At 37.3% G+C, this 72,089-nt stretch overlaps 4 protein-coding genes across 5 annotated transcripts; 2 read left to right on the forward strand and 2 right to left on the reverse strand.

Moving 5' to 3' along the window:
• Positions 1-4,350: 4,350 nt before the first annotated feature.
• Positions 4,351-7,112, reverse strand: LOC149027833 (DNA sliding clamp PCNA). The gene is made up of 4 exons (XM_089166255.1): positions 6,586-7,112; positions 6,178-6,330; positions 5,959-6,056; positions 4,351-5,803 (listed from the first exon to the last, which is right to left on the reverse strand). The coding sequence occupies exons 1-4, from the start codon at positions 6,902-6,904 to the stop codon at positions 5,561-5,563; spliced, it is 813 nt and encodes a 270-aa protein (XP_089022381.1). The 5' UTR covers positions 6,905-7,112; the 3' UTR covers positions 4,351-5,560.
• A 15,220-nt stretch (positions 7,113-22,332) lies between these two features.
• On the forward strand, positions 22,333-27,966 carry RPL (POX (plant homeobox) family protein). Its single transcript, XM_089166264.1, has 5 exons — positions 22,333-23,765; positions 25,255-25,622; positions 25,810-25,870; positions 26,502-27,200; positions 27,683-27,966. Exons 1-4 carry the CDS (start codon positions 22,836-22,838, stop codon positions 27,027-27,029), a joined length of 1,887 nt encoding a protein of 628 aa, XP_089022390.1. The 5' UTR covers positions 22,333-22,835; the 3' UTR covers positions 27,030-27,200; positions 27,683-27,966.
• A 5,035-nt stretch (positions 27,967-33,001) lies between these two features.
• Positions 33,002-46,970, forward strand: LOC149027835 (uncharacterized). Of its 2 annotated transcripts, none has more exons than XM_089166276.1 (8): positions 33,002-33,122; positions 33,209-33,563; positions 37,200-37,376; positions 37,481-37,630; positions 39,284-39,385; positions 39,466-39,536; positions 39,647-39,714; positions 46,198-46,970. In XM_089166276.1, the coding sequence occupies exons 2-8, from the start codon at positions 33,315-33,317 to the stop codon at positions 46,428-46,430; spliced, it is 1,050 nt and encodes a 349-aa protein (XP_089022402.1). In that variant the 5' UTR covers positions 33,002-33,122; positions 33,209-33,314; the 3' UTR covers positions 46,431-46,970. The 2 variants fall into 2 exon arrangements, with proteins under 2 accessions (XP_089022402.1, XP_089022410.1); XM_089166284.1 differs by having other exon boundaries at positions 33,225-33,563.
• Positions 46,971-51,773: 4,803 nt separating this feature from the next.
• Positions 51,774-57,904, reverse strand: LOC149027836 (protein DA1-related 2-like). Its single transcript, XM_089166295.1, has 12 exons — positions 57,489-57,904; positions 57,105-57,244; positions 56,627-56,702; positions 56,284-56,383; positions 55,547-55,667; positions 55,349-55,432; positions 54,703-54,822; positions 54,102-54,314; positions 53,958-54,020; positions 53,752-53,867; positions 52,631-52,689; positions 51,774-52,553 (listed from the first exon to the last, which is right to left on the reverse strand). Exons 1-12 carry the CDS (start codon positions 57,532-57,534, stop codon positions 52,237-52,239), a joined length of 1,455 nt encoding a protein of 484 aa, XP_089022421.1. The 5' UTR covers positions 57,535-57,904; the 3' UTR covers positions 51,774-52,236.
• Positions 57,905-72,089: the final 14,185 nt, after the last annotated feature.

Raw genomic sequence — 72,089 nt, forward strand, 5'->3', positions numbered from 1 at the left:
AATGATGTTTCTTCTGTATGGTCCTTGGCTGTATTGGTTTTAACATGTATTAGCCGAGTTATGGCCTGAACCTGGATCTTTGATGAATTGAAAGAGGTAACACATAAGTTTGATGTATTTTGGGTAATCAAACACATTCATTTCGTTGGAGCACTTCGATAACTGAAAACTCTTGCTTCATTCTCTATAAGATTTGTCGTTTTAATATTTCATTATTCTCAACGATAGAATTTCCTATTCTTGCTTCGAACTCTGTTGTCATTCTTTTTTTTATACATTTCAACATCTTTGTTCTCCATTGTTTTTTTTACTTTTGTTACTTTGTAATCATCAATTTCAGACTATTGAAGAAACAACTAAAGATATGAACAGCAACTACTGAAAAAAGCGCAAGTGCCCATAGGTGGATGGGTTTTAATTTCCAGCGGCCCAAGACCCAGCGCCGCCACGTCTCAATAGCTGTAAAAAATCTTAGCGACTGAATTTTTTAATGTTTATTTCTCAACGATCGTTAACCCAATCTGAATAATAAACCGATTTGGTTAAACCATTTGAACTTTCGGTCTTTTCCTTGCTTTCTACGGTATGAAATGTTCGACTCCTTCTCCGCTTGGTTGCCGGTGGTGTAGATTGTGGTAGCGGTAGTGTTAGACTGAGAGATGGGGTAGAGGCGATGCAGGGTTTGAAATAGAAAGAGATAGAATAGTTCATGTTGGTTTCAGGTCTCACGCTTGGATCCTTCTCATCTCACGATACCCACAAAACCTTTTGAGTTTGGATTCCTTCTCTCTCTGTCTCTCTCTCTAGCACAAGTCAAATCCCAAAACTATAACCCAACAAGCAGTACCCTTTTTCACAGGCGTTTTTACAAACACATTGGTTTATTTCTTCACTTATCCTTGAAGGATAAAACATCAAAGTAATGGCAGAAGAAATAGAAAGAAATAGAAAGGAGACGTATTGTTGGAGATCCTGAAGCCAATGGACGGCCGGTCTCTTGGGGTGGCTGCGTGTATTTGCCGCCTTTGGCATTCATTTATTTGTCATGATTGGCTGTGGAATAACATCTGCTTTCGCTATGTGGCGGCCGCCGCTAGATTTTGGGCCACAGGAGATTAGAATCCTAGGTGGATTCGTGCAAGCACAGCCTTCAGTGTAAAACCAAACAGTAAAGGGCATTCCACATCACAAAAAAGCAAGATTTAAGGCGAATTGGATGCACCTGGTGAGAGTACAACTAAATTACATCTTTCAGAAACCTGATACTCGGAACCACATCAACTGGGAAAAGGCAGATCATCTCATCCATAGATGTCTCCGGTATTCAACACCATGCCCACCTGAATCTCACTCAGAAGAAGATCCCATCAAATGGTAGATTTGTTACTATCTTGTAGAGGTTTCATCAAACCAAGTAGGTTTCCAAGTTTCATGAAATGATAAAAGCCAGCACCACAAACATTCAGGCAAGATTCCAAAACTAAAACTCAAATCTCCAATGTAAATCATACTATCATATCATATCATACTACTATTATAAAAGTACGAATTCAAGGGATGCGGCTACGTTTCGTTTTCCATAAATACCCTTTTGTATTCAATCAATTAGATTTTGAATTAGTAATAAATAATGTCTAAAATTGTAAATTCAAATTATTGAATTAAGTTTAAGTATCAAATTATGTCCAATTCATTTTCCAATAAAATCATAACTCACTCGATACATTATTCAATGTCTCATTGTTTTCTTACAAAAGTGAAATCTAAATTAATTACACACATTATTCCCCAAGTAATAAAATCCACCAAGTATTGATCAAAAAATATATATATATATATCCACCAAGTAATGGGTGAAAGAATGCCCAAACCACATAGGAAGAGGAAACATTTTTAAAATTCCAATGTTACAATGAAACTAAACTTAATTGAATCCCACACTTTTAGGCCATGAGGAAGAAGAAACGCTTCCTACCAAAAGAGAGGAAGAAGGAACACTAGAGCGCTTGCTAGGTCCATTATACCTAATGTGAACTCTCTTCTATTCTCTAGTAGCCATCGGCGACAGTCTCTTTACTTAACCGTTAGTCTTCCTCTCTCACATCATTTCTCCTTTTCGTTATTCCCTAACAAACTTGCAAATGTGTTGTTCTATTTCTCCTCTTCGGTCTTCTCTACCAAAATCCATCTCCCTATTGATCATTTCTCAGTTCTTCTATGACTCTCTCTCTCTTGCCGCTCAAAGACCACTGGTGGCTCTACTTACACGGATCCCAACACATCTGCGCTGGTTTCTTTGGCGCAACTCGATTGGAGAAAGCGGAAGATAAGACAACCTCTGCCGGAGCTGCTGCCACTTCTGTGTCCGATCTTGAAAAAAAAGAAGTGTTGTGCTGAGCATTATTCAATTCAATTCCTCTCAAGAGGAACCTTATTATGGTAACTATTCCAAAAAATGGCGCTCTAGGGAGTTCCTATTTTGGAGGACTGGTATTTCCCTATATTCTGCTCTCTTCTTTTTCTCCATTAGATTGATATGTTGTTTAGTGATCTAGATTCGTAGATTCCAATGCCTTTGTTGCTTAGTAAACTTCGATTCTTTGACCAACTTCAAGCGATGAGATTTTGCAAAATCGTGTATAGTTTTTGACTCTTTATCAAGTAATAGTTAGGGTGCGACGCCCAAAAAAGGAGAAGAGGAAGGAGAGTAGCTGGTAAAGAAAGTTTCCAGTGACTCCTTAGCGGTCCTTGGGCACAACTTCACCTAACATTCCGTCACTCACGCAAGCTCTAAAAACAAGTGGGATTTCCTTCAACTTTGTCTATTTTCTTGGTTAATGAGACCTGAAAAGAAAAATTCTACTTTTTCCAGACATTTCTTTTAGAATTTTCCCAATTTTACTTTTGCTAAATTTCAAGAAGACATTTTCCAACTTGGAGGAGCACTGTGGTCGAGAACTGTGGATGGGTAGATTTACAATGAGTAGATAACTGATTTGTTGGATTGGAACCTTTGGGTGACAGAACTGAAAAACTTATTCCACTTCGTTGTGGCTCAAAACTTGACGTCCAAATAAGAAAATATGTGAAAACTGGTGTATATGTTGACAATTTGGCAGAGGAGTTTGCATGTACAAAGAAGGATGTTAAACAATTGATGATTAAGGTAACCTAGCAGTGTTGGTTGCATAGTATACTTTAACCATTACGCTCTCTTTTTGTTTCTACAACGTTGCTCTACGAAGGTTTTCTTATTCTTGGATAAGGGAATTCTTTTTTCTTCAGAAATTGATCATTCAGTTGATTCTAATTCCAATCTTGCAAATTAGACATTAACTTGTTACTTTCTTGTATATCATACAACATGATTTTCTATGACTATGAAAAGATAACTCCATCCTGTACTGGATATCCAAAATTTTCCAGTCTGAAACAAATAACCTTCTTTTGGTCTGAATGGCAGGGTTTGGAAGTCCCTCTAATTCAGTTTACTTTTTTTTTCTTCCTATTTTTATCTTGGTAAGAATTAAGTTTACCTTTTAGGATATGTAGAAATGCTAATCAAATTAGTACATGAAATCTGCTAGCACTCTTGTAGCCTAAGGAATTCCTATGCGACGAAAGGAATTTAGCTATGTTTGACATGTTCTTATCTTGAACATGTTTAAGAAATGCAGCCTTCCCCCTCTATATTATTTTAGATTTTAAATCTTTTTCTTCCAACGATTGCAAGTTTTGTCCCCTACATGTTTGTCTCTCACTACCATATATTGGATATCATGATATGGTTGAATGATTAACGATAACCCTCGTTTGACCTTTATTATTAATTTCTTATCAAACTTGGTGTAGAAAAATTTATCAATGAGTTCTTTAATTCTATTCAATGTTAACTTGAGCTGAACATCCTGTTTGATTATTATAGCCATTGAATCAATTAATCTTGTAAATCTTCTCATAGCTTTTTCCTTGGGAGACTTTTAGGTGAAAATCATAAATACTCAGTTCCAGAAACTAACGTTTGGCTCCAAGAAGGGCATTACTTGAAATATTTGTTTCATTTTTGCTCCTTTGATTTATTTATATGTAAAACAGTGAACCAAATGTATGCTTTTTTCTACAGGCTTGCATCTAATTTTAAAAATTGTAGATAATATCATTGAGATTTGTCTCATCCAACTTTATGAGCATGCTCGACATGCCAAGACATGGAACTGGTCATTTTGAACTTGCAACCATGTAGCTTGGTATACTAACTTATTTTATTCATTTTTCCTTTCTTTTAATAGAGAGTATTTTATTCACATCATTTTCAGCATTAGTAAATTTATTTTTTTTGTCATTTTTAATCTCTTTTTGAAGATGAGTGTATTTTTCAAGGGAAATATTTGAATATTTAAATTTTACAAGTTTAGTCTTTCTGATGAATCCAAATATGACATAATCTTGTTGGGAAGTTGAGATTGTCTCTTGTTCAACTTATAATGATGCTTTGTTCGATGAAGCACTGATGGTAGTTGAATTTCAGATTAGATTTCTATCTATTGTGGTACTGCAATCAAAATATTAGAACAATGCCAGAGTCCGTGATCTTTTCTAACAAAATACGTTTAGATTAGAGGATAATTAATATATAAAGAAATCAGATGGTGGGATGATCATACAGTTCAATTAAAACCAGCTACCTAGAGTTATGATATTTTCTCATAGAACATATTTAGGTTAAAAAATAACCAACATATCAAGAAGTCAGATGATGGGATGAACCTCAAACTCAAGTAAAGTTCAATGTCCGGGATATCTAACAAGTGAGGAAAATCAGAGTTTGATCTGATGGTTATAGGATTACATTGGCTAATCCAAGTTCTAATAGTTAAAATGTGAAACTGTAATTTTGAATATCAAAGGAGAAATCAGAAATATAATTTGAATTATGTTAATCAGTTCTGCAAGATAATTAAACAGTAACTTCATCTGAGTGGGTTTGAACCCCAGATAATCAAAAATTATATACTCAACAAATACACACCTTATATTCCACTAAAGTCAGATTATATGCCTTGTAATTTGGGCCAAGCATAGATAGTATTCTTTAATTTAAATTATGAGATAGACTGTTATTTGATTCTAAATTAATAATTAAACAAGCTCAAACAAATACAATGCAGAGGGTATTACTTTTGATCAAAAACCATATCTACTTCTTCCTTCAAAAACAACAAGTCTACCATTCATCTATAGTTCAATTGTAAGAAATGGACTTGCAAGAACACATCTCCATATTGTAAGAAATGGATTTGCAAGAACACATCACACATGCGTATGGAGGTGCATCATTACTAGTGAATAGAAAAGCAGCTACAATTTCATATAACAAACAACAATCTTAGATCCTAAAATTTCATTATCACAAACAACAATCTTAGATCCTTCTAACTACTGTTAACTACCGATTAAGAGTGGTCATCAACTGTTGGTAAAACCTTCAAATATGACCAAGTACCTGCATGAAGAATCAAAAAAAGGATCGGAAGGCAGGTGTCACTAAATGTTGAACTTTTCAGTCCTCATTCTTGATGTCAGGCTTGGATTCTTCGTCATCATCCTCTATCTTAGGAGCCAAGTAATATCTGACATATCCCATTTCTGCAATCTTGTATTCAACCACAACAGGCAAATCCGAAGATAAGCTAATAGTAACAGTGCTGGACAACGGACCAGCCTTAGTGAAAGAATTCATATATCTCAGGGCAAACGTCAATGACACTGGCTGCTGCATCTCTATGATGACAGCTTCATCTGGCTGTAACAGTTTAAATCGAAGAAGGATTAAAAGGGAAAGAACGAAATTAACAAAGATTAAATAAAAGACAGAGTAGAAAGCAGAGAGGCTGTCCCCATTTAAAGATTATGATCGAATGAAATTTGTAGAAGAAACGAAACGCCAAATGGACATACCTTGTCGACAGAGGCGTTCTGCCTGCAAACAATATTTGCAGTTCCAATATCACCCCTTGACGAAAACTTTACGCCTTCTTTTGTCACCGAGATCACAACTGCAAAAACCATCACCCCAAGGGATTAAAATTAACGAATGGGTTTTGTCTTTGAATTCAACAAATTGAATCGCGAACACAATATGTTGAATCAAATGAAAACTATGTGTTTAACAGTTACCAGTATCGCCAATGGAGCTGAGATCCTTGCAAATTCTGCCGAACTCAGACGAAGGCATGCGAACAATGGCCTGGTACTCTGCTTCGGGGATTCCAAGATGCTCGCTATCGATGTCCATTAGCTTCATCTCAAAATCTGCAATCTTATCTTGATCTTTTGATACATTCAGCGACCAGAAAAGCACAAATTTAATATCAGAACTCCATCAATGAATTCTTTAGATCTTCCGTGCAAAAAGAAGGAAAGAAGAAGGGGCAAAAACGAAAACCTAAGCGTGTACACAAAGAACACCAAACGCTTACGGAAATCATCAAGCAATAGAATAAATAGAAAAGAAATCAACAGAAAAAACCTAAAGAATAATCGAAAGAGAAGAATAAACGAAACGGGAAACGGAAAACAACTTACTAGGGCTTTCGAACATGAAAGTGACAGTGTCGCCGCCGTCATCGGCCTTGAGAGTGATGATATCTTCGTTGCCGGCACACTTGAGCATCTTGGACATGTTATTGAGGTTCATCCCCAAAGACAGATTCCTGTCGCAGCGGTAGTGATCGAAGCCCTCAGATCTGAGGAGGAGGGCTACAAGAGCAACATGGCTGGAATCCATAGCCTGAAGTGAGAATCCGGTGGCCGAGCAATCGAAGTTAGCATCGGTCACCAGGTCCCTGACCGCCTCAAGAACCTTCTTGAACAGACTCCCCTGCACAAGCCTCAGTTCCAACATCTTCAAGATTCACCCTGTTCGACGAAACCGTGAAAGCGGAATGCGTTTTACTCTTCGAAAGAAGAAAGGAAGACGAAACGACAGGCTCTAGGGTTCGGAAGGAAACAGAGAGGGAAATGTAGACTTTACAAAGCCGTGCAAGAATTTGTAAGGTGTCTCTCTCTTTTTTAAGCCTTCGAAACCTTTTAGTTGCATTGGCGGGAAATCCTGGCCTTCCCGCCAATGATTTACAACCGGCGCCAAGATAGACTTTTCAGGTATTTGGACATATGGTGATAAACCAGACTTTAAGTGAGAGATAAACGCTATTTCCTATTAATGTAATTGATTAAATATAAATACAATACTGAAGCAAAGCGAACGTGAGTTGTTGAACATTCGAAACAAAATCTAAAACTAAAAAACAAAACAAAAACAAAACAAAAAAGAATCATCAACATATAAAGTACAGATACATAAAGTCACCAATGACCAACACCAATACAAAAACTAAGTGGGAGCTGATACAAAATCTCACAAATGATCATGATAGAGTACGAATCAGTGATCCAAAAATGGTTACGTTTGATGAAAAAACCCGGAAGAAAAACACGATTGTGAGAAACAACAGATATCCGACAATAATGAAGCAAGATGTACCGAAACGAAGATCGACCAAAATATGGTAAAAAGTGCGAAAAATGAGAAAGAGAAGCTATGGAGAAGGGAGAGAAAATAAAAAAAAAAGTGGGAAAGGGGAAAGAACCCAACCCAAAAGCGCAAAGAATATCGCTAAAAGTTGGCGATATATTGCCGACAAATTGTTAAGTCAGTGTCAGGAGAGTCGCCCCCGGCGACACTCGACATATCCCGACGACGGGAGAAGATTCAATACTTCCTATTAATGTAATTGATTAAATATAAATACAATACTCAACCAAAGCAAACGTGAGTAACCAAATCTCATCATTTTTTTAATAGATTATCAAAGAAGAACCCCACCAAAACAAGGGAGCATACAAAATCGATCACACAATCTCCAAGGGAAAGCAAATTATCCAATGATCAAACCAAAGGGCTACCGAGGAAGACATGTTGCAGCTACTATGATTACTAAGGAACGTTCCCTGCCAGACGTATGTGTTCCAAGTACGACGCAAGCCATACTTGGTTACAGCTTCATTGGCAGCTCTAAATCCTTCACCGTAGGCTGTTGAGGTGTCATGGGCAATCTGCAGGTGCATGAAGAATTCACCTAGTTTATACTCAACATCAGATCTTCTACCTTTTTTCGATGACGAAGCTGTTGACGTGGATGGCATGCCTCTTGATCCAGGCATGACCTCTGACTCAAGCCACATGTAGGAGAGCACCTGACAGATGCCTTCTTCCACCTCAGGGATTAGATTGGGGTAACCTGCTTGATTTGAAAAATTATGAGGCACCCATGACGAAATGCTTCTTAACTGAAGGGTAGTGAAGGTAATCTCATATCAAGAAGTGGCATGAAGGTGGATAGGGGTCTGCGGATTCACATCCTCTATAATTCCTTTCCATACAATTCCCTGTAATTCCCTCATAAGATTTTGCCATGTGGCATTTAAGTAATTTAAAGATTATCCAATTTAAACTAAATTTTATTTTTATTTAAATTCACCCATAAATTTGAATTTTATTTAAACTCGAGTTTATTGGGTAACTTTTGGGTTACTTAAATGCCACATGGCACAATCCTATGAGATAATTACAAGGAATTGTATGGAAAGGAATTATAGAGGATGTGAATCCATTCATTTTACATTGCCTGGTAGCTGAAACCTTTATCCTAGAGAATGGAAGAAGGCCACATTGGATCTCTACTTGAATGGATAAAAGCATGGAAGAATTTTAACATCCTCAGTACTTCCATCAAAAAGGTGGAAGAACTTTTGCACTTTTACAGCTTGGTTTATCCGAATGGCAAGAAACAATAGCGTAACATGTACGAGAAGCTAGCCTCCTAAACAAATATAACGTAAACTTTGTTGTGAAAAATAACAACACAAGTGTACTTTATCGTAACAAGTAATATAATGATAAAAAAAAAAAAATTAAAAAAAATAAAAAATGTTCCCTCAAGCACTATAAATTAAGTATCAAATTAATTATACCAATTTTATTAGAATAAACAATAAAAAGAAAATTATCCTAGACTATAATGCAAATTGAAATTTAAATTGAGATTTATTAATAGCTAAAAACCTAAGGTCATATTTCATCAATTCCCACCCTTTTATCCCTCTTTATAATTTAACAAATATTTTTTGATTGATAGTCAAGATTCCCTTCACTATCTACTAGTCTCTCTCGAGTACCATCAAAATTCCCTCAATTGCTAACCCACTATATTTCTACGCGAGTTAAAACAACTAATAAATTAATAACTAAATTCTATGGATTCCCATGTAACAACTACACAAACCATCTAAGTATATCTCGATTTCCTACATGTAATTCATGGCTTTTACTCCAATGAACTAAACACATAAATCACCTTCTCAGTTCATTATGATTAACAAATCAAATTATTAGTGGTCAATTAATCAAAAGCATGAAGAATATAAATAAAAACTCAATCAAAGAAAACAATATTCAAAATTATATTGATGAATTCAATAGTGGAAATTCAACCATAGGATACATCTGATCCCTAGAAAAATTAAATTAGTTCGTACTATAAATTAAAAACATCCTATAAGAGTTCAAGAACATTGAAAGAAGATGAAGAACAACTTATTCCCAAACTTTAGATCTTCAAATCCAACTAACGTCTTCAAAATTCGTCCTCTACGCTCCTCCGAAGCTCCAAGAAAGTTCTCTATACTTTTCCAAAGCTCCCAAAAATGTTCCCCTTCTTATTGAAGTATGCTCTCTTTTTATAGATTAATTAAACTCTGAGGTTAAATCAAATTCAAAGTTCCTATCTGACTTAACCAAAGAGTGTTTTGACGTATGAATCGGACTAACTTAAAGATCTCCAATGCATAATCCCACCGTTGGATTTGAAGACCAAGAAGTCTTGATGCTCTCCTCCAAAAATCGGTTCGATCGGACACCATATGACTATCCAATGAAGGGTTTGATCAAAACTGAACAGAGACACTCAAAAACGGGATTTTTCTGTTTTCCTCTTTTGAATAGGATTATTTATCATTCTTTAAATAAGTCCCAAATAAAAAATAAAATATAGAAGCATGCAAAGACTCATTCTCTCCATGTTTTTGACTTGAGTAAGCTTTTAGAATGCACTGTAACTTGATGAATAAAATCCAATTTGGTTCCATTAAGACTTTCTTTACATAATTTTTCAATAATAACCTTACAAATTTGATTAATAATTTCCTACATATAAAAATAATAAATCTTAATTATAATTTGTTAGAAAATATATAAAATCATCAAAATTAGAGAAATTAAAGGAGATGGTGTAACCGAATCTTTTCTTATCATATTAAGCTCATTCACGAACAAGAAAATTACATCGTGATTGGGGCGAAACGACTAACCCTTATTAGAGCAAAGGCGAGGCGCCTTTAGCCTTTCTCTTTATTAGTAGTAAGTATAGTAGGGCCGTTGCGGAGGGTGGTCATAGATCAGCTGATCTGCCAGCCGAACGGATCTGTGGTAGGTGTACCACATGTAATTTGGACTTGACGGTGAATTGATATAAAACAATTGTAAGCACATGGAAATATAGTAAATTAATCGTCTAAAATAATATGCATGAAATCAACTTATTAGTGTTTAATGAGTATCGGGATGACACTGCTTCAGTAGTAAGAAATTCACAGGGGGCAAGCGTTGAAGGTGTAGTAGAGCATCTATGGAGCCTCCAACTCTATTCGTAAGGCTTAGTGTTGATGCCTCCTTTAAAGAAAAAGAGAAGAAAGGGGAAGTAGGTATAGTGATTACAGCCTACTTGGGAAGACCGTTAATAGTAGTTTCCATTCCACTGCAACCTAATTCTGAAGTGAAGCCTTGACTTTTAGATATAGGTTATTTTTTTGGATATGAGGTTCATTCGGGCAGTTTGTGCCCACCACAATTTACATCCTAGGGAGCTTTTTTATTTTAATGCCGCCGAGTGGGTGAGAACCCAAGACCTTCCCCAGGGAAGTTGGATCTTTACCCGCTTTAACCACCTTTGGCTAGACATGGATTATTATAAGCAGTAGGGGAAGGTTACGAATATATAGATGTAATATAGGATTCTCAAGCGCTAAAAAAAATATGAAGTAATAAATTCCATTATACAAAATGCATCATATTCTAAATAAGTATTTTAATATCAATATTGATATTGAAAGCAAAAATAATTCATGTAAATCTAGTGATTTGGAGTAATTAATAGAACTTACATTTGTCATGAGCAATAGATGCATAAACATTATTCGCATGTTAGTTGTTTATTATTTATTGTCCTCAACTGTTCACCATTGTCATTCTATTTTTCGTTTTCCTCTCTCAAGAGAGAAAATAAATATGATGACAAACTTCAAATGAAAAGTTTGAGATATTGAAGGAAACTAACGAGGTAATTAGTGATATTTTGAAAATGTCCATAGTTATTTCTTTGTATCAACAAGATTTTGATCTATCACCAAATATACATCAGATAGAGACAAAGACATACATATATAGAAACATTTAAAAATTTTGTACATGGAATTAAAGAAAAAAAAAATCTAAGAGTATTTTCTGTAGCCCCTTTAAAATGAGTGATTGTCTTAAATAAAATAAATGACACGGTATCTTTGCTTAAAATCAAATATTCAAGTTGCCCCTAATTGGTCAAACATTTTGACAGTTAACTTTGAATTATAAAATATCCAATATAACTCTAAGACTATATAGAGATGAAAATAATCTTCAATTAATTTTCCTTCATTTTGCTCCCAAGGTGGGTGAAGGGAGCCGAACCACCACCACCACTCCCCTACATGCCACCTCCACCCTCTCCCCTTGTTAGAGATCATCTCGAATCACGTCTTCTTCTTATATCTACACTTCTTTTCGTAACCCTAATCTATAGTTGCTCTTCTGCAGCCACCATTTCAAACACCATGCCCGCAAAACCAAACCCTGGTAGAGTTGGTGGAAACAAAACCCATGTGTGCTCAATCTGCCACAAATGCCACTACAATGGTGGTAATAGTGTAGTGACTTCATCTTCAGATGGTCTAGCGGCTGTAGGCAAGAGACACCGTGATTTCGATCTCAACTTACCTTATTTGCCTGAATCTTGGTTTGTTCTTTGGGTTATTGGTCGGAGGAAACTGAATTCAGATGATGGAGAGTTGGAGAGTCCTCACCCTCAGAAGAACCTCCCCTTTTCGGTTTCCACGACATTAATACTAATAGAGAATGTTAACCAGCTGTGTAATTCTTTTGTTCTTTTTTTTTTCTCCATATTTTAGATTTAGATTGTTAAGGTAGTCTATACAGAAAATCTTTCATTCATTATTTGTGAACTCTATTTTTTTAAATTATGAAATTGATTCGAATTTGATTCAATATTTTCAATTCAATTTGGGATTTTTACAATATTAGAGGTTATGGCGGAGTAGCGTTGCAAAATTGAGTCAGTGGGTAGAGTTGTTAGATGCTGAGTCAGTTTCAATTGGTCCATCGTGAGAGACCATGATGAGGCCAAGAGCAAGGTAATCCTCTTTGGAAGATGGGTTGATGTCGAAACGTGGACAATTAGAGTGCTTTCTATTTGCCCATTGCCCAAGGCAGTGAAGATCCATGTCTTCATGGTGAAACAACGATGTTGCTGTTCTTAGGGCTTCCATGGCCACCTCAACTTCTTCTACAGTTCTATTATTATTGTTGATTTTAAAGCAAGAGGGGGCTGTGGTCGCTGGTAGGGGAGGAGTTGAACAATTAATGAGGATAATTTGTAATATTTGAACTTAAGCAAAGATACGCCGTAGAATTTAGCATACTTAAGGTGACAATCAAGAATTTGAAGCCCACTTAAGATGCGATGCAAATAACTCAAAAATCAGTGTAAGAATGATGAATATAGATTTGTGCGGTTAGTCAACACAAACAAGGAATTCATAACCCATTTGAAGGATCACCACCTAGCTGCCTTTGCAGCAAGAAGATCCAGACCTTGAAATTTACAGGCGTCAAACGGATTGGGAGTCAAAGATACCAATGGATTTGAACAGTGGCTTTGTCACGAGCCCAACACTGCGTAGCTTTTTCCTAATATCAACTATGGGCTTTGCAAGCCCAACAAATCTTTGAACACCTTAAATGTTTTGGGTTTTAATGATGATCTGTGGGCTTTAGTTATTTCATGAGTGACACAATGGATGCTACTATACTCTTCTTAGCAGCTTGGAGATCCCATTCCATTTATTTTAGTCTCCAAAGTATGAATGGGTAGATTGTTAAGGGTCTGTCTAGTTACATGAATTCAGGGATTTTCAGATTCATGAATGCAAGATTTATACCCATTTGGTTGTGAAAATCTTTAGGTTTCATAAATCTAGAGATGATCTTTTTACACTAAAATCGTGAATTTGTAGATTTATGGGTATGTGATGAAATCTAGAGATTTTACCCTTGCTATAAAAGCACTAAACATTTGCGCATTCACAAAATTCATGTCAACCAAATAATTTTTCATAATGAAATTTCCACAAATTCAGGTTAACCAAATAGTTAGTTTTATGAATTATGACTCCATAGATTTGAAATCTCCAGTTTTTTGTGCCTTAATACATGTCACTCAAAAACCATATATGCATGTATAATCCATTAGTCATCATTTTCTTTCAATTTATTTTATTTAAATTGTTTAAGAGAGAGGGACACTTTAAAAAACTCCCATGGTAGAATACACCAATCAATGTGATAAAATATTATCATTCATTAAAGTACACTGAAATGGTTTATGAGACACGAAGAAGATACATTAAAAGAAAGGCTAGCTAATATATCTTTTACAAACCCATCAAAGCTAATGTGCCAAATAGTAATTAAGATAGAAATCGTGTGACATGTATTGCACAGAAAAAGAAGAAAAAAAATGTGACATGTATTTGAATCTTATTATCAATTTAAGGAAAAAAAACAGAGAAAGTGTATCTTACATGGACAAATAGACGGGTTCAACTTCGGTGTTTGAACATTAAATGCATAGCAATGAGTTGCATAAGATCACAATCTTTCCGAATGATTAAGGTTGAAATCTCGACCACTCTTTTTTTTTTTTTTTTTTTTCTAATAAAATGGATAAAAAAGAAAAAAAAAAACAAAAACACATGCAAATTGGTGATCGATATTTCACCATCAACCATTAGTTCCATCCGAACCGTACACAGCACGGAATCTCTATCCCAAAAAGACATAGAGACAGACTACTTGCTCCCATGTGGACAACTACTCCATGATTTCAAACAGTACATGGACCATTAAATGGGCTTTGCATCAACTATTAAATGCGTCCATAATATTTGATGGATTTGTCCTTCGATAATATATTTCTTTGGTTTTCGTTAACCAAGCCAATTATGGCTTTAGGTGGATTGAAAGGTCTCAAGATTACCAATAAGTCTACTTCTTGATTTACCAAAATAAACACACAAATTTTTTTTTTTTTTTTGACAATTATGGTGATTTTATCTGCAATCCAATGAGGTGGATTCATTGGATAGAAAAACTTGAATTTTATCTTTCATGCTATAACCCATCTAAACTTTATTTTTTTCAAAAAAAAAAAATCAATGGTGGTGAGAGATCTTGTGGACAGGCGAAATAGTCAACCCCAAAAAAAGAGAAAGTGTATCTTACATGTACAAAAAGACACGAGACCACTTGCTTCCACGTGGATCATTATTCCATGTAATGTAACCTCAGTGTTGCGCATTAAATGCACAGCACTGGATGCCGACGGTTCGTTGGCTTCATTGTGGTGCGCGTTTAATGCGTAGCAATGAAGCACGACCCTACTCCATGATCCAAACATTAGTACATCAACTATTAAAATGGGTTTTGTGTTAATTATCCAAACAGGCTCAACTTCCTCCTGTTCCTCCTGGTTTAATTTTAAAATTGTGGTGGTACACAAATAACATCTTTTTAATATATGATATAAAAACCATGGTAGGATATAACAGCCAAACGTGGTGATATTTCACCTTTTCGAAAAGTAGCAAAAACGATATTATCAATAAATTGCAAAAATATCACATGAAATCGTCAATTTATCAATGATATATTGCCGATTTATCGATTTCTTGTGATATTTTTGGGCAAACTTTCGCTCATATTTTCTTTGTGTTTTAGGACTTAATTTTCTGTCATATTTTCTTGCATTATAGTTCTTTTTTGCCTCAATCTTCTATATTGATGCATCCTACACTAAGAGCATATCTAAGACAACTCAAAATTAGAAACTCAAATCTAACTAAGAAATTAAAAGTAGTCAAAAAACCCATTAAACGATGGAATTTGTCAATTACAACAACACCAATAGAAATGCTATAGAGCTTTCTGAGCCGTTCATTTTGACATGTTGTGAATCACGTAGCTCATCCCAAATCAAAAGTTACAATCGTTTGAAGATTTACCATAAAATCAAACATGTACTGATCAAGAATATCAACCTAAATACTTCTTTAAGTCAAAATGACACTCTCAATGTGCTTATTGGTTTTAAATTAAACTTTAAGCAGATTGGAAGGTCTCAAGAATAACTATAACCCTATTTGATTTGTCCGCACAATTGTTTCTGGTTGATAATTATGATGACTTTACTACAATCCAATAAGGTGGAGTCACTAAATAGAAAGACTTAGATTCTTAGCTTTCATGGTCCAATCCAATTAAATTGATACTAAATCAATGGCGGCGGCGGATTCTGTTCTCTTCAATTAGGAATATGCATTGAATATTAATCTTCCTTCATGTAGTTATTTTTGCATTACACCCAAAACCAGTTGCCGTGATATAAACAACTTCTCCTGGATTTGACCCAAGTCTTGTAACTTTCCTGTTTTTAAGCCTAACTATAGGTCAAGCAAGAAACATTACTCTATTCCACTTTTTAAAACCCAGAAAAACCCAACAACTGAAGACTTTAGTGAGTAATGGATTATAGAATACAAAACAATTCCACCGTTTTTCAAAGACAAAATCTACTCGTGGCCATCGAATCTATAGAAAACACTGTTCATAAAGTACGTAGCTCTCGAACTAGCTTCACTGTTCATAGAAGAAAGTAGTAGTTTCATACTAACACGTATACTGAGAACTTAGCTTAGCTCCAAAGAAATGAGATAGATTATCGAAATCTCCATGAAACTGGATAGATTAGCGATCACCATCCAACCAAATTAGTTATTTAATTATATCCATAACCCATGGAAGTATGGAACTGAAGAAGTAAGAGAAGAAGAAGAAGAAGAAGAAGAAGAAGGATATTTACAGTAGTTGAGGTTGAAAACTTGAAATTGAGTTGCTGACAGCAGTGGTGAAAGCGTGGAAAAGACTCCGATAGTCCCTTGTAACCAATCTCGATAATCCTTTCTTGCCAACTAATCTTGAGACATAATCACATCAAATGACATGAGATACATGACAGGAATAATTAGGGAACTAACTTAACTAGATCAACTCGGCCGCTAACTCGGACGATTCCAGAATTAAAAAGGAGAAAGAGAAAGCTACCAACCAGCCAACCTCCATGAGTCCTGTCTATATCTGAAATCTCATCAAATCTCCTCTCTCTCTCTCTCTAATTCCAATTCTTCCCAAAAAGCTCGATCAGATATAATAAATAAATATAAAGATAAACTGACCCAAATGGCGATCAATCAAACTCAGAAATTACATCAAAGCAATTGCACTTCTCACTTCATATCACTCAACATCGAACCTTTTATTCTCATTTCCATCCCATTATTTGACTATTAAAAAATACACGTAAAAGATTATGTAAACGTCTCTTATCAATCAGTCTGTTCTACCAAATACTAGACAATTTATTTTAATTTATAAAAATTACTTTTTTACTTCCACCTTTTAAAAAAAAGAATAAAAAAATAAAAAGGTTAAAAAATATTTAACATTTAAGTTGGTGCAAGTGTTAACATGAAAGGGTCCCACTTGGAAATGAAATGTGAGGAGGGAATTAGTACCGTCCACGCTCCCCCACACTGCACCTGATGACGTAATCTACAGTTTTAAATTCCTAACTTTCAACTTCCTTTCTCGTGAGTGCCAAATACAATTATTTATTCCTTTTTAAAGTAAAGTTAATATATAACTATTTCTAAAATTGAACAAAAACAGCTTTTTCTTTTCCCATTCTCCTTCGTTCTTTCATTTTATAAATTATTTTCCTTAATTTTTGCTGTTCTTATGGTTTCGTACGGTTTTTGTTTTTCTTTCCACTGCAAACCTGCAACTGAGCCCTCTTCTTTCGTTTCGCCAAACTCGGGCGCTTTCTCAAGCAAAAGATTTTCACTTTCTCTTTCTCTTTCTATTTCTTGTTTGGATTGGCGGTAGTGAACAGTGATGAGAAAGATAGAAAAGATGGAGACGCGACAGCATGACGACGTCACCTGACGCTCAATCAAGATTTGATCACGTTGTCAGCAACGTGCCACGTGGGTTTTATGGAACTGTAGTCGTCGTTCTTTTTGTTTTCTTGGAAACGTAAGTAACAAGTAGTGAATTAAACAACGTATTTAAGTTCGATCCCATTTACTATATCAACCTCGGGGTATCTGTTTATTTACCAAATTTGCCACTTTCCTTTTACGAACTGCTTTTTAAATTTTAACCTCTAAAACACATAATCATCATTGATTAGCACTTTAATCAAATTCTTAAATAGTAATTCAACTGCATAAGTTGAGTTATTAACTCATTACTTACTATCTTAAGGTGTGATTGATGTGATTACCTAACTATCGCTGTTTCTTTCTATTACCACCATGCTAGTCTGTCATAATCATTGCACCAAGTACAAATCATTCTGTAATAAATCCGATGTTTTAAACCAAAAGATTACTTAACTCCTGGTTAATTACTTTAACTACCTCTTTATAGTAATTAACCTTGCCACGTATGAGGTGTCATCTAAGGAAGTTATGGGGCCTACCGGTACACAATTGCAAAGGAATTCTAAAGACCTAGCTTCTTGAGGGATAGGATTCTGATTCAATCATAATCTTGTGAGGAGAGAGTTGCTTCAATGGGACCCAAAAAAATTGGTATGAGGAGGTAGGCTAACATAAAGGTGGTGAGGGATAAGTCTCAAGGTCCATTGGATCGATTTTTCGAATCAATGGCATAGAAAAGATGTGGTAGAGGGGGAACCCAATGCAAACCTTGTTGTCCTGCTATTGGGAGGACCGCAACAAACTGGTGGAAGGAGGCTTGAGTCGTCGGAAACCTGACTGGCCGTCCTAGAAGAGTTTAGAAAGCAAAGTATCACTTTGTTAGAAGAGGTGCACCTGATGGATTTACTAATGTTGTGTAAATAAAATTCGAGAGCTTAAGGTCATCCCATTGGGAATGACAGGTTGTTGCAATAAATCTTTTTTCCGTAAATAACATGATTGAGTGTATTTAGGACAACTATTGTTACAAGGTTTGAGTTGACTTTGTTCCTTATTTGAAGTGAGGGTCCTTGACCCGATGAGCATATACATGTGACATTTTTCACTTTGATACAAATGATCCTTATAGCAAAAAAAATTGACCTTAGCATGCCTTTCTTACCTTACTACACCAAAAGAATAAAAAAATGAAAATGTAATACCCCAAGCAACTTCTTTTCTTCCCTTTTTGCCTTACTTAGCCAACCTCAATGCCATGGATAGTGATCCTTGCATGGCATTTATTATATAAGTTTTTCTCCAATGGTTTTATTTCACTTTAAAATTTTACTAGGTCTGAACAAGGTCTAGGTTAAAAAAATCTGTTATTGTCAATGCAGAGTTGATAAAGTGGTAAGATCCATAATTTGGAGAGGTCATGAGTTCAACTTTGCGGATAACAAAGCTCCCTCTGAGGATTTAATCGAGGTGTACGCAACCTGGCCCAGATGAACCCCAGACAAAAAAATATCTGCTATTAAATTAGGATCGTGGTTAGTTTAAAATTAGAGTCTAACCTAACCTGGCCTAACCCTACCCTGCTATGCACCCTACAAGACAATAATTGTTTTATTATCATCTGATTAAGATCTAGCTTAGGGCCAAGACCAAGGTTTATTGTCTAACCCTCCTGACTTGGCTTGACCAACAGGTTCAAGGTCAGGATCATGAGTAGGCTTTGAGTATTCATGGATGGGTCATGGATTTGCAAAAAAGAAAGGTTTGAGGAAATGAAAATCGAACATTGAATCCATCTTTGTAGATTCTAGTTCTATCAGTACCAATAAAATGGACTTTGAGCATCAAATTTTGAATATCTTTTTAATTGACAATGAAGCGGAATCAAGAATCAGATCTAGTCAATTTTCAGTTTTATATGACATTGCCAACTCTGATTCCTTAAGCAATATTTAATGCCTTAATCAACTTCAATGTGACCTGTCTGAACTAATATGACTAAGCAAGAAATCATAAAAGTATTATCTGTGTGTGATTCGAGGGAAATGTGTCTTGATTTTAATCACAAAACTTAGTAGAAACTCATGTGCAGCATTTAAGAAGTAGTAACATAATAAGGTCTTAACTAAGAAAGTTTGGTGATGTTAGGTTTCAGCTTCCACTGTTATTGGCCCCTAAACCTATCACTAACCTAACTATCCAAAACTTTGATTGATTGGCCTTATATCAAATTCATGCTTTAAAGTTAAGTTGAATTAGGTACACATGTTATCATGAGATTTAATCAATTTACAATTTATATGTTAAGTAAAAATAAGTATGAATAAGTCTTCCCTTGACCCTTATAATACGAGACAACCTAAAGAATGAGGGAGAAAGAAATTTCAGCGTCGGCCAAAAATTCATATCTTCCATATTGGCACAACCTCCAATGAGTCTCGGATGTCACGGACATCCTCGGGCATACCATGGTATGGTAAACCAACCAAAATCATCGCAATAGCACTCGTGAATCGGAACTCCGGATTCTCCGGATAGAATGTTCCAAAGCTAGTACTAGTCCTCGGCGATGGCGGTGAGCTCCATGCAAAGAACATTTGTTTCCAGACCCCTAGCACCCATCTCATTTCTCGCAAGAATCCCACACCCCGTCCCCGCGGCCGCACAATTGAGAGAAACCCATTTACCATTGTAACTTTTTTTTTTCTTTCTAATACCGCACCTTCAAATAAAATAAAAAAAAAAAAAGAAAAAAAGGAGGAAATTGATTAAATTCAAATGAAGAGCCGATTCATATCTCAACAACCGCCCACCCCCCAAAAAAAAAAAAAAAGGGAAGGGACCGGGGGGGCCCCCGCCCCCCAAACCCCCAACCCCCCACACCCCACGCGGCACCCCAAAAAAAAAAAAAAAAAAAGAGGTGGAGATAAGTTTTTGAATCAGAAGACACCAATGCTAGTCAAAGCCTAACTTAGAGAACATATGATAGATAATGTTCCACTCAGAGTATTTAAGAAAAGGGCATGAAATACATTTTCTAGTATCATGACCTTTATACCAATTTGTGGGGTCAATGAAAGTGTATAAGAGCATTATGGTTGGTTTTGCTTTTGGTACGATGGCTGAAGTCTCTTATGTAGAGGTTTTAAGACTAACGAAGTCTCAGATTCGAGCCTTCATTCATACATTGCTTCTCCCTCTTCCTTCCCTGAGCCTATGAGCCCCAGTCTTTTTTCTAATTTATGAGTTTTAGTGTTTACAAATGCCAAACCCCAAGAAAATGGATAAGCATTTTTCACCGTTGCATATTAAGCCAAAATTGGATCAATTTGAAGTCAATGGTGGCTCAATTACAAACCAATAACCAAAAATAATCTGGGATGGAATCAAACTAAATCTAAACTCAAATGATAGAAGCTACAACTTCTTAACTAGTTTGGGCTTGGATTGGCCAAAATTGAATGAGCAAATTGCTCCGACATTTCATAACACAGACTTTGAACAATGAAACTTCACTTTATCTTGAAAAAGCAAAACACTTGAAAGTTGAACTTCCGTTGAATACATTAGTTCAATCCATTATTGATTGCAATTAAACCACTGTTGTTTTTTTGAAATATTTGAATTATATGAGATTACTAATATATTTAGGAAAAACATAAGAAAAAAAAGAAGTTGGAGTGAGGAAAATGGTTAAGATTTCTTGAAGAAAAAGTCTAATGGAGAAAGATAGATGAACTCTTTTCACTCCATTGTACATAAAGACCGAATGATCTTTACAATTATTCCAAAAGTGTTAGAGCCATGAGCTTTTGAAAGATAAAGTGAAGTGTTAGCTTGAGGGTGTGCTACAACAATTGACAAGCACCCTCAATTTACAAAATAAAAATGATTTCAAAACATGTTATGAACTTTTCTTTTCCTTTTGTGGGTTGTGGCCTTGTAGGTGAGGAAATACCAACTTATTCACGTTTTTACCTTTTGGGCTATGCAGTGCAAACGAGAATCAAGTGATTAATGAAAGCAATAATTAAACAAGGATCAACTTTTGCTAATTGAGGATTAATCTGTCAGTGGCAACATGAAAGATGGTAGGCTATTGTAGACATTTTGAGGTGAAACAGATTCCAAAACGGGTGACGTGGATCCCATAATAAAGAGGAAAAGTTGAGAGAGAAAGCTTAGTTATGAGAGTTAATCCTTATTATATTTGCAAGATAGATTTACCTCGTAATGTGAGTGGGGGAAAGTAAAAACAAAAGTAAACGGAAATGAAAGAAGCCAAACAAGGGAAAGTGTGTGGCGAAGAAATAGAGAAGCCATAGATGTGTTGATGAGAGTTTGGTCCTTGGCTTCTCTTCTCTTTCTTTCCATTCCTAGTTTCCTTCCCTTCTCAGGCTTCTCTGTTTCAAAACTTCTCTCTCACGTGCGTCATCCATTAATAACCCTTCTGAGATCTCTCTCAGTCCTTCTCAGTCTTCTTCTTTCTTTTTTTTATTTATAATTATTTCTGCTTTACCCACCCCAACCCCCCCCCCCCCCCCCCCCCCCCCCCCCCCCCCCCCCCCCCCCCCCCCCCCCCCCCCCCCCCCCCCCCCCCCCCCCCCCCCCCCCCCCCCCCCCCCCCCCCCCCCCCCCCCCCCCCCCCCCCCTTTTTTCCCCCCCCCCCCCCCCCCCCCCCCCCCCCCCCCCCCCCCCCCCCCCCCCCCTTTTCTCCCCCCCCCCCCCCCCCCCCCCCCCCCCCCCCCCCCCCCCCCCTCCCTCCTCCTCCCCCCCCCCTCCCCCCCCCCCCCCCCCCCCCCCCCCCCTCCAATTTCTTTTAATTACTTCTCTGCAAGTCCAAGACAACAAGTACTGTTTCTGTACTGCTTATCTGATACTCTATTCAGAAACTAATTTATGGCATAAAGCATTCCTCGTTTCCCTCCACCGGGAATAACCGGTCATAATCAGATTTCTCGAAACCCTATGAGAGAGAGAGAGAGAGGAGAGAGGGAGAGATTTTGATTGCTCTGTTAACTGTGCAAGCAATCTCTCGCTCCTCGACTACTACTTCACTTGCCCATTCTACGTCGATGGCTGCTAGTTTTCCTTTGGCTAACATACGCCACTGCCATTTTCAGCTCTTCTTAAGCTTATCATAACTTTTTTCCTTTCTTTCTTTCTCATAGTTGCCATCACCAATCACCACATCTTCTCTGCCTTTATCTTCTTCTTCTTCTTTACCTACCTTTCTTAAATCTTTCTTCTCTTCTCTTTCTCTCTCTTATTCCGAAACCCAAATCCTTTTCTCTTCTCCTATTTCTCCTTAAAGGGTCTAGCTCTTTGTGATGGCGGAGGGTTTCGAGCCCTTTCATGTCCCGCAACAAAGTAGAAGAGATAAACTTAGAGTTGTCTCTCAATCACACCCAAATTGTGATGATGCAGCAGCAGCAGCTGCTCTACAAGGGTGTGTTGGTTTCGTTCCTATATATGATCCTTCTCTTCTCTCCTCTGATATGCTCAACTGTACCAACCCACTTGGTGGAGCTGTGACTGGAGCTGCAACTACTGCTACTGCAACTTTGGACATTTCTAAGCAAAACCCGGTTTGTGCTATTAAGGCGGAAGGAGGGAATTTAATGGGTTACGTTGGAGGGTTCATAAATGCTTCTTCTTCGTCTTCTTCATCTCATCAGCCTTACTTGGATCCACAGTCTTCCCTCGCCTGCAACCCTTTTCTCTACACAACCCAGAATCTCAGAGATCTTGATCATTCCTTTAATGGTGGCGAAGTGGTCCCCTTCAAGCCTACGCCCTTATCGTTAACTCATGCCCATGATTCTATTTCCACTGGGCAAGGCCTGTCGCTGTCCCTATCATCTAACCATCCAGGACAGCATAATCTCCCACTGGAACTCAATTTGCAACAGTATGAATCTGAGGTGTTCGATGAAAAGTGTATGGGAGGGTATGTAGCTTCTACGTCCAACGATGTGTCCAGGAGTTCTGTTCCTCTAGGCCCTTTTACCGGCTACGCTTCGGTTTTGAAAGGGTCGAGGTTTCTGAAGCCTGCGCAGCAGCTCATGGAAGAACTTTGTGATGTGGGTAGAGGAGTCTTAAGTGATAGAGGCTACGGAAACTCTTCTTTGGTAGATCCTTCCATGGACAACCTAGGTGGAGTTGGAGTTGGAGTTGTTGATGATTCACTTACTTGTGGAGATCCTAATCGTAGCGAGCAGCGGAGGAAGAAAACAACTCTATTGTCAATGCTGGATGAGGTATGTTATACTATTATCATCATCAAGGGTTTAAATTCTTTCAGTTTTCATTAGATAGCTATGCTTGTAATTATCTTTTTCTCTTATTTTTGCGGATTCCAGTGTTCATGACCTTTTTGTTGTTTCCCATTTTACTCTGGTTAGTACCCATGTAAATTTTAGGAAATTCGTTCTAGTTTTCGTCTTCCTTGAATGCTGAAATTAGCATTCCGGTGAAGCATATGCTTCTTTACATTTGGAAGGATTGATGTTCATAAAGACCACGCAATCATCTTTTCAAGAAAGGTGATTAAAAGGAATATATGCATAGTCTGGTGCTGTCAAGCATTTACTATTTGACATCCTTAGAAAGAGATCCCACAGGTGGGCGACGTTTTTGAACTAATTTTGGAGGGTGTAATGTGCTCATCGCCACTGGAGGAATCTGTCTGTAAAGATTTATGCTCGCTAAAGGATGAAATAGAAAGTTTATGGAAGGCACCATTGGCTTTCAAGCCGAGAGAGAGATTTTGTTTTGAATTTCTACATAGTCTTAATTATTGCAATATTTGATTTCTATGTGGCCCATTTATGTGTTACATTCCCACTCATATGTAAAGAAGGCTAAATTTTCCACATAAAGGTGATGTTTCACAAAATTAGGTAAAAGAAATGAATGTGCAAGGCTTTTGCATTTGCCCTTCTCATCATTTTGATTGAGAGAGAGAGAGAGAGAGAGAGAGAGAGAGAGAGAGAGAGAGAGAGAGAGAGAGAGAGAGAGGTTGAGTGTTGTAAAGTTATCTCATATCTGCAGTCTCAGGTGACCATTTTCAACCTACCAATACAATTTCCTTTTTTAAGTAGATGGTCTCAACGTTGCATTACCCATTTTGAATCTCGTATTAGGACAAGGGGCTTGAATTTATGGATTATTAAATTGCTACTCTGTTAAGTATCTGAAAGCCTTTTTTTTAAAGAATTACTTAAATGTATCTTTATGTTGTTTCACTTTCTTTTAATCCATAATGTCATGTCCCTTTTTCAATTTGAACTTACTTTTTGGAGTAACTTTGAACTGTGTGCAAAAACCCTTGTGACCTTGTTCACCATATTTTTTGCTTCTTGTTGCTATGGTGTAGTTTCTATTACTATCTGATTCGTTTGATCTTCTACATTCCTGGTAACCATGGGTCATGTCAGTTCTCGGAGGCATGTATCCCATCCACCATTGCATTCAAATCTCCCATAAGCTTGTGTTGTGCGCTTAGACAGACCAGGTTCCTCCTGGTCATGTTGTCTCTACTAATAGTGGTTATATTACAAAAATCCAATGGTGTAATGGATGAAAGTCACCCTTCATTGCCCTATCTTATCTTTTTCTTCTTTTTCTGTTCAATTTATACAATTTTTTTGGGGGGTGGGTTTCTGATGACTCAAAAGAAAGCTTTGTACTGTGCTAGTTTGGCTTCACTCAAGCATTTATTTTCTTTTCTTGATTGTTCTCCATTAGGTGTACAAAAGATACAAGCTGTACTACCAACAAATGCACGCAGTTGTTGCTTCATTTGAATCTGTTGCTGGGCTTGGCAATGCTGCTCCTTATGCATTGTTTGCCCTCAAAACAATGTCAAAACACTTCAGGTGCTTGAAGAATGCCATTACTGACCAACTTCAGTTAAGCAAATCTCTTGGGGAAGGAAGCTATGAGAAGGACAGAACTCCTAGGTTGGGAACTGCAGACCGAGGCCTTAATAGCCAGAGACCTATTCATAACATGAGTATTCTTGAACATCAACATGTTTGGCGACCCCAAAGAGGACTTCCAGAACGTGCAGTAGCTGTTCTCAGGGCATGGTTATTTGATCACTTCCTTCACCCGTAAGTGATGACATTTCAACTACTACCTTATTCCTTCATGAGTTCATTGAGTCATTGTCAAGGCCCTTTTTCCTCCTTGGGTGAGAAGGGAAGGGGGGGGGGGTGTTCCCTACGGGTTAATTTACTTGCTCTGGTACATGCTATCTTAGAAAGCTAGTATAAAAGCTAATGTTGTTCAATGTTGCAGTTACCCTACTGATACAGACAAGCAAATGTTGGCTAAACAGACGGGACTATCAAGGAGCCAGGTGTGCAAATCTCTGTCATTTTCTGTATAATATATATTTTTAATTTTCAAAACTAGCTTTTGCACTAGACAAGTATTATGCCTCTTGTGAAGTGACTAATATTTCTGATCTTCAATTAGTTTGTAAACTATCCATTGCTATCAAAAGGATACCCTAAATGAAGTGTATGTAATCCAGTAAATGTTCACAAAATGGAATAAAGACTGAGAAGGTGAGGTTTATTGGCAAATGAAGAGTCTTGTCTCCACAAATTCTTACCTTCTTGACCAGGACTTAATCTGAGCAGTTCTAACTCCATCGGTATATGGTATTTTCCCCATGATGAACTGTATCTTCTGGTCTTAACCTTCTACCGGTAAGTTTAGTTCTAGAGGTTTACTTGTGGGTGGTAAAACATTTATTCTTCAGGATTAGTAACCTGGTGGGTCACCTTTTCCATGTGAATATAAATATACCCTTGGGAATTTTGATAAAATGATGGGCCATACCTGTATGATGCTGCTCGATCTGGATTTTTCAAGTGCTTGTCACCATGGATGACCGTTGAGCATGGATTCATTGTTTAATCTAATTTCCTCTTTCTTGGTCATCCTAGATTTTTTGACACTTCTATGACTTTTTATTTGGCCAGGTGTCTAATTGGTTCATCAATGCTAGAGTAAGACTTTGGAAGCCAATGGTAGAGGAAATTCACATGCTTGAAACACGGCAAGCTCAAAAAGCATCAGAGGCCGAGGACCTAAATTCTAACAAGGCTGTCGATCAACAACCTTCATCAAATCCACTGCCTTCCAACAAGACTCCACAGACCACTGCAAACCAGAATGCTCACGACCCCCCAACAAAACGTAGCAGAAATGAACTTCCCATTACGCCCAACCAAACTGAACAGCTGCACAACTTCCCATACCCAAACCTATCAAGCCATCACCATGTGGGTATGAGCAGTGCAGTGGGAAACAGCAGTGGGGTATCGCTGACACTAGGCCTGCGTCAAGATAATGGAATTGGTTTATCTGAGCCATTTCCAATGAACATTGTTCATCGCTTTGGCCTTGAAGCAAATAACGAAGGATGTGTAGTTGGTAGCTTTGAAGCCCCAAATCGGCACTTTGGGAAGGATATTGGAGGACAGTTTCTACATGACTTTGTTGGCTGAAGAAGTGCAGTTCGAGGCTTGCGATATCTGAGGTTTGTTAATATGGAGAGTTTGCCAAATCTAGGGATGGATGGAGCTCACATTGCTGCGATGTGCCGTTCCTCCAGTGAAGATAACGCAGGACAGACTAGATGGATCAAATCGGAGATTGCCCCCTGGGGGCATTACAAGGTACGTGAAGTTCTTGTGAAATAATATACATGTGCGCCTGTGTATATATTTTATGAAGAGAAAGATAAAGATAGAAGCCATTATGTGATTTGGTCAAAGAAATCCCTGAAAGGATGATTGGTGTTCAGTGATTTATCACTTTTGTTAACTTTTTTGGGTGTAACAAACGCAAGTTATTTAATAAATGGTGATGAATCACTTTTTAAGATAAAGTGGATCTTAAACCCAGTGGATTAAGACTTAAAAAATTTGCATGGAAGGGTTGGTGTTGGTTTGTGTTCTTCAGTTAATCATGGCTTCATTGCTTTTTAAACCCTCTCAGTTTTCTCATAATGTATCATGGCTTTGTGAAAATGTAAAGATAGCGTAGTAATGATTGTGAGCAATTGGGTCTTTATGGGAGGATGTGGATGGTTTTTCATATCTCACCCTACTTGAGGACTAATTATCCATTTTCTTTTTTCTTTATCTTACTTTGCCAGATATGGAGAGCTCATCAAGAAAAAGAAGGAAAAGAAAGCCAGCAATTAGGATGCGAGATTAAAGTTGTAACTACTGATTTGAGGTCCAGATTGAATTGTAGATGATATGTTGGGAAAGGAGATTGGCAGAATTAGAGGAAATGGATTATGCTTGTCTCCCTGGTCCCATTGTAATAGGGTTATTTGTTAACTCTAATGTATTGTTCTATGTTTTCAGAGCTATTATATCACAATTATAGCAAAGTAAATAATTGTAAGAAGTTATAATAAAAAAAATATATGCTTTTCTCTAATCGGCTGGCTTCAAATGTCTGATTAAGCAAAGTTCTCCATGGATTAGTGTCGGCTTATCTCTTTACTTAGTTCTTTTTAAACGAAAATTTGATGCAGCGCTGCCTCCTTGTATGTTTTTGTTACGCACATCTCTGACATCAGGCAGTTTGTCTCTGATGCAGTGAATGCTGAAATTTGATGTTTGCAGGAGCAGAAATCAACATCATGTGTTTCATTAAAATGTTGCCGTGGAAATTAAAGTGGAGATCATAGTGATAATCAATGGAATCCTATGCAAACATTTTAAGAACTGCAAATGATAGAATCCTATGCAAAAAGGAAACCATTCCTTGGCTTTTGTTCTTATTAATCCTTTAGGTCAAAAAATTCAGATCCCATGCTTCTCATTTTCAACATTTTCTCCCTTTGAGCATGCAAGTATACTTGACTAAGCCGTCTGCCATCAATGTCTCTTATTTTGGTATGTTACTGATGCATTTTGTTAATTAGTTCCACTATAATGGCCCAAAGATTACAAGAACTAGCAAGTTTGACCTAATAAAAATCTAGCAAAAGATATGAGTTTGACCTAGTAAAAATCTAAGGATATGAGTTTGTAAGACCCTTTGAAGGATATCTTGGATTTTTTTGTTTCAGAACCTCTTGAAGTCAAAACGAGGGTATTCTAATAGATCATTCTTCTGTAGGAAATTTTTTCTTCTAGATTAGGCTTGTTTCAAAAGGCAACTTTATAGTAAACCTGGTGCTTATTCTAAAAATTCTTTTATGTTCACTTAAGATATTATGATTTGGACTAAATGCATGGTTGTACCAGAATAATGCAGTTCTTTCTACCATATTCTAACAATGGAGTTCTAAAAAGCTAGGTTATGCTATAAATGAAAAATGATCCAAGATAATGGTTGGTTGAACCAAGTTTGGTCTGAGTAAGAACCATGGATTGGGAAATGATTCGGACCAACCCAATGACCTAAGTTTTCCTGCAAGTCTGTCTAGGCCCTAGTTTAACCATGCACACTTAGCCAATATTGGCCAATTTGATAATGCATTTGCTGATTGATGTTTTTCAATGATTGACAAGAAACACTGTTATTTCACCGAAAAAACAGAAAAGCAACACTGTTAATAATGTTCATCAATAGTGATATGGATTCCCTTAGCTCCAAATACTGACCAATCATGGATATTGTCTAGAAGCCCATATTGATGGTCCATTTTTAGTTGGCCTCCCACATCTTGCCAGATTCATCAAATAATTATGGTCGGTTTCTGTAGAACTGTACAGGTAGTAGAAGTAGGCAAGAGCATGTCAGGTAGAACAGTAATTTTACCTACTTGAAATTCTATCTTTTCTCTAGTTTAGATCAGCTTCTGTTTAGGTGTTAAAGAAAACAATGTGTTCGCCTGATGCTTTGAGCCACATAGTAAGGATGTGACCTACATGGGCTCACTGGAAAATTTACCTTTTCTTTTTTTTTTTTTAATATTTAAAGGCAGATTCCACCACTATTGTGTCATTGTGTGGTGAGAAAGTGTAGAGGGATACATTGTTCTTCTCTGACAAGAAGGCAATCCAGCTTCTCTCTTCTCAACTTTGTAACAGCGTTGTTTAAATTCTAAAGACTAACATTTGTAACCAAGTTCAACCTAAGATCACCTTGTGATTGGAAACCCCTAGATTAGTGGACACAATCCTTTTCCATCTCAAGAAGTGAATGATAAGACGGAATTCTGATGATTGACATGCATGGGTGGTCTTTTGTGATGCAGCATTTTCCCTTGAAGACAATAGTGGTGGCATCGGCTTTGCAATTCAGAATTATGAAGGTGAAGTGGTGGTCTCTGTATCTGAACAAATATCTTGTGGAGAGGCATTAATTGGTGAAACTTTGGCAATCAAATCAGCATTTCTTAAGTGCAACCATCGTGGTTTTAAAAGGATACGAGTATTCTCAGATTGTGAAGTGGCAATCGGTCTTATTGTATCTCAAGATCCTCACCCTCCATCACCAATATCTGGGATCTTGTTTGATATAGGAATCCTTAAGGAGGCAGTTTGAATATTGTAATTTTGGACATATTTCTAGGGTGCTAAATGACTCAACCCATCCCCTAGCCCGGAGGCTCTCACTTGTTCTTATAGGATTGAGTGGTCACATTCCTCTCTTGATTCCCAAGATGACTCTTCTGTACTTTCTAGGCCTTGGACCCTATCATTTTCATTACCCAAAAAAAAAAAAAAGAGTTTGGTCTGTATCTTAACTCAACCCAACCAATTATTGGAACCCATCAACAAAAGCTACAAAGTAGCTAGGGTCTAATTGTATAACCAAATAGGATTTGGATCTTAAACCAATATTTTACAATTGATAATTTTGACACATCCTACTATCATGACATATGGATAAATAAATTAAGTTTAGAATTGAGATCTAGCTCAATCCCTCCTACTTGACTTTTTGTTTTTTTTGTTTTTTTTTTTTTGTCCAACTTCTACTTGACACAAGTAAAGGTAGACGTTTGAGTAAGGATTGGCCGCTTAGTTCACTTCTGCCTTTTTGAGGTTGAAGGGAATTGATGGAGAAAAGTCCAAACCCATAAATTTGATTTTTTTCTCAATAAGGGAGCGAAAGGCCGCCTTACCCAACTTCTATGGGCCTAAGTTCTAACTCAAGGTTATCCAATTTTGGGCTAAGAATTTCTTAGAGTTAAAAGTTTGTAGCCCAACTCTTGGTTGGACTTTTTTTTTGAGTTTTTTTGTAAGGCGCCCAAATAAGTCCAAACTATCTACTTAAGTGGGCTAACTTGCTAGGCATTCACCTTTACGGTTTTGTAAAATTACAAGTAACCTATCTTTAACTGTCAAAGCTTTGACTATTAAATTTAATAGTCAAATGACTCATATACCCTTGTACTTATAACAAGATTAAAATACCCTTTTACTCAATTAAGTGACGAAATCCCCTAGTGGGAAACTCCACCATGGCCCCCTCTCCCTGTCGGAGATGACAGACCTACACCATCACTAAACCAATGGGATAAAACAGACCTAACTTGATCAAATACAAGAACTACGAAACCTGGAAAGAAAAATTTGCTAGAAGGGAAAAGACGAACAATCTTTATGAATAGTTGAATCCGTTGGGGAAACTCCATTGAACATACCCCATTCGATATCCTCTTCTACTCACTTGGTCGTAATATATTATACTAAATAAACACAATATTAATTTATGATCCACTAAAGGGACCTACTAATAAAAAAAATTTCATATTACTATTATTTGAACAAATTGTTAGGCACTTTCAAAACAGAGGTTGATGCTATATCTCTTAGAAGTACATGACTTTAGTTCCATGGGACTTACTATTAGTGCAAATGCATACACTATCCATACCATTATATCCACGTGTATATAGGGGCGGAGCCAGGATTGAACATGGAGGGGGGCGAATATATGTGGGCCAATGTGGGACCCACTATAGGTTCCATCTCATAATATATTATTATATTTTAATGTAGAGTCTACATTAAAAATTAGGTAAATTAATAGAAAATTCGTGAGTGTGAGAGAGAGAAATGAATAATTTGAGAAAGAGAGTGAATACCTGATGTGGAGAAGATTTAGGAAAATTCCAAAGTTTGCTAACTACTTCAATATTTTGTGAGACGTGTGAGGAAAAAAAGAGAAAAAATAAGAATAAAAGAGGAAATCCATGAGAGAATAAATAGAAATGAAAATAGGAGAGAATATATAAGGAGAAATTAATGGATCGTGAGTTAGTTTTTAATTAGAATTTAACATTTTATTCTTTAAAACTAGGGATTGAATGATAACCATTAGATAGAGATTATGAATGATATTTGTACCCATTATCTTTATCTTAAATTTTTATTTTTAATTTTTGGAGGGGGCCAAATAGTGATATTTCACATTTAAAGATAGAGAAATAAGAAAAAAAACAAGGATATTTTCAATTTAAAAAAATCTGGGAGGCCATGACCCCTTCCGGTCCCAACGTGACTCCGCCACTGCGTGTATGGTTGGGCAGGTTGGCCAATGGCATCGTGATGCTATTCTCAATCACCCATCCTGTTCCTGATCTAACTTTTCTTGGTGATTACCTAATTCTTGAAGTTCATACATTATGTAGCTGTAACGTCGACGCTAACCACACCCCACGTCCCACGATTGTAATTTACACGCCTCAAACGGTGCCTTTTTTTTCAAAACAATTTGTGAAGTTAGTATCACAGATTCACATGCGCTAAAACCTCCGTCGATATAATTGCCCTAATTTTCCACCACGTGGCATCTTAAGAAAATATCATAGGTAAACTAAATAGGTAAATAATGTTGCCCTTGTCTTTTCTGCTTCGTCAACATGAAAGCTTTCTACCAACACCCAAAAAAACACATGCAAGCTGTCCTAGAGAATATTCGATGTGGAATGTGGATATCTCAAAGTAGATCTCAACCGTTCATTGAGATGGGGCGGTCTACACTATTCCTTGCCCCAAATCCCGGCCAAACCATTCCAAGACACCGAACCGGAATTCAAGAAATTCCCCAGAAGACCCGAGTTTGAGCCGGCGGATGTGATTGACGGTTAAGATTTCAATAGGATTCTATATATATTCAGTTATTACCGGAAGGAGAATAATTCTGATAAGTAGTATAATCCATCTAGGAGAGAAAGAAGGGCTTGGAAGGATATTCTGTTATTCTCCCACGAGTTTTCTTAGATGGCGTGGTTTGTACAAATTGTACTCTTGAGTCACTGACCCAATTAGGGCTTCTCCCTCTCACTCTTCTTATCTTTTTCTCGTATTATAAATAATTTTGTCTTAATTATATAAACAATTCAGATAAATGGAAATAATAATTTATTACTCCGTGACTCCCTCACTCACGACTCCAATTCGGAATGCAAATTGAAAATAAAAAATTTTGTTGGTAAGGAAAAAAATAAAAGAAAATAAATAAATCAACAAAACAAAAATCAAAAGGAAGAAAGAAAATTCACGCCTCTTTTAAGGAAAACACACGCAGAGAGGCCAAAGCGGCCTTCAACCTCGAGGCTCCGTTTCCCGGTACAACTCGGAGGAGAGATAGTTTGAAGTTGAAAAGGCGTTCAGTTCGGTGTATGCTCTAGCTAATGCTTCTTTGTTAGGGTTTTTTCTTTCTCTTGTTAATTTGGTTCATCTTTTCTCAATCTTTGAGTGGTTAGTTGTTTCGTTTTCAAGGTTTCTTTGCGGGTTGGGGTTTCTTTCTAAAGGATTTGTTGCCGAAGGGGTGAAAGGAGGAGATAGAAAAGTTGAATTGAGAGAGTGGAGATGCAAACGGAGGCTAGAGTTGGTGTTGTCGTAGAGGGTGGGCAGAGACCTCTTAGTTCTGCCCATGCTGGTGTAGTCGATGGAGGTGCGCGGAAGTTTGTCCAGCAACAACAACAACAACAGAAGCAACAGTCGTTGCAGCAAAAGTTTCATATATCATCGGTAACTGATTTTGTCGCCGGAGGCATTGCAGGCGCCGTTAGTAAAACATGCACAGCGCCGCTGGCTCGCCTTACCATCTTGTTTCAGGTTACCCTTCTCTTTTCTTTCGTTGAATGGGAATCCAGGAAGACTGGGAGATCAAAATTTTCCTTTCTCACTTCAAAATTTCCACCTTTTTCTCCATTCGGTGGCTGGAATGTTTGTTTTGATTTGTAAGGATCAATTTTTGTGCTTCTATTTGGAATTGTGGATTGCATTGAACTGTTTTGCATATGCATTGGTAACGTAGTGAAGTGGTCTGCCGAAATTTTGTTGAGAATGGCTTTTATATATCTATATTGTGATTACTGGAATTTTTTCATGGCTCTTTCAGTTTGTACTTAAGGTTATCCTGTTGTTTTTTTTTTTTCTCTCTTCCCATTAAACATATTTGGGCTTCTGTTGCTTTTCCTCTCACCCATTTGGTAATTTGTTTGGACCTTATGGGAGATAGACACTTAATGTGGTCGTTCGTCTATGGCAAACTTTCGGGTGCTAACTATTTCAGGCTGCGCCCTTGGGAGTGCACCAGCTTATTACCATTATATGTAGACATCCATTAATTTAGGTGTTAGCTTAAGCTCTGTCTTGCAAGTGACGTTTTCATACTTCTTGTTCAAAGTGCAAGGGATGCCAGTCATTGGATTTTTGTTGTAGAGGAGGGTTGAGAATTTGGCATGGATGACTGGTGCAGTGGTGTTGTATCTAATCGGGTTTTAGGATGCTACATGCCATGGTTGATTTTCCTCTTTAGTAAATTTTTGGTGCTTCCTTGCAAGACATATTTTACGTTGGTTTAGGATTTTTATTTTTGGGATGATTAAATAATATATTAATGCAAAGCAAGAAGAAAGAAACAAATGGTACGAGAGAGAGAGAGAGGGGGTGGGGGGAACAACCCCTAATTAGGGGGTTGGAAAGCGGAGCTAAGACCCCAGGAGACAACAATGATCCTGTTCATTGGAGTGTCAGCAACAGGGGATATGGAGTAGAGAGGAGCCTAACAGAAACATCAAACTGGATGGCATTCCAAATCAGACCTAGAGAACGAGATTTGAAAGTCCATTGCCTAAGATTGCTCTCCCACCAAAGACGGTGAACCGTGGCACAAATAACTAGCTTACTGATCCGATCACAGATAGTGGTACCCGAAACATCCCTCAAAACTCAAGACAATCACAATCAAAACCAAAGGAACGTCAGGAGCGGGGCCATATGTTGCAAGGGCTTTTCTCCAAAGAGAACTAGGAAATTCTTGATGGCTGCGTTCATTTGTGCTATTGTTGTATTAATCTTTGTATTGCTAGTAGTCGGTTTTTAAATGAGAACCTGTGATCAGATCCCGATTAGAGAGATGGGGGAAAGGAAGAAATAGAAGAAGGGTATCAGATTGATGGAAGAGAAGAACTTGATCTGCTAGATGGGAAGGCGAGAAAAAGAGAGGGTGGGTGGGTGGGGGTTGGGTCCCAAATCATTTTTGATAGGTGGAGAGAAGCCTCTACAAGTATTTATAACAGAAAAGTGAAATAAAAAAGAAGTTTTAGCTGTTTAATTTTCCACATTTGGCTGTTGTTGGAAGTGTTTGTCTCTTGCGGACTCAACTAACTGAATGATAAAGAAATAGGAAACATAAACTGCTAAATATTAAGGAAATTTACTTTTCACTGTAGATTGTCTTGGAGAGTCGGTACCTAAACACTGAAAGAATTAAACAAGGGAAATGCCCAAGCAGAATTGCTGCAGAAAGTGGTCAGCTTTGTACTAAAAGATCTCAACTGCTTACCCAGGAAGGTTGGAATTTTTTTTTAATATTATCCTAGCATGTCTAATGGACTAGATAGCAATATGTAGAAGAAAGTATCTAAAACTAACTAAGACTTGCTATAGACAGCCGATTGCAGGAACTCTAGAAATTCTGGTGTGAAGGGTATTGAAGAAGCATCCTTGCTGGTTCCCATGAATTGGATTAACTTTATCTATTTCATAAAATCACGTCTGAACCAAATTTGAACCTTAGGCTTAGATGTGAACAGGAAAAGTGCCCCAAATCAGAAGCACAAGGTTTCTTTGATCATGCTCCTGCATTAGCAGTTGCTTCACTAATGCATGCTGTGCATGATCCTCAGAATGTTCCCTTGTCTAACATAGTCAGCGTTAAAAAACCACGAATGGGATCCAGATTGTGATACAATTGTGCATAGGAATTAAGATTTATTTTTGGGTTAAATATTTTTTCTTCTTTTATTATTGTTTTTTCTCTTGATAGAGTCATACATAGAGTTGAGGGTTGGTATCTGTGTCAATTTTAGAGGTTGAAACCAGAGTCAAAGTCAATTTCAGAATGGTGAGTCTAAACTTGAAATATCAGGCTCAATCATAGTTATAGAAGTACTTCAATTCTTCCAGTTGAAGTTTGCTAAGCTTCCATCCCTTTTTTGTTCTTAAGGTTGAAGAGAACCAAACAGATTATTATTTTTTTCTTTAACTCATATTTGATGTTTTTAAAGGTACCCTTCTCCTTTATTAGTTTTATTTCGTCCTTTACAATACTATCCTGTACCTATATAATTTAAACCCCCTTTGAGTCCTATTTCTTATAACTACAAAAGCGCCTTTTGTATTGTATCCCTTTGACTTATCACAACCATTATGTCCTTGTAACATGGCTAGCTGGTATGTAGGTGGACCTATAGGTGTTCCAATATTGGCTCTCTGCGCCAATGTTGCATGAAACTGGCTTAAAAACACTCACCCTAACTCCTGTAGTGAAGAGTGCCATCTTCTTGCCAATCATATTCAATTTTATCCTTGATTGTATGTCAGAAATTAACCTGTTAAATGAGATTTTCATATAATTAAAGAGTAACATTTTCTTAGTTACATGTTTATGTGCATTCGTGAAGTTATAATTTATAATATGAAATTATTGCTTTTGTCAGGAACTTTTTATGCTTCTGTTGCATTTGACTTCATCTGTCCATTTCAAAATATTATTTCCTGATGGAAAAGCACAACCTCCAAAGATCTGGAAGAGTAGAATAAGTGGAATGGATGCTGACCATAAGCCTCAACAGCTTTGCTGAGAGTGTGAGGTCCATGTGGGAATTCTCTAGCTTGGGGGTTGAGATGTATATATTTATTTCTTCTGTTGTTTATGATGATACAAAATTTGCTAGAAGCTGGTGCATTCTGTATTTGTAGTCCTGATCTTTAGATTTTACTGCTATTTCTACACCTTTGAGATTGATGGTTGAGTACATGATTTGATTGGTTGGGTTTCTTTCTGTGATTAATGGATGTGGATATTGATCAACTTCATTGATGCTTATTTAAATCTTGCTGATTACAAAATGCAAGTAAATATCAATCAACCAGCTTGGGCATCCAAGAGGTTTTTTAGTGTTGAAATTAAGGCTGTTGCTGAACTCACAAGAACCTTAGTTACATAGATTTTTTTTCCTGCAACTATTAGAGGCCAGTTTTCTTGCTTGGTTCATGGATCATAGTTGTCTACATATAGGGGATTGCCTTTCTTGTTTAGGCTTGCCTAGAACATAAATACTGGAAATGAATTATGGAAGATGGGGGTATCTATTATCATCATGTAAAATTTTCTTTTGAAATCAATGAAAGGTTAAGGTTATTCTGACTCTGTGCTTATTTTACACTGTTCTCTCTCTTTAGGTACAAGGTATGCACTCTAATGTTGCGAACTTGAGCAAGCCTTGCATTTGGCGTGAGGCGAAGCGTATCTTAAGTGAAGAAGGTGTGAGAGCATTCTGGAAAGGGAATCTTGTCACTATCACCCATCGTCTTCCTTATTCTTCTATCAGCTTCTATGCATATGAACGATACAAGAATGTATGTACGGCTTTGTCTGAATTGGTTGCTATGTGCATTTCATGCATATTGGTATGTCATCTACCATTGTTTGCCTAACTAATAGTTTAATGTTTTCATTTCAGTTGCTGCAATCGATCCCTGGGATGCAAAGTAATGGAGAAAACATAAGTGCAGACATCTGTGTACGGCTGGTAGGTGGTGGTTTGGCTGGAATAACAGCTGCAACTATGACATATCCATTGGATCTCGTGAGAACACGTCTTGCAGCTCAGGTAATGTCATTACAAATTCGTAGTAAAAAGTGTTCTTTTCCTGCAGATTGTGGAGACTTGTTCCATTAAATATTTGCGATGGTTTTATGCATAATTCACTTTATATTTCTTATGTTTTAGTTATGCCTTTCTTGTTTTAGTATGCTGATTATGAAGATTTTTTCCATTTATAAAGTACCATTTGATAAATTAGAGTTATTATTTTCATTGTTTGCCTTTCATTTAACTGGACCCCCATACAATATACCAATAGCCTTCTAGGAAATGTATGCAGTTTAAGTTTCAACTAGTTTCTCAGGCTAAATCTGAAGGTCTTAACATGGTTGCATGTCAGGTTACTTTTGTAAATATTAAATTATTATCATTTTTGTACAGAGATCTAGAGTTCTTTTTCTCTTTACAGAATTAGGAATTTATAAAAATGATTCTCTACTCTTAAAGATTTAAGTCAAGCCTTGTCTATTTAGTGTTTTGTACTGAACTCAATTACTTCAACAGTTCTCTTAGGGCATTGACAAAAATTGGTTTCACATTCATTCTAAAATTTTATGGCCAGGGGTGCAATTGCATGCTGCATGCTTATGCAAGGACAGGGTCACAACCAAATTTAGGGTTGCTATGAGCCTGCAAGAATTATTGGAACCTGTTGAGCCTCTTCTGCAAAGCAGAAAGGGTAAGCTCTGTACATTTTCCTTCCCAGTCTCCGCAGTAGCAAGCTTTGTGCACTGGGTTGCTACTTTACTAATGTTTAAGATCCCTTAAATAGGAACCAATGGACTTGGTAGCAGAACATTAAAATGGGGGCAATATTTGAGTCAAAGAAGAATGGTGATAAAGTGTGAATAGAATATAAATGAGTGGGTATAGTGGTCAAACAAGGGGATGGGTCCTTTTCTAGCTTCATGCACAATGGAAATTTCAGGATAGGTTCATTGTGCATGGAAATTTCAGGATAGGTTCGTTGCTCATAGGCCTCCTTGGATTCCTGTTGAGCCAACACCTGAACATAAGTGTAGACGTGATGCAGACTTGAAGGTCTATCGCAGGAGATGCAAGAGCAACTCACCCACCACATGTTTCGGATTCATCTCCAAAATGGGCTTGTTTGGTTAGGAATAAGTCTAGGGTTGGGTTCTACCCATGTTGTGCCTGTGATTGGTGGGTGTTCTATGTAATAGGTTACTTTTATGGATTGAATGTATTCAGGTTTTTCACTCGCATTTCAGTTTATCAGCTCTAATTTCTGTTCACATCTGTGAGTATTCTACTGACCTGCATGGGGATGCATGTCTGTAGGTCAGCAACAGATTCCATTTCCAGCTGCCTTACCAATATGGAAACTTCTATTTCCCTCTTCCTCTGGCCCGGTTTTGCACGATTCTGTAGGATTTTAGGCAATGTTGTTCCGAAGGCTGATAGTCTTTAATTCTTCCAGTTTCTGAGTTTATCTCTAATTCTGAGATGATTCCCTATTGTGCAATTGGAGATAGACTGGATTTTGACATTTCGTTCATCAGTTAGTAGGTGATATTGACTGCATTCGGCAATTAGGTCATTATCGGTTTGCAGTTAAAATTAATAAATTTCATGTATGTTCCCATATGATCTTAATTTTTTTCTATTTAGATAACCATTTTATTTGGACTTCTGCAGAGAAATGTGACGTACTACAGAGGTATTTGGCATGCTCTTCATACAATTAGCAGAGACGAGGGTGCTTTTGGCCTGTATAAAGGTCTTGGAGCGACATTATTGGTATGCTTCTTGTTTTGTAATGAATATCTTAATCAACAATTTCCTTTGTATGTTAATCTTGTTGGCCTTTGTCTGGATAGGGGGTGGGGCCCAGTATAGCAATTAGCTTCGCATTCTATGAGACGTTGAGATCTGCTTGGCAGTCTCATAGGTAAGTGCTTCTTTACTGATCACTGTAGGCAGGCAGTTCAATATGGCAAGATTTATGTACTGCCTCTTGTTTGATACACCTCGGTCTAAGTCTTCTTGTCTTGACATCAGGCCCCAAGATTCTACTGTACTTGTCAGCCTAGCTTGTGGCAGTCTTTCAGGCGTTGCATCATCTACAGGTAACTAGGAAAAGCGAAGCCATGCAAAGTGCAATTTTTTTGGATTGTTTCCAACTGTCCCCATCTTATAAAGTAGAAAAATCCCATTGTTTTTAACTTTATTTGTAGTTATAATGCTGTTGAAATTGTGTTTTTATTTCTGTGGTCTGTCATTGTTGAGTAGTTTGTGTTGCTTCCTCACATGAGGAATTTCTGGCATGCTTGAATGATTGTGCTGTTGTATCTATTCTCTGCTAAATTGTACTTATAAGTTGCTTATGATCTCTTATTTAGTGCTTTTGAATATGTGAATGCCAGAACCTACTGATTTCCAAGGCCATAGTCTAATATTATAAATGTATTTCATTTTGTTTATTTTCACTTTTACCTTTTCATGCAATGGGAGGGGAAGAAATGGTTGTGAAGGGGGCGCTCGAGCCCCTCGAATGACATGTTGTATCTGACTAATTCTTTGATAGTTGACATGTCACTTAACCTTAAAAATAAGTTTGCGCCCTCTTTCCAACTATTAAGTTTATTGGTAACCTAATGTAGTTTATTGTGGGAAAAGCAAGGGAAAAGAAGTATGAAGAGTTGTACAATAAGTTGGGCACCAAGGAAGGGGGAAAATCTATTTATAAGATAGCTAAGATGAGGGATAGGAAGAGTAGAGATCTTGATCATGTTAGATGTATTAAAAATGGAGATGGTGAAGTTTTAGTTTGTGAGGAGGACATTAAGAAAAGATGGGAAACCTATTTCTCTAGTTTACTATATGAGCATTCTTCAAACACTTATGATTCGGACGATTACACCTTTCACCAAGGCACCAATGTCGGAACTTATATACGTAGAATTTCGATGTCCGAAGTAAAAGAAGCTTTAAGGAGGATGAAACTCAGCAAGACACAAGGTCCTGATGAAATCCCAATTGAAGTATGGAAGAGCTTAGGAACCCATGGACTAGTTTGGTTGACTAAGTTGTTTAATAAGATTATGAGCACAGGGAAAATGCCAGATGAATGGAGGAGAAGCGTCGTGGTTCCAATTTACAAAAATAAAGTAGATATTCAAAGTTGTAATAACTACAGGGGCATTAAATTGATGAGCCATACGATGAAATTATGGGAGAGAATAATTGAAACCCGTTTGAGATACTTAACTACAGTTACGGAGAATCAATTTGGGTTTATGCTGGGAAGATCTACAACGGAGGCTATTTACCTAATTAGGAGATTTATTGAAAGGTATAGAGAATGGAGGAAAGACCTTCATATGGTATTTATTGACCTAGAAAAAACTTATGATAGAGTCCCTAGAACATTAATTTGGCAAGTACTAAAGATAAGAAGTGTTGCATGTAAATATGTAGATATAGTTAATGATATGTATGATGGTTCGGTGACTAGTGTTAGAACAGTGGGGGGACAAAGTAATGAATTTCCGATAACTGTTGAGCTACATTAAGGGTCAACTTTAAGCCCATATCTATTTGCACTGGTAATGGATGAATTAACCAAAGACATTCAAGATGAGGTCTCTTGGTGAATGTTTTTTTCGAATGATATTGTGTTGATTGATGAGACCCAAGTGGGGATTAATACCAAATTAGAATCATAGAGAGTAGCTTTGGAATCAAAAGGCTTTAAACTTAGTAGATCGAAGACAGAATATGTCACATCCCGTAAAATCCACCCAGGGGGTACCCTATCTGGATTACCCAGGGAAGTGATCCACGGTCCCGACGATCCAGTTTAGGAACGATCATAACCACTTAGCACAATAATATAATCAAAAAGCAAGAACAAATCTTTGTGTTCAAGTAATTTAATAATAAAAGTCAAGAAAGGATCACAAAAGGATCACAAAAGAACATCAGAGTATGGAAATGATACCAATAGAATAAATAGTCAAAGTACGAAATAAAGGGGGAAACCCATTCTACAATAACAGCGGAAGATAGATCGAAATAAAGTAAGGTTACAACCAGTCCTCAAAAGAAGGGAAGGAAAAATTGTAAGCAACTAACAATTTTTCCTAACTTATTTAATGTTTCCTCAATAACATAATCATATGAAACTAGACAAGGCCGAATCTACTCCTGACAAATATCAGTCTTGAATTGATAGTCTTCACCAGCGTAGTCACCATGATCAGTAGTGTATGAGTCATCAATTTGGTCTTCATAGTGTTGATCATCATAGTCAACAATAGTAGTACTTGCAAATAAGTCTAACAAAAGATGTTGTAAAAAGGAGTGAGTTCAAAAGAACTCAGCAATATAGTTATTCCATAATAACACAGATACATGATACAAAGCATAGCATGATGCAAGATGATATGAAACAAACGATGTAAGTATGAAACTAACTCTATATATGCTAGTCTCTATGGTAGACATGCTTTAAGTCATAGCACCATACTTCTTTGGGTAGGTCTCAAACCACTCTTCCCTCAACCATCTCGGTATCTTGGGTTCTTCGATGATAATTGGGTCTTGCATCCCTCGGGGCAATCCATAGCTGGGGTTTGAGTCACTGCTCTCTCACATCACCATTGGTATAAGTATTGGCGCATGTCAAGGTAAAGCCTAGCCCAATGCAAGTCATCTACTTAGTCATATCATGTCAGATCCAGATACATCCATTTTTCCCATCCCGGGATCCTTTCCGATATCCTTCATACCTGAGTCATGGATATTACTCACCAAACTCACCAATCCTATTGGTCATCCAAAAATAGTAGACGGGAAGCTCTCAAGTCCTCTCACGGATATAACTCACCGGTCTCGAGCGCCCGTGAGCCCAAGTCTAGCTATTTGCAACCCTACAAATGAATGGCCCCTTTCGGGTATCCGTAATGTGATTTATGTCCTTTCACAGATATAACTCACTGGTCTTGAGCGCCCATCAAATCACACTACTACCACGGGTCGTTCGGTCTCAATGGCCTTCTGATTCGGGTCTGATACAACAAGGACATCCTAGACAACACATCTAGACAAGACCTATGTATGTCATCCAATAATCCGGGAAAGCGTCGATGGGCATCTTCGGAGAACATCCCATACTATTCCCTCCAATGTCCAAGGACAGAACTATCAAAAGGACATTCCCAAATCCCAAATCATACCTATTCAATCACATTCTCAATCCCATCATATCATACATAAATGGCATTTCATCATATGAAAAGAGATATAAAGTAACATGATCAATCATATATGTAATTAACAAAATAAATAATCATGATAACCAAAATGATATATAACATGGTACTACTGTCTTGAAGTACATACAACAGTCATATGATGTTTAAAATACAACAAGGAATGTAAATCTACTAATTTTCTAACATAGAGGCAGAATTCACATAATCTATGTAATTATGGTAACAATCTTCTTACCTTAATCCAATCGAAACTAATCCCAAATATCACTTATAATAGTCCCCAACTTAGTACTTGCACCCTAGACAAACATATGTGAAACATCAGAGAAGGAATCAATCAAATCGGAGTTCAAACGAAGCAAATCGAGCAAATACAAGGTTGCTGTACTCAGCTGGTCGACTGAGTGGTAGACTGACTCAGTCGACCAAGCAGTCGACCAGATGAACAGTAACGGGGCAAATTTTGGATTTTTGATCCGAAACCTAACGTCCGGAGCTCGGATTGCTCCGAAACTTGGGGGAAATGTTAGGAACAGTATAAGAACACTATCTAACAAGTAATTAGCAAAATCCAATGGCCCAATTGAAAAACCCCCCAATTTGAAACCTTAATTTCAATATGCCAAACATCATAATCTATAATGGAATCGATTGCAATTGCAAGGAACAATAAGGAATCAGCTAAGGGAAAGATAAGAAATAGATTAGGATCATATGCAAATAAGAAATCAGACTTAGCATGCTATACAATTCAATTTAGGAGCTGAAATCATGTTGCAATGAAGAGAATCATGGAATTGCATAGATAAGAATCGAAATGGGGGCATAGCATAGCATAGGTAGAATTGAAAGGGGTTTATGCAATGGCAAGGATAGAACACATGAAGAGATGGTTGCAAGGTTGCAGCATCATCTTCATGGATACAACAGCAAGTAAGAGAAGGGTTTAGAGTATAATAGAGAGAGAGTGAGAGAATTCATACCTTGAAGTTGAAATTAGAGAAGAGGAACAATGATTCTTGTAGAAGATCATCACCCAAGCCAAGGAGGAGCCTAAGAGGAGCCTTCCCATGTCCCAAGAGAGTCCCAACAGTAGAATAGGTTTAAAACCACGAAGTCCCCTTTAAATAGAACCCAAAATGACCAAAAACCCCAAAATTCTCGGGCTTATAATCCTCTGGTCGACTGACTGGTTGACTGACTGGTAGACTGGCCAGTCGACCTGACAAGAACAACAACTTGGGGGAGGGAATTGGAGGGCTAGAACAACTCAAATTGAGGTGGGTTTTCTCCTACAAGTCAATCAACAAGTCTAGATTTGGGAATTACCTTCGAATCATGCCCGGGAGTGCATTAGGTCCACCAACTAAGCTCTTCTTCTTCAGGCTGCAGATTCAAAACAATCACTGACAATGCTTCCAAGTATGGAGCACCATCAACAATATCCATGGGTTTCGGGTCAAACACCATGTCTTCTACAGAGAGGGTCCATAGAGACATCTTCCTTCATTTCGGGACATGGATTTACCCTAAGGGAAAGGTCTGTCATGACTTCCTAAGACTTTCAAAGATAGTAACACCGAAATCAAGGTCCAACATCAAGGTCTAGCAACAAGTCTTTCTTCACCCAAAACTAATAGGGTGTCCTAGCTAGGTTTGGGCCGGATTTCACAGAATATCTAGTTTGTAACTTTAGTCATGATCAAGCAGACGATGAGGTGGTGATACTTGATGATAAAGAGATTCCTTAGAGTGATTGTTTTAGGTATCTAGGTTCAATCATAAGTAAAAGAGGTGATTTAGAGGATGAGGTTTCCCAAAGAATTAAAATAGGGTGGATGAAGTGGAGAGGTGCGTCCGAGGTCTTATGTGAACGGTGTATTCCATTAAAGCTTAAAGGAAAATTTTATAGGACTGTTGTTCGACCAGCTTTGATGTACGGTGCAGAGTGTTGGGTTCTTAAAAAGAATCATATAGATAAACTCAGTGTAGCAGAAATGAAGATGCTATGATGGATGAGTGGCAAAACTAATATGGATAAGATAAGAAATGATCATATTAGAGTTGGTATTGGAGTTGCTCCCATAAGTGATAAGCTTCGAGAAAGTCGTTTGAGGTGGCACGACCACGTTCAACGGAGACCTATAAATGCCCATGTACGGAGAAGTGATATAATCCATATTGAAGGAACTAGAAGAGCTAGGGTTGACCTAAGATAACCTTAGGAGAAGTTGTGAGAAATGATATGTATAGCTTAGGCCTTGTATCTAGCATGGCCTCGAACAGAACTGATTGGAGGGCAAGAATCCATGTAGCCGACCCCATTTAGTTGGGACAAGGCTTATTGTTGTTGTTGTATAATTTGTACATTTGATTATTGAAGCTGGTGGCCTCCATTTCAATCCTGCTTCATCCAAAAAAAAGCGTCCTATCATTGCTGTGTAACCGCTACATACATGCCAGGGGCTCCATTGTTGTGTTACTACTCTCTGCTGGCTATTCTTGTCATTGAAGCAATATCTAAGGTAGGATTTCTGTAACATTAAGCATTATTATAGAGGTACATTTCCTTGTATTTTGTGGTAAATTATTTAACATAGCTTGTGTACGAGGGATTAGGTTGAAGAGTGAAAAAGCTTAGGACTTAGGTGGCTAAACTTTGCGTATTGGTACATAAATAATAGAAGTGGAATTGAAAACGCTAGTAGATGAACATTTGAAAATGATTTCACAGATGTTAATAGGTGATGGATAGATCATATCGTTTTTTGGTAAAAAAGAGAGGTAATAAGTGTAATTGGCGCTGATGCGATCCTGGCCCATAATAACGAATAAATTTATGTCAAAGGAGCAGTTGTCATTTTATAAATGTATAGAATAGTTATACCTAATTGGAAGTAACAAATAGGGTTTAGGACATGGAAAAAATAATGTTATAGAGAAGGATAAAACTGGAGTGAGATTTCTCTGATTGGATTAGAAAGAATTGACAGATAATTTCAGCTCACTTCTGCACTTTGTGGAATTTCAGAAAAACAAACAAAGGCCTGTTAGAAAAGGTTTTCCTGAGATATTATATCTTCGGCGGTGGGAGTGAAATATGAGAACCCTTTAAAATGAGGGATTTTAACAAATAATAACGGGACCTTTAATTGTATGTATGCCCCAACTTCGTTTGCAGTATGCTGACACCCTCAATCTGAGAACATTCCAACTTAGATCCTTTACTAGTTCTATTGTGTTTTGGCTACTGGGTTTATGATTGATGTTTGTTGCTTCTGTTCTGTATTTGTCTGTCACGAACTGATGTTTGTTTGCACCCATAATTTGCAGTAACATTTCCCTTGGATCTTGTAAGACGCCGGATGCAATTGGAAGGCGCAGCAGGTCAAGCCCGTGTCTATAAGACAGGTCTGTTTGGTACATTTAGGCAAATTGCCAAGACTGAAGGTTTGCGAGGTCTTTACCGGGGAATATTGCCGGAATACTACAAGGTTGTTCCAAGTGTGGGCATTGTCTTCATGACTTACGAGATAATGAAGACGTTTATGTCAGAATTGCCTTGACAATAAACTTCCATTGCTATCGCTACCATTTTTGGCTTTGCTTCCATTAACCTTTGCCGCCACCTAATGCCAAATTGTGGTCTTTGCTGAGTTCTTATGTTTTTTTAATGGTCCCCATAGCGAAACTCCCATACGGATGAAATTTTGAGATCACTGTCATGGGATCAAACTGTATGTTCCCTGTGTAGATAGAGAGAGCACACTTAGAAAAAGTCCTGGTGTATCGGAAGTAGTTAGTTCTACTAATATTCATCTATTATCATTTTTTCATTAAAACAGTTTTGCTTCTCATAGTTTGTATTTATTACATTATAGCCCCACCTGACCTTTTCTGAAGTAAAAATTTGTCTTTGGCTGCATTAAATATTGGATATTTTTCATCAGGACCCACTTTTAGTTCAAGAAAAAGTTTTTCTTTGCTAGTGGCTCTTCTATGGTTTTGAGAAATGGTAAAATGAGCGCAAATCATAATTTTGATGACCAAAAATACCCTTATGGTGTGATGGTTAAGATTGTATTGATATATGCCATTTCGGTCAAACAGTTCATATTAATAAGACATTATAATTTATTGGGTAATTTTCATATGGTCAAGAGGTTTGGTCTATGATTTTAGTCCAAAAAAACTGAAACTTTGCATGCCCTTGATATGGAAAAAGTCAATTTAAGGACAAACTACCATCTTGTATGACAAATTTACCCTTTTTTAATTTGAACAAAAACATAGGAAATAAAAATGAAAAAAATAAAATTTATGCTAATCCAATTCATTTAGGTGATTCTCGAAATCCAGTTCTTGAGTGGTGAGACACCACGACCGCAACCCTCTTTAAGAACATCAAACGCTTGAATGTTTCTTCATTCAACTCATTTAACTTTGAATCCCTAGCTTAAAGCTCTCTTGCTTCATCGGACTACTTTGGAAAACCGGTAAGTGGAAACAAGACTCGAGGATTTGAAAAAGTAAATTTTCATTAAGTGACGAAGCAAATCGATGAGGAGACTTGATTACTAAATCGTAAATAAACACCTAGTGCTTGGATGTCTAGGGAGAAAAAAGTAAGTAAAATTAGATTAAGACCTGTCGAAAGGTTGATGGAGCTCGATATGAGAAACCATGGCTAAAGTCGAAGATGTTGTGAAGCAATCATTGGGGACTTTGGGACAAGCTTTTGTTAGCATGTGCCATTAACCGTCATGGAAAGAGCATTTGGACTTTGTGGCTAAGGATAAAAGAAACAAAAAAAATTGAATCGAGTAGAGTATAACAGACCTCAAATACCGTCTTAGGTAGAAGATGGTAAGAAGAAAAATGGGAAGATAGGAAAGATGTGATTCCATGGCCGAAGATAATTTTGGTCGGAGAAGACAAATGAAAATCGAGGATAAGAAAGATGTGATTCCATGGCTCGAAGGGTTAAGAACTTTTCATTTCATTTTTTTCTTTTTAAAGAACGAGCGGAAGAAAGTTTTTTTTTTTTTTTTTGGTAAAGAGCGGTAGAAAGTTGTGGAGAGGAAAAGAAGAGGAGAGTGTAACGACCAAGGAAAATAATGACGGATGTTTTGGTGAGGGATGCCAATGAATATCTTTGATGGAAATAAGATTTTGTTGAGTGTCAATCTGAGCATCAGGGCATTATTTTGTAAATTTGAAATCTTAAAACCCTTGTAATTATAATTTGTCTTTTAATATAAACCATTGGATCGAAATGGCATATATGGTACAATCTTGACCGTTGCATTATAAGGGCATTTTGGTCATCAAAATTATGATGTTTTTATTTTATTATTTCTCAAAACCCAGGGAACCAGATAGAAGAATTTTTTCTGGATTAAAAGTGACTTGAACCAAACCTCAGTTCCAAATGAAAAATACACTTAAACATTTGATACATGTGTGACTGCTGAGAATATGTTATACTTCAAATTTGATGGCTTGGCATATCTAGAAATGAATTCAGGAAAGAATTGCAACTTTTTGCTGTCCTTCCTTCTAGGCACATGGATGTATGTGTCTTCCTGCACGCTTGTGGATGTGGGAGTTTAGAAGAAAGATAGCGAGCACCCTTGTTTTAGTGCCACTAAATAAGGCTGTTCAAACTTTTCCAAGGTCATATTCATATTGGACACAATTGATATTATACATTTCGATATGTTTTTCTATCGATTTGCATTAACGTACATTGATCATTGCAATACATACAATAGGGGACAATATATCTTTTAAAATCACTTGACCGATACTGGAAACTTTGCTATTGGTCCCACATTCAATCCGCACATTGAACGTTATCGTATGTACATGAATATTTTTTGTGTAATGCTTATTGGAACAAAATTACACTTCATAATGGAAAATCTCTCCATGCACTATTTTTATAGTTAAAATTATTCTCACTGGCAAAGTCCCCATTTGGTCTTGGTCAAGCTGCTGGTCAATGGGGTATTTGCAGTTTGTTTGGATTTCAAGCCTCAGCATTTCAAGATTTGAAGAACAAAATAATGATAAGGAATCTGATACCGATGGCTTCTTGCCATGGTGAGATATCAGTTCATCTCGCAGAATCCAACCATAACCAGAAGCTAGAAAGCCAGATCTATTTCTGCCTTCGTTTATATCATAGGATAAAATACAATCAATGGACGAGAATGAATGAATAATGGTGGCAGGACTTTAAAGAGAAAAAAAAAATGAAAAGAAACAGAGAGACCCCATGACTATTTATTATATGAGCACCCACACACCTTAAGATAGTCTAAATTTTTTCTTGCATGGAATAAAGGTGATGATATTCATGACTCTGATTGGGCACAATAACTAGTCTTCTATGGAAAGATTAAATTGGGCACTAACAGTTTATTTTTTAAAAGATATTGATGTCTTGTTTGCAGCAACCATAAAGAATATATGGGATGATGCTTCTTTCACAAAGAGACTTTTAAGATCTGATTGGTTGCGAAGGGAATTAGAATGAAGGAAATAAAAAAAATTCTAAATATAAAAGAAATGAAAGAGAACATTATTTGGTTATGTATAGAACAATCCTTTCTTCTTATCTTTGGGGATTTTCAACTTGTCGTAGTGATCATATCTAGTCGTCCTATGTTTAAGTGTAAGGACCACGCATCACATCCTATTTAGGAAGCTTTTTTGTAAAGAGATCCTTAAAGGTTTAATAAAAACATCAATAAGACTGACTTCTCTCTGTATTTTTCAACCAAAATAATTGTCACTAGATAGAAATGGTTGGTTTTCCAGATCTTTTGTTAATGGAAAATCATTTGTAAAGTTTTTCTCTGAGGAAGAACTAATCTTTTTTAAAAGTATTGATGCAACACAACACCAGGATGATCAAGTGACCAAACCTTCATGTAAACGATTATATTCCAAGAAACTCCATTTAAGAAGGAAATAAATAAACAAATAATATTTTTTTGTAAATATCTGATGGAACGTTTTTGAGGAGCTAGAGATGCAAAATATGCTACAAGCATATGTTCTTTTTCTCGTGTTGCACCCCTTTTAAAAACCAACGGGGTTAGTCCAAGTGGTAAGCAACTTGGTTCGCTTAAGCAAGGTTTCGGTATCTAATCCTTATGGATGCAAAAAATCCCCTCTAGGAGACTCACCCACCACAGCCAAGTGTGCGACGCTGGTCGAACACCGATTTATAAAAACCGGGGTTGGCAAACCAAAAAACAAAGAGATGCAAAATATGCTACAGGCATATGTTCTTTTGGACCAGCCCTAAAATGAAGAAAAAGAATGGGAATGCGTAGGCCAAGTGGGAGAATATTAATGGATGTGGCCAACAAATAGTAATCGAATTTTGATGGTCGCAGACTCGCTGTAATGGATTTCCTAGTGTTTGGGTAGTTTTTGTTTACATTTACAGTTTAGAGTTGAACCTAAGAGGCATGGCGGGAGAGTTGAGTATTTATATAATCTTAACACCGTGTGTGTTTTTTTTTTGTCACTCTTTCAGTATATTGTTCCATTGGCCTAAAATGAATGTGTTGTCATTGTTGGCAACTTAAGTGGGCTTTGATATGGTACAGCAACACACAAAAAGGTTCCGAGAGAAAGAATCCAATTCAAATAAAGAAAACTCAAGAATCCCGTTTTTGAGGGTCTCTGTCCAGTTTTGATCAACCTCTTCATCGGATGGTCATCTAGTGTCCGATTGAGCCGATTTTTGGAGGAGAGCTTCACGACTTCTTGATCTTCAAATCCAACGGTGGGATTGTTCATTGGAGATCTCTAAGTTAGTCCGATTTGTACGTCAAAACACTCCTTGTTTAAGTCAGATAGAAACTCTGAATTTGATTCAAACTCTGAGTTTAATTAATCTATAAAAGGAGAGCAAACTCCAGCAGAAGAGGCAGGACGTTTTGAGGAGCTTGGGAAGAGCGTGGAGGTCGAACCAGAAGACGTTGGTTGGCTTTGGAGATCTGAAGCTTGGGAATAAGTTTTTCTTATTTTCGTACACTTGCATTGTACTTTTTCATAACACTGTGTTTTCGAACAATAAGAAGGTGCTGTTGAAGGAAGTCTTTTGTTTTGCTGAACAAGAAAGACAGTGAAAGAGAAGGAAGAAGAAGTAGCAGAAGAAAAGAAGGGAACATGGTTGTATGGTTTTTTTTAAAAGAAAAAGATTGAAAAAGAAAAAAAAAAAAAAAAAGAGTTGGAGAAAAAGAGAAACAAGTATTGTTACCATGCATTTTACACAAGTTGAGGTAACCCGTATCCACAAGTTATTGTCTATTATTTTCTAGATTATGTTTAATGATGAAGAACCTAGATCATGAATGTAATTTGGGGAATTTGAATTATTGGTTTACATTGTGACCTAGCAAGTTGGAGCTTGTCTAGGGGGTTGGGGTTGGTGCCCTTGTCTGAATTGCATTTTAGACTATAGCAGGGATTGGTGTTCCTGGATTGTTGTAGCAGTCAAAATATCTAGGAGTGTATTGAGTAATATACGAAACCCTAGGTAGGGTATTACTCCGTGGATGTAGGCAATTTGGCCGAACCACGTAAACTCTGTTGCATTGCGTTTTCTGTTTATTTTTCTTTGTTGCACATATTGGAGTGCCTTGATTGCAGAGTGGTGGTACACTGTTTGGTAGACCCAGCCACATTGTGGTGTGTGGTGGACGTGTCCTTGTGCAGTTGATAGCTACGAGTGGTACACTGTTTGGTAGACCCAGCCACATTGTGGTGTGTGGTGGACGTGTCCTTGTGCAGTTGATAGCTACTAAAATGTTCTAATTAATCTTGTTTCGAGATTAAAGAAGCTTCACATTGAAGTGAATTTTTGAAGACACTGATTCACCCCCCTCTCAGTGTCAATCTGGGAATAACACAATAAGAGTATCAACCAGGACAAATGACTTGGTGACCTGGTATGGAAAGCCATCATGGAGTAAAAGTGTAAAACAGAAACATGAAATAAGCGGCACATAGATGACAGAACCACTTAACCGGGAAACTCGGGGACAGAAATGTTCATGTATCTTCTGCAGCCTGTTTAGTCCGTGATGATCATCTCTCTGAAACATGTATTTACACAAGATGGGAATTGAATTTTGGATATGATTGGTACACACTTTCCGTTAACATTTGGAACAGCTATATTTAAAAAACAAAAAACCCTGAAGAACCCCACAAAAACTAAGGGGGAGCTGATACAAACTTTCTGATCAGCTCAATTCTTCCAAGGGGAAAGCTGTAAAATTATCTTAATGATCAAACCAAAGGGTCTTCCGAGGAAGACATGTAGCAGCTACTATGATTAATTGATTACTAAGGAACATTCCCTGTCAGACGTATGTGTTCCAAGGTACGACGTAAGCCATATTTGGTTACAGCATCATTGGCAGCTCTAAATCCTTCACCATAGGCTGTTGAGGTGTCATGAGCAATCTGGTGCATGAAGAATTCACCTAATTTATACTCAACATCAGATCTTCTACCTTTTTTGGATGAAGAAGAAGAAGATGACGAAGCTGTTGATGTAGATGGCATGCTTCTTGATCCAGGCATGACCTCTGACTCAAGCCACATGTAGGAGAGCACCTGACAGATGCCTTCTTCCACCTCAGGGATTAGATTGTGGTAACCTGCTTGATTTGAAAAATTATGAGGCACCCATGACGAAATGCTTCTTAACTGAAGGGCAGAGAAGGTAATCTCATACCTTTGAGACGTAACCATCCATGCATCAATTCATGCGCAAGAATGGAGCCTGTTAGTAATCTGCATCAAACAAACAACATATGAGGGTTTCTGTTAATAATCAGCCAGTCTTAAGCCTGAGACAGAAGTTGTGAAACAGCACTCAAAACTGTTAAGCTTCTTTCTTATCAAGAAAAGAATTTGCTAGAGAAGCAGAGTAGAGCTGCTGTAGAAATTTGATTAGGTGGTGTCCTTCCATCATGTCCAGGACAATATACAATAATGAAATATTCCTGCCAGCTTCACAAATGGAAAGGTTAACATAAGTTTTCTCAGGGATCTATCTGTTTTATTGATTTTGGTTTATGAAGTTATGATATAGAATTTTTGTACACTTCACCATGAAGGACACACTCTGGAACCATCAGATGGAGATTGCTTTCTGATCCTTTTATAGTTCAGGTGGGGGTGCAATAAAAAGAAATTTTCAGAACATCAGCAAAATTCATGCAACAGCCTTGTGGAGGTTGGGGAGGAAAGCGGAAGGGAAGAGAGAGGGGGAGAACAGAATATAATAAAAGAGATAAAATTTGATAAAATTTATTGCAACTATGCATTGTTTCATTCTTCCTGCCACCAACCAAGCTGCACGAAAAAACACGTAACTGTGTCAACATACAAACAGCCAGCATGCAGTCCCATTATTGATTTCTAGCTTTGATTTTAGCTGTGTATCATAGCTCTAATTGAAAACAACTAAAGTTTTTCCAATACCAGAGTCTCTAAAGCAGAACTAAACAAGAAAAACAAATGAAAAATAAATGACCAATTTCCAAAGGACTGGTTAAAAGAAAGCTCTTGTGTAAACAGTTCTCATCCTTCCAAACATAATTGCAAAAACTTCTGTTTATTTTTGGTTTTACAGAGGGAGAGGGAGGGACAAACGAGTTTTGCACTTGTGGGAATGGCCATACTGGGTGGTTGAGACATCTGCTCCTTTTAAAAGCTCATATTTGATTCACTATATAACAATAGATTTCAATCTGGAAACTGAGCTGAATTTAAAGAAAAAAGCGGGCACTATAAGCATCAGAAACACATGTTTGAAGAACAAAAAGTAAACAAATTTATAAAGATTAGTACCTTGGGAGGCCATACAGAACAAGGATTGCTGTAACCTCACATTTTCGAGTCAGTTTTTGAGAATGCTTTTTCATGCCTATAAGCCGGTTGCCCCCAATTCTCGGCTTTTTATGAATCTAAACACAATAAAAGGAGAAGAAAATTAATGAAAATCAAGTAAACTTTGTGAATAAGGAAACACCAAAGTTATAGATTTCCAGTCATACACCGCTAACAGTCTGCTCTTCAGATAGACATAAACCCCTAGTCTCAGGTAAGTGATGGTGGCCCTGGAAAGAAGAATCAATTTTGAATCAAAGGACTTGCAGACACAAAGTTTGTAAACCTTAGAAGAAGATTTCATCACTTACAATCTTCTCCGCTTCAATAGCTTCATTGAGGGCTTGTCTTTCAACCAGCAGCATGGGAATCTGTTGATCTAGTTTCATATTCATTCCTTCATAATAGTCTCTGATGGCATGGTAAAGGGGTTGGCAGTCACCGGTGTCCATGATAGCAGACTCCATACACTCATAACATAGACTGCGTCCATCCCCCAAAGAAATGTAATTTATGTTCCTCGGCTATATTACAATAACAAACCACTAGTCAAGGATGGCAAAGTAACTGCTTTGGATCAAATATCAAAACAAGAAGCAGCCTCTCTCCAATTAAATGAGGTCAGCTACATGGATCCTTGCCTTCCTTTCAGCTCTATTTGAGGCCGTACTAGATGTGAGGCCTAAGCTATGCATATCCTTTCTCACCACTTCTCTTAAGGTTATCTAAGTACGCCCCTAGTTCTTCTAATTCCTTCAATTTGGAGTGATCACTCTCCACACAGGGGCAGCTTTAGATTATATATATATTATGTAGGGGAAAAAAAGAATAGACCAACTGAAATACCAGAGTGACAATTCCTTAACAGTATAGTAGAAATAACTAAAGGACCACAATATAAGATTATCATACCTCCAGTCGTTCGCAGCTACAGCAGCGAGCAGTGTAATCATACTCATGTGCCGGACAATATTTTTGACACCAAAATGGATGAGATCTATACTCAATCAAACCAGCTCCATTTATAGGAATCTGAAAAGATTGAAGAAGTGATGAGAAGAAAAAAATGATGAAAATCCAAAATTTAGTTGGGATATTCATGATAAACCAAAAGACTAGTATTAGTCCTCAACCTGAACCAGGAAGGATAACCACTTTTGGCCACCATGCAGTGTGCCAAATATACATGAGTACACAATGCTATACAGAGTGTTTGTGCTGGTCTTATATATTACAGTAAACAGGTACCAAACAAATTCCACTAGTCATCATCCTAGGAGCAGTACTTGGATAATGTAGTCATTCTAGCTTTGCACCTATGGTTACATTGAAAACAAAGTCCAAGAGTGTCTGCAGAGCTGGGAAAGCTGAGTTCCAGCCAATTGTACAAAGTTCATGTGTATTACGAGCTATCATTGATGTGTATGGTTAAAAAGCAGGTACCCCTACCCATCAATATAGATAAAATAACATAAATTAAAAACAATGGTAGAGACAAATAAAACCTATGGCTTAGTGAAGAACTGTGAGGAATGTTTGAATAGTAGTAGTTCCTTACATACTGATAGCAGACTTCACATTTAGGATGGTGCAACTCTTTGAAACAGGACTTGTGGTATGGATTCCTACCTGACAAGGTAAACTTCGATTCAACAGAAAAAAAGAATTTGTAAGAGGTGGACACTGCAGACCAATATTTCCTGGAGAAAAGTAAGTCTTCATGGGGGCGAATAAACATGTTTCAGGAATTCTATACCTCATGCTCAGTGATTGGGAGACGACAAGCATGACAACGGAAACAATTTGGGTGCCAAAAGGATCCCATAGATCCTAAAAAATTCCCACTACCTATTTGGCGATTACAGCCACCACAAAATCTGCAATATGCACATGAAAACTGTAATGATCAGTGATCAGTCAGGAACCACATTGTGAAATTACAGGATGTGAAATCAAATTTCCCAATGGACCTTATTTGTCAAATATATATTTTTAAACTTTAAACTTAACAATACTGATAAAAAAAATTATTTGGACCTTCAGTTTAATATAGTTCACATAATTAAGATACATTTGAAAAATGAGCATCAGTTATCAAGTGTTTCTCATTATGTCCATCTAGCAGGGAAAGTGCCATCACCCAATCAATTTACTGTAGGCCCTTACCATTGGAGCATTATATATATGAAAACAAATAAAAGAAAGCTTAAACAAGTCAGAGAATTTCTAGGAGTTAAGGTACTGTTTCAATTCAGCAGGCTTCAGAAGCCGGCAAATTACAACTTGGTGGTTTTCTTTTCTTTTTTTTGGTTTGGCCGGGGGGTTGGGAATCACAACTTGGTTGTTAACTTCTACAATTGCATAGACCCATTATGGTATAGTCACTCTGACTTGGTGGACTAGGCAGGAGATTAACTGACTCAACCAAGTAAATTCAACTATCACATTTTCCAGCCAAAATAACCAAAGAAACAGTAACAATGTTATACTAACCTATATCCTCCAGGGAAATACTGTGGAGGATATCCAGGCATATTCAAGCTCTCTTTATGTGATTTGGGAAGTTCTTCATTGTCTGGGCGGGTTCTGTATCCTGAAAACCAAATATTCCATATATCATATTATGCTGCAATCGGAAATGAAAGAAATAAAGAAAGAAAAGAGGGGGCAAACATCCAAGGCTTTCTATATATCCGGGTAGACAGAATTCCAACGTAAAATTCAGGGGAAAAAAAACTGTATTTCCTCATGTCTGAGACAACATGGACCAGAAAATTTTGCCCTTTTATCTGATTCTCCTATTAAGTGTAATGCACAAAATATCAAGGTAACCTACCATTTGGCTTCTTTAAATCCTCAGCCAAAGAAGAAACTGCGATGGGGCCATCATTCTTCTTTCTGGATCTGTCATCCTGATCATGACTTACAGAAAGCTTAGTCATTGAACTTCCAACTTCCAGAGAGGGGAAACAAAGAGGGAGAGATAAGAACATTGAAGAAAGCTTTAAAGAAAGAAAATAGATAAAACTACAGTCCTCATAGATATTGAAGTACGTAAAAATAAAATTGTGTTAGTAATCCATCCATCCGTTTATCCTACCAACAGAAATTGGAGAAGGATAAAAAAGTAGATACACATTCACTGTCTTGTCCGACTTATATGCAGAAATTTTGAGCAGTTATTGAGCAAAGAAAGTGGAATGTTCAGTCTAAATGCTACTTTCTAATTGAACACGAAACTAATTAATAACAGGAAAACGTATGAATTCGAGTTCACAGTGAATTACCAAAAAAAAAATCACAACGAAAAGTACCGTAGATGTTGCAGGAGCACGGGATACCATGTTTCCATCCCCAAGAAACTGTGGACGGCTTCCAATCGTTTCTGCATGACATGATCCTATCTTGAAGATCTTGGCAATCCATTTCATGAATCGAGGCTTTTTTGCGGTATCTGAGGAGACAAATGTCCCTGTTTCATCGGTATCAAATGAAATAGTAGAAAGGCACCAAAGAGAAATCCATAACCACACTGTTCAGCTAATTTCTTACTAGCGAAATATCCAATGGCACATACTACTGGTTGTGATCGTGATAATACTCACCGTTTCCTTTACAAGGATAGAAAACATGTTCCATTGAATACAATCACAAATGGCAAACGCAGGTAATCTGGATAAAGAAGAGAGGAAGCGCACCGTAAACGCGAGGCTGATTGAGACGATTCGCTCCAGAAGAAGCCATGAATGGAGAAAGTCGAAGGCGTCAATTTTGTCCAAATTTGGAGTGGACGAAAAGGAAAGGAAGAGGTGGAGAAGAAGATAGAGTCTGCAAATAATGGAAATAGGGAATTGTGGACGGAAGCATAATAAAAGGCGATTCAGAGAGATTGAGAGAGATGGAGAAATATAGAGAATATCTTTCTCAGTATCCGCTTAGCTCAGAGAGAGAAAGAGAGATGCTTGCCTTCGAAAGCAATGAAGGAGGAAGTAGCGAGATCACTATAAAGAAAAATGATTTGGGGGATCGAATATGCTGAGATGATGAGATGAGAAGAAGAAGAAGAGAAACAAAGTAGAAGTGGACGGTGGAGAACTGCAGAGCAAGAACCTGCGGTAGGCGCACGCAGCACGCTTCGGTTTTCTTCTTTCTTGTCTCTCAGTTTTTATAGATAACCGATTAAAAAAATTCGTACGAAGAAGACGAAGACCCCAAAAGAGAATTTCGAAGGTCTTTTCCGCGGGAGAGATTGTCTCCGTCTGTCTTGTCTGTGTCGGTCGGCCTGTGACAGATAATGCAAAGGATGACGGTTTTTGAAATTCGAATTATGCCCCTCCTATAGTGTATCCAATTTACCAAGTCCCCTCGTTTTCCTTCCTTTGTAATTTTGACTTTGAAAAGGTCCTCAAATAATAAACTATTAATGTCTGGGCCCAGTTATTCAATGTATACCCCCGCCAAATGTAAACCGTTAATGTTGTATGCCGTGATTTTTCTTTTTAATAAAGTATTCAGTTTGCACCCAAAAAAAAAATGTAAACAGTTAAAAAATGATTCGGTATAAATTGACTCTTCGGAATGCCGGTTCTAAGTTTTTCAGAGCAACATCGATCAATGATATAAAGTAAGGGTCTTAGCGGTGCGGTTTTGGACCGATTTAGGTTTGGACTAACGGTTTATGGTGTGCAAGAAAAATAACAAGAAGAAATAATTTAACATCCTACAATAAAAGTCAAAATTCTATGAAAAACAAAGTAGCTATTGGTCAATTTCTATTAAAAAAATCCACCCATCCTATAGAAATCAATAACCTAGTTATTAAGTAGTAGAATGACTATTTGATCTTTGAATTCATGCATAATTTTTTTAATTGTCTATACCAACACCGCAGGGAGAAAACACGGAAATTTTCAAGTGGCGGGCCTGGGGGCCCCCGGGGGAAGATCCGGATTTACCAACTACCTAGTGGTAATATAATGATTCAATTATTATTTAATGTAAAATTATAAAATAGATTGTAAAACAGGCTATAACGGGTTGCGGTTTGGTTTTGGATTGGTGCAGCTCCGCCACCTCTCAGCCAAAACACAGCCCATGAAGGTTTGGGCTGGTGCGGTTCGATTTCAACGGTTTGGGCTACAAATTGACATCCCTAACATAAAGGCTCAAACTGACCGTAGTAGGGTCGGGTTGGGCCTTGCTGACACATATTTGGGCCACCCTGGCCCAACCCATCTCAGCTGATGTCAACCAAGAATAGGCTGGGCTGGGCTTGACTGGACTTAAACAGAGTGTATAACTAAAACCCCTCGGGTTGTGTTGGGTTGGGTTGGGCTGGGCTGATGTTTAGGGCAAAGATTATGCATAACTTTATAGATATGTTAAAGCACACTTTTATACGATTTGGACCAAAATCATTACTTTAACCCAATAAAGAAGGGAAAAGAAAGAGAGGAGAAAGCTAAAATCACCTAAAGGCAACAAGGATTAACTTTTCTTTAGCATGTTTCACGTTAATGGTGAGCGGAGAAGAAGTGGGTCCAAGCGATCATTTTTCACCCATCATTGAGCTTTCAAGAATCAAAATCAAATGGCACCTCAAAGAAAACAAGAGACATGTGTGCTTTGCTGTTAGGCTGGAGTTAAGGAACAAGTCAAAGCATTGTATTATTCTCTTATCAAAGAGATCTTGAGAGATTTTTGGTTACCAAATAGAAAGGGAAGACAATTATAGGGCCAATATTCCTACTCCCTAAACTTTGTCTTTTTAGCTATGGAGTTGATGGTGAGGAAGAAGGATACATTTTGAATCATATGTCTTTCATTTGCTATTTGTCACTGCATTAGTGGACCATCTAATGGACGATAATTTTGAATTCAAAATTTTGGGTGCTTATCTTTTTGGGTGGATATTAGATAGGTCCTTCCAGGAACCCAATATGACCCTTTCTATGTACTTTTGCTATTAGTATGGGCCTCAGGACTAATCAAGCTCAAGGCTTTGACATTCCTCATTACCCACTCAATGTGGCAACCTCTTAGTCTATCAAGTGGTTACGAGCTATTTTGGGTGATTTGTTGGATTGGAAGACGTTTATTGGCGTAGAAAATCACGAGTACAATGGCTCTTCGAGGGAGATCACAATACTTGTTACTTTCATCTTCTTATCTTACAACAACGTTGACAGAACAAATTGATGGCTTTAAAGGACACTAATGGTTAATGGACATGGGATTTGGATGGTATTTATCAAAGCCTTTTTTCCAATTTTATTGGTATTTTTACTAATGAGGCCATGGATGAATTAGCATTAGATGATGTGCTTCAGCATGTGACACCAGTTATTACTTCTGTAATGAATGATATGTTATGTGTTGTCTCGACTTTAGAGGAGGTTAGGTAGTACTATTTGCTATGAGTCCATCGAAGTCACTTGGGTCGAATGGCTTCCAACCAGCCTTTTTTCAAAGATATTGGGATATCATTCATGAGGATCTTTATAATTTGTTCTATGAGTTCTTTGAGATTGGGGTTATTCCTACAATCCTTAATGAGACATTAATTTGTCTTATCCCAAATCTTGATAATTTGGAAAGGCCTGACCACTTTCGCCCAATTGCACTAAGGTTTTGACCAAGGTGATGGCATCACGACTTCAAGGGATCCTCGAGGATGTTATTTCTCCATTGCAGTCAACTTTCACTTCACGTCGAAGTGTTTCGGATTATAGCTCATGAGCTTTTCCATTATGTCAAAAAGTGCAAGAAATTAAAAACCATATTTGTGGCTCTTAAATTGAATGTCCAAAGGCCTACAATAGGGTAAATTGGTTGTTCCTGGTAGAATGGGTTTTTGTGATTTCTATGATAGTTTCTCAATATGGTTATGTGAAGCTTAATGACCATCACTTATCATCTTCTCATCAATGGGGTGCCACGTGGATCATGACTCTAGGGAGGGGTATTTGGCAAGGAGATCCCTTGTCTCTCTAGCTTTATTTGTCATATGTTCTCATGCTTTTAATTGTTATTTACAGCATTCACATGATGTGGGCAATATCATTGGAATTCAAGTGCACAACTGTAGGCATGCAATCTCACACCTATTGTTTGCATATGATGCTCTCCTCTTTACCAAGGTTAGTGTTGACCAAATATATCAAAGCATCGGATCAGTCCATCAATCATCATAAGTCTTCTCTCACCTTTTCCCCAAATACCCCAACCCGCTTTCAATGGTGGTTCTCTAGGGTGCTACATGTTCCTTATAACCCTAGGCTGAAAAAAAAAAAAACAACAACAACAACTTGGGGTTGCTGACAAATTTTGGAATCTCTAAGGGTGAATTATTTTGTGATCTACTTAGTGGATGGAAAGCCAAGTTTCTAAGTCATGCACGGAAGAGACACTACTCAAGTATGTGATTTCTTCGATGGGGACTTATGTAGGTATGCATTTTAGGCTACCTTCCTCCTATCATAAACATGTTTGATTGGCTTTTGCGTCTTTCTTTTGGGGTCGGGCTGATGATCACACTGAGTTAATTGGGATCAATTGTGTCACTCCAAGGAACGTGGTGGCTTGGGTTCCTAGATCCAAAGATACAGAATCAGGCATTATTGTGCAAGGCAACTCATTGTATTTGGTCTAATCCGAAGTCTTTATTTGCACGATTCATGAAGTCTACATACTTTCCTCGTTCTAACTTTTGGGATGCTACTGAGGGGCAAAGTCCAAGTTGGGGTTGGAGGATCATTTTGTGGGGTCAAGAAGCCCTACAATGTGGTTTGGGATGGCCTATTGGATGGGGGTACTCTGTCAACTTAGGGGAGGATAGATGGTTACCCTCTTCAGTGGGTATGGTTTCTCCAAGGCCAAGAGCTTTACAACAACTGTCAGGAGTTGTGGCAGATTTGATTGACCAACAAACTATGACTTGGCCAGTAAATGTTGTATGCAAATTCATTCACGAGGATGATGTTTAGTGAGTCCTTTCTATCCCTTTGAGGCAGTTCCTAGGTGAAGACCGTTTGTTTTGGTGTGCAGGCAAAGGGAGAACCTTAACTGTCAAATCTTGCTACTGTCTCCTCTCCAACCTTTAAGGATGAGGCAGCATTCCATCAAGCGTCCACTTCATGAGTATTTGCTCGTGACCAGATACCAAGCGAGGTTTGGAAAGTGCTTTGGCAATGTAAGACTCTCTCCAAAGTTCAATGTTTCCTATGGAGAAGTTGTGTGGATGGTCTAGCTATAGGTGCGACTTTGGTGCAACGAAGGGTACAAGTTCCCAACACATGCTTGCGCTATGGGGAGAAGGAAACTATCAGGCATGTATTATTGGGTTGTAGGTGTGCCCGGTTTGTGTGGTATGGGAGTGGATTGGCCTATCGACCACCGGATGGATCTTCACCGTCATTGATGGAGTTCATCCGCTCATGGTTCACATTGAGAACACACAATAAAGCCATGAAGAAACAGTTGTGTGATAGAACTCCTTCATTATGTGGCATCTATGGTTATCTAGAAATGGATTGGTTTTCAAATAGAAGGACACACCACCATTGGTCATTCAAAAAGCTCATGAGGAAGCACAAGAGTTCATGACTACAATTATTGCACGACTTTCACCACAATAAGATCCTTCACAGAACGCCCATGGTAGAGTTGCGTAGGTTATCATGCTAGTATTGTTGTTCAAGTTAATAGTTACTGTGATGCAGGCTGTATACCAAAGTCGAATAAGGGGGCTATGGGATATGCATTTAGTGAACAAACTAGAATCTGCAGGTATGTCATGATTTTTTTTTTCTCTTCCTTCTTTGAATATGATTTTTTTTCCTTCTTTATCAAGTCCCAAATAGGAAATAAAATATTGAAGCATGCAAGAACTCTTTTTCTCCATGTTCTTCTTTATTTGTAAAATATTTTGGAGTTGGCCCATAATCACATCTCTAGCCCATAATGCTCCAGATCATGCCCATTTTCACACTTGAGAATTTGAACGGATCTCTTGACATGTAAAATTGCATGTTTCATTCCCAAAACTCCAAATGTTTGCTTAAATCTTGAGAAAGTCCTAAAATCTGCAAAAACAACATAAAACCCAAAGTAGCTCCACTCTAAGTGTGTAAAATGCATGTTTTATGCCCTAAGATTTCACACATAAATGTGCTTATCAACAATTTACATTGAGTAATACTATATCATTGTATCGTGCAGCTTACTTCGCATCAATTTCACAGGGAATCCTCCATTGGTTGACGTTAGGCCCACAACAGTGGTAACGATTCTTCTATATGAGTTTGACGTGGTTGTTTTCAACGATGCAAATTCATCTTACATATCGGAATATGTTCTAATCTCATTGCATGGGGAACTCCTTCATGCTATATCTTATCCTACCCATTTGGTTCGTGAATCGATCCAAGTTGCTATAAAGTGTGGTTACAGCTGTGTATAGATCTAGTCTAATAATTCTATAGCTACTTCCTTCTAGAGGATGTATTGCAATTGAAAAATAAACTTGACATTGTATGTTTCAATATGTACCATGGGAGTTCAACCTATTGGAAGACACCTTGGCTCTGAAGGCCCAGTAGATTCTATTTACGACTGTATGGCCTATTTCCACTCTCTAGTTGTTAGGTATTTTACCCACTAGATGTATACATGGTACTTTAGCCCAAGTTCGACATGAAAACAACAATTGAAATGAAAGGTACTAAATGTAGTTGGAAAATCACTAAAAAATCGATTATTTTTTGTCAAATTGGGGAAATGTTAGCGAAATCAAAGATTTTTCCGCCGGCAGTATGAGTTCTACCTCTACTGGTGCGTTCTACCGCCGGAAAAGAGGAAGAAAACAACCGAATACAAGTCGCATTTCTTCCATTATTTGACAAACTGAATCGTTCGGTCTTCTCTCCATTCGCCAGTAATGAAACTCGCTCGCCGTTCGAACTTCAAACTTCTCCCTCTTTTTTCTGTCTCTGGTTCTTTCCTCACGCTCCCAAAATCCATAACCCTCTTTGCTCTCTCTCTCCAACTCTTCTCCACCACTGCTGCAAGCCTGCAACTCTTCTTCCCACATGGCCTCAGTCTACTCTCTCTCTCCAACTCTTCTCCACCACTGCTGCAAGCCTGCAACTCTTCTTCCCACATGGCCTCAATCTACTCTCTCTCTCTCTCTCTCTCTCTCTCTCTCTCTAATCTAAGTACACCGTCTTCTCTAATCTCTCAGTCTCAGATTCTCGCGGTCTTGTGACTCTCACCCCACTAAATGTTGGCGAAATATTGCCGACATTTCACTTTGGATGTATCACATAAAGTTCGGCTTTAATCTAGTTTTCTTACTAAAAAGATGAAATTAAAAGACTCTACCAAGAAGGGAAAAAAATACAAAACTATGCGCTACTAAAAAAATTAATGACATGATGGCATCTGAAATTGTTATGACAAAAGCGATTTTGCATAAATTTGGATTCATTCCATTCCCAACGTAGATCCTCTATATCTGGGCATCCAGGTGCTGGATGCATGCCTTGTCTGTTGTACTTGGAAATCAACCCTAATATATATCACGAGCAGAAAATCAGCGGCCAAACGCTTGGACTCAGTAGATGTTCGAACGCAGAGGATTTGAACTCTTCCATTCCTCAAAAAATCACAATGCCTTTCACTACTTGTAAAAATTCTCAAAGAGAGTATAACTTTTGGGTTCAGAGTGGGACAACATGATCGCTGTCATAGCATATATTTTCAACTCCCATAAAATATGAGATGATCAATCAATACTCATTCCTTAGTAGATTTTTACTGCAAGCATTCTTCATCTTAAAGCTCCATTACCAAGAAGGCATTTCCTTCGAAGATAAAGTAATAGTCTGACAAACTGAATCAACACACAACACCCCCCCCCCCCAAAAAAAAAAAAAGAAGAAGAAGAGAGAAGCAAAAGCCTTCTAAAGACACCCTTGAATTTGAGGAGTTTTGACTCCGTGATTTCTAGTCTCTAGGCAAGAGATTTCTTCTCACTGAACAGTTAATTTCTCAATCCTGAAATGGGGATACATATATGCATATATAAGATCTCCTGCATGTCACATGATACAAATTGAGATCCAAGTGAATGACATAATCTATCGTATGAAACTATACTGCACTTTCAATAATAGCATTAACAAATAATTACGTAGCTAGCTCTTATCTTCGCCTGCAACATTCAACATGCACAGCTCGTATGCATGGACATGTTTGTGACCAAAATACTCCTTAAGACAAGGGCAGAGATTGGATTGTTAGCTAGGAAGAGATAATCTGCATCCTAGGGTCTAGAATGATATCGAAATACCATCTAAACCCCAGGATGCAGATTACCTTATCCTGACCCAACATGAAACGGAAAGAAGTATTAATGCTTAATTTCTTTCTACAGGGAATGAGAGAACTTGATGTCCAGGTGAGTACACCAGTCGTCTATTTATATTGGTGTTCTTGAGTTCTCCAACTAGAGAGGTTTTGGTACGTGGGCTTGTGATAGAGCGAAGATAGTAAGGTGGTTTCAATCGAATTATTATTCCGTTGTCTCTGTCAGTTTTGTTCTTCCGGTCCCAAGCAATGATAGGGTTTGGGACTTCATTTTCATAGACACTGGTGCTGTTAGCTTGACTGTTCAAGAAGCAAAAGCAGAATATAATAAAAGAAGATAGGTTTTATTTTGGACTAGTAGAGATTCTATACATATATACATATACACTATTTTAAATTCATGAACACTGCTATTGATACTTTACAATTAAGATATTTATCTGGAAATCACTGACGAATGACAACACCTGTGTGTTTGAAGCACTCGTCACCTTGGAATTTAGAGCTTTAAGAACAACTTTGTTCTAGATAAAATATTCTCTTAATCTCTTTCCTTCAATGATGGGGAAGTGATCATTTGTCTAGTAATATGGTTTCTCCATCAGCTTTTGGAATATATTCAGTTCACTTTATGATGGGCTTCAGTGTCTTCCTTAATTTCCATCTGAAAATACATCTCATATGATTCAAAAAAGAGAGTTCACCACCCCCAGTTTAAGCCTTTCTCCTTCAGAAACAATTGTGAATGCGTATCTAGAATATATATGGAGCTGGAAGCCATCTTGGACTGTTTGAGAGGGTATCAAATAAGTTCTCCCCCACATTTCTTTACTTATCTATCAGATTTTTTGGTTTTGATTTGATACCTTGATTCACCCATTACTGAGCTTTCAAGAATCAAAGACCTAACACTCCCCAAGTATTAGCAATAGCATCCGAAAGAGAAGAAAGAGAGGGACACATAAATAAGATCTACCCAGGTGCAGTCACCCCCAGCTATCACCAAAACTAGTAGATATGTGGTCGTTTATTTCATTCCTGAAGAATCGATTCGGAATGTTCTCTCGAATCACATACACAGGCTTTGATCTGGTGGCTGGTGTCTTTTAATTTGTCATAGAAAAATGTGGTTTTAGGGTTTAGAGCTCGAGTTTTGGATAGCTTTCCATTATATTATCTTTCACTTAATTAAATATTGAAACGTCTTCACTTTACCCAAACATAGCAACTCCCATTAGTGTATGAATCACTTTAATTAAATCTATGTGCTTATCTTTATTTGTCAAACATTTTTTATTCTCCATGTGTTTTAAGTTTGATTCGGTTACTTGGATTTTGCTAGGTTAGTGAATATGATATGGTGGTGCATGTAGTGCTCAACATTGGATGGACGCCACAAGAATTGTATTATGGTATATGTGGATTATACCATTCATATTACCAAAAAAGAAAAAGAAAAAAGGATTATACCTTTCTTGTGCGGCTGAGATTTAAGAATCTTACTTGCATGGTGCGTCTGACGTGGTGGTACTGTGATGACCACCATTTGATGAATGCCACGTGAATTTTATTCAATTTCAATTGCTCAAAACATGGTTTGGTTCACAGAAAAGTTGGTTTTGTTTCACTTGAGTTGGTTAAATGAGCACATGGTGTTGCAAACGGCTATGATAAATCTATGTAGCATGCATCCAACGGTGAGCACCACATGTACCACTATATTAGACACACCACTAAAATACATTTCAAGATTTAACGGAGTCTACATAGCGTTTATCTTATACTGGGCACCACAGACATCGATATGTTAGTCAACGCACTAGCTTAGCAAGATTCCAGGTTAAAATGGAAGGGGAGGTATAAAGTGAGGATGGTGCCTTCATTTCTTGATAGATACGGAGAGTGAGTTCAAATCCATTACGAAAAGAATAAAATATATATGAAAAGGTGATGGAAAAAATGTCTAAGTAGACACAAAATTTGATTATATGTTATTCATTCTTCAATTGTGTCCACATCATTTGAAGGAATGGTTAGAAGATCCAAAGGTTTAGCTCAGTTGGTAAAAATCAAAATCTCAAAAGATGAGGTCGGCCAAAGACAAAACCTTGTATACATATAATATTTATCCCCGACCCTAAAAAGGCAAAAAAAAAAAAAAAAAAGAAAAGAAAAGAAAAGTTTCCTTTATTTTATCTTTTTCTTTCTCCTTTTGGGTAGACTCTTTGTTCTTTGTTGCTTCTACCTTACATCACTCTCGTATAAAGAGTCAAGCCAACCAACAACAACGTATGTGGAAAAGGACTACAGACCCTATCATTGCTTGGGGAAGATAACAAAATTGACAATACAACAATGGAATAAAAATTTGAACGAGATTTTCATCACCTTATTATTATCTTAATTAACCTGATCTCTACTTAGAGATCTCAAGAACCAGATAGTAGAGCTCACACCCATCTTGAAATGAAGCCCTCATACAAGCAGAAAAGAAAAGATTAGTTATTTCGGTTTGATGTTGGGTTTGGATTAGATGATTTTCGGCCAAAATCATTCTGAACCCCAGGATGCAGGTTTTCTCTTCCTAGCTACCAATCCACATGATGCCCATCAGCCCATATCTCAAGAAGCATTTTCTGGGCAACTTGGGTTTACATTGTTGCATGGGTTTGCATGTCCATGCATACGTATGCTCATGTTGTATTTTATGGTGAAACTTGCAGTTAGATGAAGAGCTTTGAGCTGCTAAATATCTTTTCTTCTCGATCTAATTCTTATTCTTCTTATTCTTTTTTCCTTATGAGTACTTTATGGCAATAGTTCTACTTAAAGACGCATTGAGGACATAAAGTTAGCAGTTGGAAAATGAAGAATGACCTGTTTCCAAAAGCACACACGGAGAGAGAGAGAGAGAAGAGAATCCATGCATGGAGAATCAGTCTGAACCATAGTTTTGAAGACATCACCGAAGCTCTGTTAAATTAAACCAAGCAAGAAGTGAGCAGTTAGACTTTAACTGAATCTCAAAGCGGAGGAATTGGAACCCATTTTGTCTAATCAGTTAATATATTTGGTTAGATTTTCATGTATTTAGCTTTCATTTGAGGTCGTTATAAGATCCAAGTTTCATCAGGTGATAATGAGTTTTTTTTTTTGGTGACAAGCAGGTAATAATGATTTCTACCAGAGGGAGGGAGGGAGGGGGGAGGGAGGGGGGGGGGGGGGGGGAATAGCAGGTGATCATAACGATGGTAATGTATATATCTTCTAATCTTTCCTTGAAACATATATATGGATTTGGATTTCAGCCCTAAATATTCCTGGAATTAAGTTGGATTATCCTTTTATTTCATTTATTTCGATTTTAGTTGCTAATTTATAGCCAATAAACAAAAATATATAAAAAAAAAATCAAATATCACGCAAGTTAAGAGATTATCATTTTCCATTTGCTCACCCACATTATGGAATTCTTTAATTTGCTTCCATCGGATTTAAATTTTAAAATTATAGAAAGTTTTGTACTGAGTACTGACATGTATATTTTCCACATATCCTACCATGAATATTGGACCAAAAAGAGGCGGGGCCGAAGGGAAAAAGGGGGGAAAAAAGGATCCAAAACTTGATGATGTGATGGAATGAGTTTTAATCTCTACCATAAATGGATTTCAAATAATTGTTTTAGATAATTATGAATATAATAGCTAACTTTTAACCCCCAAAAAGAAAAGTTATATACCATGGTTAATTACATATTATTCGTGTTCTAAGTTGTAAAGTCTTGTAGGTGGCCTCATCATGACAAGCGATTTTATATTCAAATTATATTCTTCCATAGTCTCTTGAATGAAGAAGTTTTTATGGTTTATTCTAATGGTTAGTTTTCAACACATGTAAAATTTTTCATAAATAACTGTATAATTTCATATAGTTTTTAAACTTCGTGTAAATTTGAATCAGAGTATAATGTTTTTTTCCTATTAATATGCTTAGCAAAGCATAATTCGTTTAACTACTTTCCACATGCATGCCAATATATATAAATAGTTAGTATTAATTCACGTGACACAGAGGCTCACGCAAGAATCTCATTGATAAGCTAACTTCATTTTAAAATGTTTAGAGGAATGAAAGTAGATTATATAATTCAATATATGGTATTTTTCTAATGGTTGTCTCTATTCGATGGTCGTTTAATAATATTAGTATGACTATGAATCTTTGTTAAACGATCTTTGCTCACTTCCATAACACTCTCTATGTTTAAAGTTATATAAATCAATTGTATCTCTACTGTTTGAACAATGGGATTACGTGATGATTTAGCATCTATTATATTTTCTAAAATTTCATACTATTCTGTCCTTTACCCTTCTTATAAGATTTCTTTCTTATGTGGCAAAAGACCAACACTTTCACGTAGGAGGTCATAGTTTGAAACCCATTGAGGCCAGGGGCAAAGTCTCACTTAAATTAATTATATAAAGTCTCCCCTGAGAATATAGTCGAGGTGCACGTAAGTTGGCTGGATGAACATCAAATAAAATAAAATAAAAATTCATTCTTATCATTTTTTATGGAATGTATATCCAATTCAAATGATTCTTCATCCATCCCCACATCATCCATCTTCATATAACTCAACTGAAAGAGCCATCCACCTGAACTTGGGTCAATCATAAACTTACTTCTAGTCTTAGACATGAAAGAGTGGAACTAAAATTTTCTTCATAGACACATAATACATAATTGTTACCCTTTTCACCAGGGGAGGAGAGGTATGGTGAAGGTGGTCTCTCTTTAAATTTATATATATATATATATATATATATATATATATATATATAAAAGATGCATTCTTGGGTGAAATTGGCTGCTCTTAGGTCCATCAAGAAGGGAATAGAATACATTCCAAAAAGGGAATGGAGAGCCATTATAGTTGAACAACATGTACTATTCTTTCCATTCATTTCCCTATCATTGAAGGGATCACAAGGGTTAGAAGAATATTTCATCAAGCTAAAATGGTGCATTAGTATATAAATTCTAAGCTTGATTAGTGCTTCAAAATAAAATGTTGTCACTTCTCAAAGACATACCGGGGAAAAGATGTATAGTGCATGTCCTCGAACTTATTCCAACATTAATCATCGTAAATGATTTCGAAAGAGAGGAAGGCACATCAGCTTCACATGCGAAAAAATTTATGCGTTGAAGTAATGAAGAGCCTTTTACCTAAAAAAAGAAAATAAAAGAAAAATAAATCATTGAGGGGCCATGCATGTTCTTGGGTTTGGGTGCTTTATATTATGTGAGTCCATATAATTATAATTTGGTTGTAATTGTAATTGGAATAGGGTTCCAATTATTTGTACAAATATAAAATTGTAATTATACGGATATTAGGCTTTTAGGTTAATTTCTCTATAAATAATCTTTGTGGAATAACCTAAGGAACAAGCAAGCAAAGGGTAACATTTTTCTGGGTGTGAAAGTTGTGAGTTTTTTAAGAATAGTGACAACTTTTTTTCTTTTTGGTGGACATAGACAATCTTACCGTACCATGTTAAACAATTCGTGTGTGTTTTACTTGTGTTCTTCTTTGTGATTGGGCATCTATCCCCAACATGTGATGAGATATTGCATAAGAAAGTGAAAGAATCATTTCAAAAGGCAGAAAGCGAGCAAATTATATATACACCTCCTCGGTTTGTAAACCATTACATTAACATCCCAACGTAGATGCCCTCAAAATTATCCTACATTCCACCATAGGGAAGTCTTTATGGTCAAGGCTCTCCACTATTAATGCTCCAAAACTGAACCAATCTTCTTTGCCATCTTGTATTAATTTGTTCTTCCTTACACCACTCTCCTGACCAAAAGGAGATTCACACCTTCAAATCGGTAAAGATGTCATTATAGCAAACAACATCAATGCCTGTGGAAAAGGAAATCCAAAATCTATCATTGCTAAGGGAAGATCGAACAAAATAGATCGATGTCAACGATGAAAAAGTTATTCGATTTAAGACCACCTTATCTTGGCTTTGCTCAAACTTTATGCACCTCTTCAAGCAAACCCAACAAATCTCTCTACTTGGAGACCTCAAGAACCCATTATAAATAGTAGAGCCATTACCCATCTGGACACAGCAAGCTCTCTTTCCTGCAGAAAGAAAGCATTAATTCTTTCAGTTTCATGTTGGGTTAGGATAAGGTAATCTGCATCCTGGGGTTTAGATCGATGCCCGATATCATTCTAGACCTCAGGATGCAGGTTATCTCTTCCTGGCTAACAGTCCACACTATAGTTTTTCGAGGGATTGACATTCATGATTGGATGGAGTTTATTTAATTAAACAAAATTCAAGGGCTGTGGAGATATGGATATGGTGAACCAAATTTGGAGCTCTATGGCTTGGTGTATTTAGAATACTTGGAACTCATCTATTTTCATGGTCTTGATGTCTTAGTGAGATCTATTATGTCACATTTTTTTTTCATTTGTGCTGACATTCATAATTTATTGATTGGGTCATCTTTTGCTGGGGATTTTGCTCCTCTTAGTATTACAGGACCCTCAGAGGAAACTGAATGCTTTCAAGTGTTTGTGGATGGTTCAGAAAGAAAGGACGCGCCAGATCTACCGAAGCCAGGGGGGGCCATTTCAGCAAGAGGATATAGTTTTTGAAAAAAGGAGCGTGCTGCATGAGAGAACCATACCAACAAGGGAGGTAAGAGTTTATTTATTTTGTGGGATTCTTGAGATTCATTTATAGCTACACAGTGTAAGGACTGTATTGGATGATCAGCTACAGCAATGGAACTTCTTGCCATACGGGATGGTTTACTTTTAGGAAGGTCGTTGGGGGTGGAGATGATCCAAGTAAATTCCGATTGTATGCTCGTGATTCTCTCCCTGTAGG

Source organism: Hakea prostrata, chromosome 1, assembly GCF_041222555.1.
Source record: "Hakea prostrata isolate BN-2017 chromosome 1, UWA_Hpros_2, whole genome shotgun sequence".
NCBI lineage: Eukaryota > Viridiplantae > Streptophyta > Magnoliopsida > Proteales > Proteaceae > Hakea > Hakea prostrata.

Excerpts from the sequence above, each read along its gene's own strand:
- RPL (XM_089166264.1), top strand. The coding sequence starts at position 22,836 with ATGGCGGAGGGTTTCGAGCCCTTTCATGTCCCGCAACAAAGTAGAAGA. Across the intron at positions 23,766-25,254 it reads TATTGTCAATGCTGGATGAG|GTGTACAAAAGATACAAGCT; the intron begins GTATGTTATACT and ends GTTCTCCATTAG. Across the intron at positions 25,623-25,809 it reads TTTGATCACTTCCTTCACCC|TTACCCTACTGATACAGACA; the intron begins GTAAGTGATGAC and ends TCAATGTTGCAG.
- LOC149027833 (XM_089166255.1), bottom strand. The coding sequence starts at position 6,904 with ATGTTGGAACTGAGGCTTGTGCAGGGGAGTCTGTTCAAGAAGGTTCTT. Across the intron at positions 6,331-6,585 it reads TTTCATGTTCGAAAGCCCTA|ATCAAGATAAGATTGCAGAT; the intron begins GTAAGTTGTTTT and ends ATGTATCAAAAG. Across the intron at positions 5,804-5,958 it reads AGAACGCCTCTGTCGACAAG|CCAGATGAAGCTGTCATCAT; the intron begins GTATGTCCATTT and ends AAACTGTTACAG.
- LOC149027835 (XM_089166276.1), top strand. The coding sequence starts at position 33,315 with ATGCAAACGGAGGCTAGAGTTGGTGTTGTCGTAGAGGGTGGGCAGAGA. Across the intron at positions 37,631-39,283 it reads GAACACGTCTTGCAGCTCAG|AGAAATGTGACGTACTACAG; the intron begins GTAATGTCATTA and ends GGACTTCTGCAG. Across the intron at positions 39,386-39,465 it reads GTCTTGGAGCGACATTATTG|GGGGTGGGGCCCAGTATAGC; the intron begins GTATGCTTCTTG and ends TTGTCTGGATAG.
- LOC149027836 (XM_089166295.1), bottom strand. The coding sequence starts at position 57,534 with ATGGCTTCTTCTGGAGCGAATCGTCTCAATCAGCCTCGCGTTTACG. Across the intron at positions 57,245-57,488 it reads CAATCAGCCTCGCGTTTACG|ATACCGCAAAAAAGCCTCGA; the intron begins GTGCGCTTCCTC and ends TTGTCTCCTCAG. Across the intron at positions 55,433-55,546 it reads TCCCAATCACTGAGCATGAG|TTTACCTTGTCAGGTAGGAA; the intron begins GTATAGAATTCC and ends GTTGAATCGAAG.